This window comes from Gossypium hirsutum, chromosome D11 (assembly GCF_007990345.1).
Source record: "Gossypium hirsutum isolate 1008001.06 chromosome D11, Gossypium_hirsutum_v2.1, whole genome shotgun sequence".
NCBI lineage: Eukaryota > Viridiplantae > Streptophyta > Magnoliopsida > Malvales > Malvaceae > Gossypium > Gossypium hirsutum.
The window spans coordinates 25,319,737-25,380,684 of record NC_053447.1 but is presented as its reverse complement, the minus strand read 5'-3'; the positions used below and the strand labels follow the sequence as shown (position 1 = coordinate 25,380,684).

The 60,948-nt window shown below is 33.2% G+C and overlaps 2 protein-coding genes across 2 annotated transcripts; both read left to right on the top strand.

Moving 5' to 3' along the window:
- Nucleotides 1-12,479: 12,479 nt before the first annotated feature.
- Nucleotides 12,480-13,420, top strand: LOC121223028 (uncharacterized). Its single transcript, XM_041103931.1, has 3 exons — nt 12,480-12,592; nt 12,734-12,937; nt 13,220-13,420. Exons 1-3 carry the CDS (start codon nt 12,563-12,565, stop codon nt 13,298-13,300), a joined length of 315 nt encoding a protein of 104 aa, XP_040959865.1. The 5' UTR covers nt 12,480-12,562; the 3' UTR covers nt 13,301-13,420.
- An 8,776-nt stretch (nt 13,421-22,196) lies between these two features.
- Nucleotides 22,197-23,137, top strand: LOC121223027 (uncharacterized). The gene is made up of 3 exons (XM_041103930.1): nt 22,197-22,309; nt 22,451-22,654; nt 22,937-23,137. The coding sequence occupies exons 1-3, from the start codon at nt 22,280-22,282 to the stop codon at nt 23,015-23,017; spliced, it is 315 nt and encodes a 104-aa protein (XP_040959864.1). The 5' UTR covers nt 22,197-22,279; the 3' UTR covers nt 23,018-23,137.
- The last annotated feature ends 37,811 nt before the right edge of the window (nt 23,138-60,948 follow it).

Genomic DNA, 60,948 nt, shown 5'->3' with positions numbered 1-60,948 from the left:
GGTGCCTGGTTTCAGTCGTATTTTATCTGTGATGTTGAAAGTTTTGTTTACATATTATAACATTTTCTCTATTGACATGATGAGTGTTTTGATTTCAAAATTGAAGCAGTCGAGGACTAATATGCTTACATTTGCTAATAATTTGTGACTCTTTAAGAAGTACAGAAAAGATTATGCCCCCAGTACTGAAGTGCTTGTCATTACTCTGTTGCTGTTATGCAGGCATGAAAACTTGCGAATGCTCCAAAAAATGATAAATTCCAGTACACATATTTTGCACATATGTTAACAGCTTTGATACTGCTCCGAAGAAGCTATTGGCATCTGATTCTCGCCTACATCCCGACAGATATGCACTAAAGCAGGGTGACCTCTCTAAGGCAGGCTTTGAAAAGAACAGGTTTCTCCCCCTCCTCATCAAACTAGATTTTGGAATTTATGTTTATTTATGCACATCATGTTGCTGATTGTATGAGCGTTGTTAATGGAGGTGAAACAGGTTATGGTGTTGTAATTCTTTCAGAATTAGTGTTCCTTTTTTTTGTTATGCCTCTTTTGCTTTACTGCTTTGCTCTACTTTGTGCCTCTGCTGCTTTGCTCTGCTTTGCTTTAGCGATTGCTAGATCCCCACCAATCAGTTAGTGCAGGTGTTTAATATGTCCTTCCCATGAATTTGATTACCATCTTATGCTTCATTGTTATAAAATACTCTTAGGGATGATACCTAGGTTGGACATAAATTGCTTCAAATATGTGAGTTTATGACCATTTATCTGCCTCATCTGTGAATTAGATTTTGTTATGATGGTAGCTAAATACTCTATTCTTTCATCACCTAATAATAAAATAACAGCCGTAGCTTTCACAAGGCGTATGTTTGGCTTTAGGATTTATTTTATTTGTGTTATCATACTTATACAGTAGTTGGGATCAAAGAGATGACCCCAGCACACACTCTATTTCGTAAGAACTAGAAAAAAAACCCATAATAATAAATTACTGTTTTGATTGAATATGTGATAAAATAATTAAATAAACACGTTTGGTTTTAATAATAGTTGAAAGTGGAAAGCATAGTGCATGATTTGTCTATGCCATTACCATCCCATTTTGAAAAAATAATATATCATGGGTTCACAAATTTCTCAGTTTTGAGGAATGTGTTTATGGAAGAACCGGAATAAAGGTCCTAAACAGGCATATAATGCGTAGGGTAGCAGCTTCTTAATTTCCTCTACTCATCTATGATCTTATTAAGAGTTTGAAGCTGTTGATTTAAGCTGGTATTTCTTGAGACAAATGATTTCAACTATGGCTTCTTTTCTTGTTTCAATCTTCATTTCTTGCTTTCTTGTTTCCATCTTCCTTTCTCTCCTTGTCCTATTTTGCTCTCCTTCTGTTTGTTGAAATTCCCCAATCAATTCCATTTCTTACTTCTTCTTTTTTCTTAAGAAATGTGGGATTGTTTGTTACTAAGATTTTTTGGGTTCTTGTTTTTCTCGTTCATTTAGGGAAAGAAAACAAATTTTAACTGAAACTCAGCTCTTTGATTATTTAATCCCCGTTTCATATGATGAGATCCGAAGTGATCATTTCTTCTTGTATTTGGACTGGGCTTGAAAATGCTTGTTTTGTTCTTGAATTTGTTAGTACTGGGTGGATTAGTTCATTCATGTAGTACATATTTGATACAATGGTTAACATAATTGAATCAATGCACTTCACAAGATATTTATTAAAATTTTAAACCCCATTTTAATGGTAAAATATCATGGTGTCATGGAGTTGCAAATGCTGGTCCTCATCCATTGTTCAAATTTCATAAAGTTAGAAACGTCTAATGTAAATTTCTTGACCAATCAGTTCCATTGGCTAGATGGTTTGACCCATATTATCAGATCTGTTTGTTTTTAGCCTATTGTTTGTAATGTCTGTTAATGAGTTTCTTCTTATAAACTTCTTTTGATTCTTAGGCTCAGATGTGAAAGACAAAAACATTTGCTTCCCCATTTTCTTTTTCGTTTTATGTAACACCCCTTAACCCCGAACCGTCGCCGGAACAGAATTACGAGGCATTACCGGACGTATCGAACGATTTACAACAATTCTTAAATAAATAACCAATATATTAAAATAATTCATAAAATTTATTAGTTTGTTTACCAAATGACTTCATTTTTTTTATAAAAATTTCGGCAGCATTTCTGCTTATTTTTACATAAAACCCCCTGCAAATTAAAACCATACAGTTCCCAAATATCACCAATTCAACCAATTCATTTCACATTCACATTTTCTATTCTAAATACTTCTAATCAAACTCAATCTACACAATATCAATTTAAAATTTAACAATGTACTAATTAGATAAAATAGATAGACTTCTTTCATTAAAATCCATAAACTTTTAATACTAACATTTTTAACCATTATATATTAAAACATAATAACCTTTATACATAATCTATGTACATGCCACCTTTACCAAAGGAAAAATACATCACCAAGTTTTGCCGAAGTCGGGATTAATCTGGATGCTGAACCGGGACCTTTGACTTCTATCGACCTGCGCACGGAAACAACCGTACGCTGAGTAATTCATACTCAATGGTATTACCATAATTCAAATTATAACAATAATGTACATGTAATGCATAAATCGTATATACAATTTAAATTCAATATTTCAACAATAGCAATTCATCAACCAATATCGTATATCCACAATTTGAGTTTGAATAAATCACGAACCTTAGGTTCATTTCTCAATCTCATTTCACATTTCAATTCACAATTTAACTTTTTCATATCATTTCAATTGCTCGTTTGACCAACTCGTTCGGTTTATCATTTCATCATTTACCCTATTAACAAAACTCGGATTTTGGCGGATACACGGATCCAACCAAACACACCAGAATGGCACTCAGTGCCTCATCGGATAGTTCGAAGCAATAGTTGACACCCAGTGTCTCATCGGCAAAGCCGAAGAAAGTTGGTACCCAGTACCTCATCGAATCTATCCGAAGAAATATAGTGACACCCAGTGTCTCATCGACTCGAGGTCGAAGTATCCCTGAACTCTTCCAATCCTATGGCATGCCAACTATATCCGACTCAGCCCGACTAGTTAATAGGGTATTTAAATCACATATAACCTCAATTCAATCACAATTTCTCACATTTTCAATTCAATCATTTTTCCACCTTTCAATCAATAATTAATCCACAATTCATACATTTTCACAACTCAATACATTTCCATTCAATTTAATATCAGTCACAATTCGATTCACATTCACTTCCCATTTTCAATCAACAAACAATTCAAATATTAATTCATATCAATTATTTAATTCCCACTCATTTTAATAATAATAATAATAATATTAATACTTACCTCACATTTCATTTACTAGACACATAAATTAAAATTTAGCATTTAATAATAAATAACTTGAATTATAGTAATACAAACCGTTATTCTCCCGTTTTAGTCCTCGATAACTTTCTCCTTTCCTTTTGACGCCGATGCCTCGGGTTCTTTGTTAGCTACGAAAATAATAATTTGTAATATTAATTACAGCACTAATTATAATAAATAATTGAATTTCTATTCAATTTCTTCCTAATTCTCAATTTAATCCTAACTAAATTCACTTACTTTCCTAATTCAATTCACACTCTATTTCTATTCAAATTTCATCCAAACTAAAATTTAACTATCAAAATTTCAGCATATTTTGCTAATTTCGAATTTCCCTCAATTTAGTCCCTAAAACATAAAACTTATAGTTTCTTTTACAATTTAATCCCTTTTTCAATTCTAACTTAAAATTCCTTCAAGTTAATCCCTAATTCATCTCTTTTGTTCAACATAAACTATACTTGAAAACCTATGAACTTACAAAATATCAACTTAATTCCATCAAAACTTTGTTTTAAAGCTTTTAAAACATTAGAATTAAGAGAAAAGGGCTAATTTGACTTACCAATCAAAGCTTTAAACCTTAAACCTTCAATTTTTCCTTTTTCTTTCTTTTTCTTCTTTCTCCCCTGTTTCTTCTCTGTTTCGTCTTTGGCTATTCTGTTTCTTTCTTCTTTTGTTTCTTTTATTCTTTTATTTTAACTTACTTTACTTTATTTCCTTTATTTTATTTCTTTTGTTTTCTTTTATTTAATTACTTTAATATAATAATTAAAACAAATATCTATTTAGTAATTAAATATAAGTATTACAAATATATGTATTTTATTAATACACTTGTATTAAATATCACCATACATTTGTCTTTATTTGATTTATTTCTTAATATAATATTTATAATATAATTAATTTAATAATATCCTTTATAATTAATTTATATATTTATATAAATAAATAATATAAAAATCTAAGATTTTTACAATGTTATGCCGCCTCAACTTCCAAATGTGGCTTAATTGCCCATTTGGTCCCTCTTATTTTCTTTTGATCTATAATTAAACTTTTACCCTTTATTCAATTTAATCCTTTTTCCTAATTATTCTTAATTAGATTAAATTCATCTATCTAAAACTTAATTAAACACACAACTAGTCTCGTAAATATTTCTAATAATTATTTTCGGACTCAATTTACTAAGACGGAGGCCCGATATTATACTTTTTCGATGCCCGTGAATTTTGAGTCATTACATTTTATATGATTTTTTTAACACTTAACTTAGGTTGGAAACTTCTCTTATCACATTACTTGTTAAGGCTAGAGGCCAAAGTTTACTTCTTGCTAATATCAACAATCTTTTACAACAAGAGTTTGATGTGCTGCAACAATCTGTTGACCAATATTTTCATGATTGGCTTTTGCAAACACTGCAGCTTGTACACTTTTACTTGTGTCTAAATATGGATGTCATTTTTATCCCTTTTTCTATTTGTGGATTCAATATTTTGGGTGAGATATGCTGGGGAAACTCTTTTCATGGTCATAATAAATTCTTTACTAATTGCTTTATAGAGAGGCAACTTTCTTTAAAGTAAGTTTGAATGGCAATTTATTTTTTTGCAACCCTTGGTGATTTTCTTCTTTGTTTTTTTTTTTTTTTTGCAAGTTTAAAGTGATGCTGATGACGACGACGATGATGATGGTGATGGTAATGGTGAATCAAACAATTCAAGTGGTTTTGAAATGGAATTAACAAGAGATGCTATAGCTTCTAGTTTAATGAATTCACTTTAAATTTTAAATGCTATTGTAAAATTTTTAGTATTTATTTTTGGTATATAAATATTATCCCTTTTTAAAACTTTAATCTAAATATATGTAATATTTTAATTTGTTAGGTTTATGTTTTCTATGTTATGTTAATATATAATATGAGTTATATATTCAAATACATTTTAAAATAAAATAATACAAATGTGTTAAAAGTATTAATTAAAAATAAAAAATAAAAAATAATTTTTATAATAATACAATTGTGTCAATATCTAATTACAAATATTTAATTTTTATATTTAAATATAGTTTATATATTCTAATTAAATTTTATAAATAATTAATATTAGTTACTTAGAAATATTTAAAATTAATATTATATATTAAAATATTAACAATAAGTTATAATAAATTATTTTTTATATTTTTGTTAAAACATCATAATATTAACTAATTTGAATATTATTTAAATACATATTTGTTACTTTATAATATCATGTCTAAAATGGATATTTTATTCTTCAAAAGTACTTTTTGACAGCAATACTAAACACTCAAATTTTTTAAAAGCACTTCTCAAAAGCACTTTTCAAAAGCAATGAAGAATTGACCCTTAATCCTTTTTCATGTATTACAAGATCCTTCATCTGCTCCTGATGTTGTGCAGATTTAAAAGCAGGCCATAACAAACCTGTTTAATTTTCTCAATACAGTGGGGGAGAGGGTTAGCAGAGGGATGGTGGGAAGAGGAAAAAGGATGGGAAAGCAGTGGTAGGGGAAGAAAGATGAGAGGGGAGGGGAGGGGAGAGAGATGGATGGAAAATGACAGCTCCATTAAGTCTGTAATAGAAAATGACAATTTTGTTATGTCTGTAACGAAAAATGATTAACAGTGACTGATTTGTTATTTATTTTAAAGTTTAATGACTGAATTAAAAGTTAAATTATTATTAGTGTAATTTACTCTTTATAAAATGTTAGCAAATTAGGGATGAAGGTCCTATTTGTTTGTTTATTTTCTAGGAACTACTGGATTTGGAGGAGCAAATTGGGAACGTTTACACTGGGCTAAGCGAGGAAGCTATTCTGGGGTTCTGAGAAGGCGACAATATCAGTCCTTAACGATGAGACCTCCAGCAGAAACTGAACCCTGCTGTATTTGTCAGGTATGTATGTGAATGTGGTCCCTCATTTCTTGTTATTTCCATGAATAAGATATGTTTTGATTATTGAAAATTATTTTCGTTTCTCTGTGCTCGAAAACTGTTTACAGGAGGGTTTTGCTAACGGCGATGACTTTCACTTCAATAGCATCAAGCAAAGGCTGGTGCAGAAGAATTCATGCCCCATATGCAAAAAGACAGCTTTGGCTATTTGAAATCAGGATCACCATTCTCATGCCTCCTTTTAATATCTGATTAAAAAAAAAAACATAAGCTGCTGAATTTTTGGACCTGCCAGTCACCTCAGTATTTTTATAGACATTTGTTATTTTACTTTTCCTTCCATTTCGGAGATTTTCATGTTAGCATACAATGAGTCATTCTACTTAGGAAAGCCGTGATCGATGGTCCAATACATTCAAATTGGGCCATACTGTTAACTGCTCATTTTCCAAATTTCTATAACTTCAAGAGTTCTATGGTTTTCTTCTTTAGCCTAGCTTTGTTACCCTAAAGCTCGTATTCAGTGTTTTTCCTTTCAATCTTTATCACCTTTTAGACTGTTAGTATTTTACCTCTTTTTATTTTTGTTTTATTATGATAAATATTTTACTTCTTTTTATTATTCAATATTTAAATTTTAAAAAAATACATCAAAATACTTTTAAGTATTTTTGTTTCATGGAAATTATTTATTTGTACTTTTTTATTTGTTTCACGAAAAATAAACCGATAAATAAAAATAACAATGACTTGCTGATCAAGGAGATTAAACCATCTCTTTATTTTTTTTAAATTTGACATTTTGTTTTTAAAATACCTTATAACTAAACTGATTTTTATATAAAAATTAAGTTAATCAAGTAAAATATTATTATATTAAATATTTAAAAATATTAGAATATTAATCTCTAATAATATAATTTTAATAAAAAAATTTAATACTATAATTTTATTTTAATAATAATTATAGTTTCGATGTGTGATCACTATCTTTTTTTGTCAATGTGATTACCATTCATTTTCATTTCAAGTTTTTATAATGAAATTCAAATTAAATTTTAATTAAGCATTGAGGTTTTTTTTTACAAGGTATCGATTATTATTAAGTCTATATAAAATGTTATATTATTTTATTATAAAATAAACTTGGAATGTCTAAAGAAAATGCTTTTATAAATTTTATGTTTATTTTATTAAAAATAATTTTTTAAAACGAGATTTTACACACACAAAAAAAAAGAAATCAACTTTTCTAAAAAACAGAATCTGGATCCAAAAATTAATTTTCAAAAGTTATTTTCAATTTTAAAAACACAATATATTTTTATTTTTTTTAAGAAATCTATTTTTTGAAAGTTTAATACAAACAAAATACAAGTATAAATTAAAGTAGTAGAACCAAAACCCATATAGTGTGACTCATTAAGTATTCAAAGATTCAAACCTCTATCTTTATCAAATAATCCGAGTCCCCATTTACTAATAAATATTTATTTAAATTATTATCTTATCAACTATTAATGTAATAAAAAAAAGTTTCACAAACAGTAATATTTGTATTTTTTTAATTTTAAATATATCTTTATCAATTTTCAAGATATAATAAAGAGGCATGTCATTCTCTTCAGCTGGTAAAAAAATTACTCTACCAACAGGATAATTACGATATATATATAAAATGAGAATGTGTTGGAAGAAAAAGTTAGGAAAACACACAAATAAATAATAATAATAATAATAATAATAATAATAAAAGATCACCTGGACCACGCACGCACCCGAACTGCGCATCATTGCTACCAGAAATGTAGTCAAAGAGAAGGGACATAACGAGTTGTAGAAGTACTGAAGAGTACATATTGGAGAATCTGGAGCCGTCGATCTTCCCTCTCCATCAGATCATCAAAGGGTATAGAAAACCAGAACACAACACGTGCATTAGTAAACCTTGGGAACATACGATTTCCTCAAACTTTTCACAGTTCACCAATCAAATCACCTTCCCCAAAATAATTGACCTTACTAATGTCTTCCACCCTCCGATTAATCCACATCCCTATGCTTCATCACACGTCCTAATCCTACCTATTGGACCCACCTCAGAACAAACATATATTTTTAAAATAATAAAGTTATTAAAAATTAGGATACACTATACTAAACTACGAGTAAGTTTCGTTTTGGTCACTTCATTAAAAAAATTATAATTTGTTCATTTAATTATTTAAAATTTTTATTTAAGTCAACTTGACGGTCAATATTAGATATTAGAGAAAAACTATTTGAATTTTAATTCGCAGATTTATAATATCTAAAATTGTTTCATGTAAAAAAATAAACTATAAAAGAAAAAAAAAGTGAGATTTTGATTGGTACAGACAATGCGAAGAGAGAAAATCATATTGCATCAATTTTAAAAGCCCCCAAACTTAAATGAAAATTTTTGAATAGTTCAATAATGAAATTGTAAATATTTTTAGTTAAGTAACAAACACGAAGACTTACTCATAATTTAATAATTGATGGGTTAGTTTTTAAAAATAATTATATTGAAAAAAAAGTTATGATTTCAAAAATAAAAGATAATTTTCAACCAGGGTTATTTTTCATAGTTATTTTTTTTAATTAATATAGTAGGTGCTAAATGATATATTTATTTTTGTTTGATAAGTTTATTATAATTTTTTAAGAAATAAGTTATTGGTCTTGTTTGGCAATTGACTGATAATTGATAGTTGATTGATGATTGCAATGGTTGGTTTAACGAACCGATTCTATTAACTGATTTGATCAACTGTTTCTACTAATTGTTTATTTAAAAGTGTTTGGTAAAACTTAATTGATAACTGAAAGCTGATATATGTAAAATGACAAATAAGACTATGACATATTTTATTATTAAGTATTTATTTATTTATAATATTTTAGTTTTTATTGTGTGAAATTATTGAAATAAAACACTATTACCAAGGAATTAAAACATCTATTATTGAAATTAATTAGTAATATTTTTAAAAATATAAATAAACAAATTTCTTAAGTTCCTCATTTGCAAAATATTAACCTTGTGGAAATTGATAAATATTAATAGTCTATCAATATATTGTAAACTATTTTCATAGTGATAACTATGTCATATTCTTAGTATGTAAATTAGTGTTAATTATGTCAAACTCTAAATAAATTTGTCAAGTAGCATATTTCAATTAATATAAAGTTGCATAATAAATCATTTTATACAAGTAAATTAAAAATAAATTAAGAGTACATAAATATTCAAGAAATGAATACATGTGGTAAAGGGAGTAAGTTTTTAGCAAACATGTGACAAAGGGAGATATTTTTGAGCATGTATGGTCAGATATATTATTCCACATATCTCGTTATCAATCAGCTGTGAAAAAAGTTGCTCATTTCTGTGTTTTTTCTTTTAAAGGTTTTAACTCAACAAGTTCTTACAAACTTTCATTTGTTTGACTATTCGATCTTCTATTAGTACCTAAAGCAGCTAAAAAATACTCAAAACTCTGTTCACTAAACACCCCATTAATAATTTATGATTTCAAAAATAAAATGTAATTTTTAAGGAAGGTTATTTTTCATAGTTATTTTTAAAAAAATTAATAGAGTAGGTGTTGACACCATTTTTTTGATGGAAACGGGGTCGACTTAGATTTTGAAAATAAAACGAAAAATGGGAGTCGCCACCAATCTTTTTTGATGAGGTGTGATCGGGTCACCTCGTAAAACGGTTGTTTTTAATAAACGATTTAGATTTTATTAAAACAACAATTTTGGTCTACGAAATTCAGAAAAATGAGTTCGGGAGTCGGTTACGCACGAGGAAGGATTAGCACCCTCGATACGCCCAAAATTGGTACCTAGTTGATTAATTAGTGTCTTAGTGTCGAAAATTGAAAACTCAAAAAGAATTTAAAATACAATCCCTCCTTATATTGTTATTTTAAAATTACTCAAATAAATCAAAATGGAAAATGCTTCCTTATCTCGAAGTAACAAGATGTCACGTCCAATAAGTTAGGATACAACACATCGTATTTTCGAGAGTAAGCTTGCCTTTAGTTTTTGTTTAAACCTCATTTATTTTAATTTTAAAAAGGATATTCGATTACTTAGAATCAACGAGAAAAATCGAAGCTCAATAAGTTAGGGCACGATTTCTCGAATTTTCTAAATACGGAATATTGCCTTTTCTTTCGAAAAATCCTATATCGAGAAAACCACGTGTCATATCCAATGCGTTAGGACACAACATATTGAAATCCCGATAATGAGTTTTTATTTATGTTTTTATTAAAGAGCATTCTCGAGTATTTAGATTCAACAGAAAATTAGAACCCAATTCTCTCGAAGATCCCAAGTATCGAGTATTGCTTTTATTTCCAAAATTTTCCTTTTTTACGAATTTGGGTAAAAATTGATGCGAGGGAAGAACAATTACGATAATGCGAGCAAAAATAATACGAGCAAAAATAACAAAAATAAATATATAAAAAAATCAATTATATACAATAACAAGTAAATAAACAAATAAAAAACGAAAACATTTTTTTTAAAATAATAATGGACACATAAATAAATAAATAAACATAAAGTAAAACAATAATAATAATAAATAAATGAATAAAATTATAAACATTTTAAAAATGTATGTATGAATTTTAAAAAATTTAAAATACAAAAAAAACTATATAGGTATATATATAATGAAAATATGTATGTCTATACGTATATATCTATACGTATATATATGTGTATGTATAAGAATTATAAAATATGAAAACATAATTACATATATATAAAGAACAATGCGCATGTGTGTATATATATTACATAAAGACAAAAAAAAGACATAAATATGTATATTATAAAAAAAAATAACGTAAGTGTGTACATACATTTTTAAGTATATGAATTAAAATATGTAAATATATAAGTATATATATATATGCATGTAGAAAATACGAAAAGAAAAATATATATTTAAAATAAATAAAGAATATGTACATGTATATAAATTATAAAAAGAATATGTATGTGCATATATAATGACTTAAATCAAATAATACAAATAAAAAGAAAGATATTAGGTAAATAATAAATATATATATATAACTTAAAATAAATAATAGAGGAACTCCCCTATTCTAAAAAAAAATAATTAAATGAACTAAAGGATGAAATTAAAATCAAATCAAAATCCAGGGTCCAAACTGTAAATATATGAAATATGTGGTAAAGGGACTGAAATAAAAGGCGCCAAGGACATGGGGGACCTTTAGGGAGATATTCCCCATCCCAAAACGCAGTGAGAGTCTGCGCATGGTCCAAGGACCAGATTGAAACAGACGCCATATTTGCAGCCCAAGTCTAAAAGAAATAAAGAGTTATATTGCACCTCCACGCAAGATGGAGGGACTAAATGCATAAATTACCCATTTAGAGAAATCATGCGCGCATGAACCAGGTCAAAAAAGCTGTCTGTTCCTTCCCCCAATGCCATTTCCTTTTATTACATATATTAGAATTCAAAACAGTTTATATGTATAAAAAATGGATAATATATTAGTGATTATTTTAAAAGATATATTGAAACGAATAATATGTAACATAATTTCAAATGAAATAAATTGACTAAACGAATGATATGTTTATATGAAAATAATAAATGAAAATAACGCATATACAAAGACCAAAGTAATTAACATAAATAAAATATGCAATAAAATCCTCAAAAGAAAACCAAGCTATATACGAATAATTTTAAAGAAAATATATACAATAAATTTAGAAAATATTTACATAAAATAATATGAAAGCAACAATGTACATAGAATAGAGTTAATCATAAATTATATGCCTAATAACATAGATATGAGAACATTTCAATGTAATAACATACAAGAAAAAATGGCTTAATTAGACAGTAGTGCAAGGGAGGGGGGACTAAACGCGCAAATTATCCATTTAGAGAAATCATGCGCGCATGAACCAAGTCAAAAAAGCTGTCTGTTCCTTCCCCAATGCCATTTCCTTTTATTAACCATTAAAACCCCCTTTTTTTTTTAAAAAACGTTTTAACCTTTTAAAAAAAAAAAAGAAACCCAAAAATGTTTTATGAAATTCCTTATTCTCCCTTACTATCCCTTTTGTCTTCCAGCCGAAGAGGCCACCAATGGTTCACCCAACCGCCGCCGTGACTCCGGTGAGTCTCCCTCTCTCTCAAACGGCGCCGTTTAACTGCTAATGTAAACCAAAGTATTTTTTTTACTTCACTTTTTCAAACTTTCTAAAAAACTGAGGGAGCCTCAATTTTTTTTTACACCCTCCCCTACATTTGGCCTAGGGCTTCTCTAAGCCACCGTCGCGCCGCCGCCGCCGTGGCCAACGGCCGACAGCGAAAAAATGGTTTTTTTTAGCCTTCCCTTCGCAGGGTACTCGAAGGTTGGCCTCTCTCAACCCATGGGACCAAAAAAGGTCTTTAGTCCCCCAACTTTCGGCTCCGACGACGGCGAAGAGAGCACCGACGCCGGGCTTGCAAGGCGACGAGGTACGCTTCTTCTCTCCCTCTCTTTTTATCTCAATATTTAGTATAAAAACGAAGATAAAAGAAATAAAAATAAAATAAGTACCAGAACCGAAAAAGGTTTTTCCTTTTTGAAATTTTCTTTGTTTTTCTTGCTTTTCTATTTAGATGTTCGTAAAGAGAAGCCCCTTACAAGGAAGAGATTTTCGGCCTTTATAGCCGATCTACACAACTTTTAATTTCTATTTCTTTGTCTTTTTGCTATTTGTTTCTTCTGTTGTTGCGTGCCTTTTGTTGGTTTTGCAGGTGCCCGTGGCCGACAGTGGTGGCAGAGGCGTGCGAGTGGAGGCGTGGGCTGGAGGCGTGGCAGACGAGGAGGCCACGTAAGGCATGCGGCAGGTAGCTAGGGTTTGCTGCTGAAATTTTTTTTAAGTTTTGTGGGTTAGGGTTTTCCTAATTTTGGGCCAGATTTTGGGCTTGGGATTTTATTTTGGATTTTATTATTTCAGTTATTTTGTTGGTGTGGGCCCGGGCAAAAATGGGCTTTTACAGCTGCCCCTCTTTGCTCATTTTCGTGTAACGAGAATAGAGCAAAGACATCAAAAGGGCCAATTTTGCCCGGTCTTGTCGAGTCTTGACTTTTTGGTACTCATCTTCTTCAAGTAGCCTTATTCCAGTCTGCTACGTCTTGTTGCTTCGATCCACTCTACTGCAACTTCAGATACGCCTTGTAGCTTCAATCTACTCTGCTACGACTCCATGGGGATGAGATTTGTGTTTTTAGTCTGCTCCACTACTACTTAGGGAGATAAGATCTGTAATCTTCACTCTATTCCACTATTGAATGCAGGGAGGTAAAATCTGCCATTTTCGATCTGCTTCGCTGCCAAATACAGGAAGGCAAGATCTACAATCTTCAATCTATTCCACTGCCAGATACAGGGAGATAGAGTTATCGGCTTCAATGTACTCCACTGTAGTCATGGAGGTAAAATCTGCCATCTTCGATCTGCTTCGCTGCCAAATACAGGAAGGCAAGATCTGCAATCTTCAATCAATTCCACTGCCAGATACAGGGAGATAGAGTTATCGGCTTCAATGTACTCCACTGTAGTCAGGGAGGTAAAATCTGCCATCTTTGATCTTCAATTTATTCCACTGCCAAATACAGGAAGATAGAGTCATCGGCTTCAATGTACTCCACTGTAGTCACATGAAGGTAAAATCTGCCATCTTTGATCTGCTTCGCTGCCAAATACAGGGAGATAGAGTTATCGGCTTCAATGTACTCCATTGTAGTCAAGGAGGTAAAATCTGCCATCTTCGATCTTCAATCTATTCCAATGCCAAATACAGGGAGATAGAGTTATCGGCTTCAATGTACTCCATTGTAGTCAGGGAGGTAAAATCTGCCATCTTCGATCTGCTTCGCTGCCAAATACAGGAAGGCAAGATCTGCAATCTTCAATCTACTTCGCCACCAGTATGGGAAGACAAGACCTGCATCGTCGATCCACTTCCTACCAACATAGGAAGACAGAATCTGCATCGTCGATCCACTTCCTACCAATATAGGAAGACAGGACCTGTTATCTTTGATCTACTTCACGCCAATACATGAAGATAAGATCTGCTTTCTTCGATCTACTTCGCCACCAGTATGGGAAGACAAGATCTGCATCGTCGATCCACTTCCTACCAATATAGGAAGACCGGACCTGTTATCTTTGATCTACTTCACGCCAATACATGAAGACAAGATCTGCTTTCTTCGATCTACTTCCTACCAATATAGGAAGACAGAATCTGCATCTTCGATCTACTTCACGCCAATACATGAAGATAAGATCTGCTTTCTTCGATCTACTTCACCACCAGTATGGGAAGACAAGATCTGCATCGTCGATCCACTTCCTACCAATATAGGAAGACCAGACCTGTTATCTTTGATCTACTTCACGCCAATACATGAAAACAAGATCTGCTTTCTGCGATCTACTTCGCCACCAATATGGGAAGACAAGATCTGTTATCTTTGATCCATTTCCTATCAATATAGGAAGATAGGACCTGCTATCTTCGATCTACTTCACGCCAATACATGAAGACAAGATCTGCTTTCTGCGATCTACTTCGCCACCAATATGGGAAGACAAGATCTGCATCTTCGATCCACTTCCTACCAATATAGGAAGATAGGATCTGCTACCTTCGATCTACTTCACGCCAATACATGAAGACAAGATCTGCTTTCTGCGATCTACTTCGCCACCAATATGGGAAGACAAGATCTGCATCTTCGATCCATTTCCTGCCAATATAGGAAGATAGGATCAGCTATCTTCGATCTACTTCACGCCAATACATGAAGACAAGATCTGCTTTCTTCGATCTACTTCGCCACCAATATGGGAAGACAAGATCTGCATCTTCGATCTATTTCCTACCAATATAGGAAGATAGGATCAGCTATCTTCGATCTACTTCTTGCCCCGGGAGATAGAACTATCAGCTTCAATGTACTCCACTGTAATCAGGGAGGTAAAATCCGCCGTCTTCAACCTACTTTGCTGCCAAATACAGGAAGGCAAGATCTGCAATCTTCAATCTATTCCACTGCCAAATACAGGGAGATAGAGTTATCGGCTTCAATGTACTCCACTGTGGTCGGGGAGGTAAAATCTGCCATCTTTGATCTGCTTCGCTGCCAAATACAGGAAGGCAAGATCTGCAATCTTCAATCTATTCCACTGCCAAATACAGGGAGATAGAATTATCGGCTTCAGTGTACTCCACTGTGGTCAGGGAGGTAAAATCTGCCATCTTTTGATCTGCTTCGCTGCCAAATACAGGAAGGCAAGATCTGCAATCTTCGATCCACTTCCTACCAATATAGGAAGATAGGACCTATTTACGCCTAGTGTTTAGGATGACATGATCAGAATGAATCAAATGCTCCTAACTAGATGTGTATGTATTATATTTGTAGAATGTCATGAGAATGATCCATTTTTAATGCTTAGGTTGTCATTCCTCATTGTTCATCAAGGTTCTATCACTGATGCCTTCTTGTTCAGCCAATTTGACAGAAAACCCAAAGAAATAGACGCTATTTAGACTATCATTTCTCAAATGTTTCCAACCCTTAGGTTTGGTTAGTTCTAAACAATAGTCCTGTTTCAGGTCCTCGTATTATTTAGAAACTTTTAGAGTAATATGCAGAACTCCTTCTGCGTGTGTATTGTCAGTCCATTAATCGTTATTTCAATGAAAAATGCTTGAAAAAGATTATCAAAATGGACAAAATGAAATTTTGTTGAGAGCAAAGCTCTAAACAAACAAATCAATCAAGATAGCAAATTTTGCTGAGATACGAGATGAATAAGATGGAAAATATTATCACAATGGATAAGATGAAAATTTGTTGAGAGCAAAACTCTAAATGAACACATTAATCAGGATAGCAAATTTTGCTAGAATACAAAATGAGAATAAATTAATCAAGATGATGTATTTTGTCAAAAATACAAAAAATGAATAAAATGGGAATAGGTGCCCCAGATATTGTAGCATGAGCTTCTCTGCCCCAAACTTCTTAAGGACCCTTTTGAACTTGATATGTGTTTAGAAGTCCTAGAAGGCTTTGTTGATGCCCCAAGATGTAGCATCTCTCCTTCTTATTAATTCAGAAAGGGTAAGACTACCGCATGCCCCACCTTTGAAAAAAATTTGAACTACCCATTCATGGGTTTTCAATTCAAAACCCTTTGGTCTCAAGGCACCCTTTGCGGGTTTTCACCTTGGCCTCTCCTTTTTCTTTTTCTTTTTTCTTTTCTTTTTTCATTTTTTCATTTTTCTTTTTGTTTTTTTTCAAGTGAAGTATTTATTTCTTGAATCAGAATTCTCGAGATTAGGCAGGTTCTTGCCATCCATCCTGTCAATATCAACGCTTTTTCAGATAAGGCCTTCCACATAAGGTCCTTTCCAGTTCGGCATCCATTTTCTTCTGAAGTCCTTTTGTATGGCAAGAATATTCTTCGATATCAGGTCTCTGGGGCGAACTTTTTGGTGAGCTCGCGTATTTTATTTTTGGTACTTTTGACCAAGACGGATAACCTTGAATCTTTCCTCTTCAATCAAATTTAACTGATCATATCGGGTTTGGATTTGCTTCATCCAGATTCAGCTCTGACAAGACTTGAAGGGTAGAAATATCAACTTTGATGGGTAAAACTACCTCTATTCCATATACTAGTGAGAACTGAGTTGCTCCAGTAGAGGTTTTTCTTTTATTTGGTTTTTTTTTGCTTTTTATTTTCTCGTTTTTTTACCTTTTTTTGTCTTTTTTTTTGTCCTTTTTTTTTGCCTCCACTGAACTGTTCATTTTGGGTGGCATGGTGTTAATCTTGAACAGACTGCAAACTTCTGATGTCGTGCGGTTGTTCAAATTCAATGCATTGTCTAATATGATCCTTTTTGGCGTTTTATATTGACATATGATTCTTCAAGAAATTTGTTGATTGTCAGCTTTGTGATATTGGCATATGAAGCAGCTTCCACCCACCTAATGAAGTAATCGATGACTACAAAGATGACTCGAAGACCGCTAGCTTTTGGCGAGATTAGCCCAATGACCTCCATGCCCCCACATAGAGAAAGGTCATGGAAAAGTCATAACATGAATAGATGGAGGTACATGAATTTTGTCCCCGTAAATTTGGCCCTTGTGGCGTTTCTTGGTATAACTTATGCTATCCCCTTCCATGGTGGACCAGAAGTACCCATATCTCATGATTCACTTGGCCATTGCAAAATCAATGCATGTGTTCCTCAGACACCCGTATAGACCTCTTCCAAGATCTTCTTTTCCTTAAGGGCGTCCATACGTCTTTGTAGCTCAAGCATATCTTGATAATGTGAAAACATCTTTGAATTCTTGGAGTAACTCAATGACATCTCGCTTCGTCTCTGCGGTGATACAGGCTCTGATCTTCACCTTTTTCTCTTCTCCTAAGCTCACAATTTCCAACTGATTTTTTTGTAAGGTAGGATTTGCTTTTCGACTTACTCTACCATCCTTAATAAATCAGGAGATAAATTACAGTCTCGATCATCTTCGAAGTCTTGAAGTTCCCCTAGACACATATCTTGCTCAAAAGGAGATTCTGAGTCAATAGTAGTGTCGCTCATATCATTGATATTTGGAGACCTATTCTAGGGACGAAAGAAGACTCAAAGGACAAATGAATCAAAGGGTAATTATCTGTGTAGTATGAGTTTGAATGAAATGGAAGGAACAAAAGAATATTTGCCAAAACCAGACACAAAGATGCATTTCATTGAAATAAAAAAATGTGGACATACGCCTTTTTCACAAAAGGATTTTCTATTGCTCCTAGGCTTAGAGCAATAAGAGCGTTCCGAATGTTACTCTGAAATGGCCCTAAAAATTACAAAAATCTCCTCCACAGTCCAGTTGTTTTGAATGCCTCTAGGATGCAGAAACAAATTCATGATAGGCTTTTTCATTTTTTTAGTTCTTCTTCAAAGGCACAAACATCTTCACCTTTCGAACCATCGATATATTCAAATAATTCCAATTCTTTATCATTCATCTAGTTCTGTACTAGAGTTCTAAACTCGACGTACTTTTGGATTTTAGGAAATTTACTGTATGCAATGAAACGTAGTGTTGATGCATGAATACGTATTTTTGGATTTTAGGAAATTTATTGCATGCGATGAAATGAAATGTTGATGCATGAATGCAAAAAAAAGATGTTGATTCTTGGTTCAATTCTATTAGAACAATTTTACTAGAAAATAAATCTCTTTAAATAAAACGGATATATATATACGACTTTGCCCTCATATGCGGAGACATTCGATCCTCTTCTTCATTCGAGCGTTAAGATAAATCTCACGAACTCTTTAAAAGGAACATCTCTTCTATCTCTTTTTTTTGCTTGATCCAGGCCGCGACTCGTTACTCACTCATCCTTGTGATGCTCGTTGGCTTCTCTTTAAAAAGTTTAGCGGTTCTCGAATAATCTTTGTCATCTTGAGTCTTCAGGCAACGAGGCAAAGTCGTATAGTCCTCTACTGAACTATCATCCTTCTTTTGTTATATCTTCTTGGACCGTATTAGGACAACCGTATCGTCATCCACTCTATCAAGAAACCCATTTTCTTATGACAGGCTCTCTATTTAGCAATTGAACGTGAATCAACACCTCTTTTTATGATGAAAATGCAATGCAATCATAACAAAAAGAAAACATGTTAGTACAAAGCAAAAGCAAGCAAGAATAAATAGAACACCTATTTGGGTGAATACTAGGGGTTCGAAGTGGTTCTACCTAGGGTGGGCTCCTAAGGTTCACTACATGAGGTTTGGTTCTAAAGTAAGAGTACCTGAACCAGCAGATTCCTCGATCCTCACCCATTATAGGCTCATATGGACCGAGTTCAGTTCAGGGGAATACATTTCCCTATGGCCATGCGGAGATGAAAATCTCACGAAGACATAGGTACGGATGTATCCCGGAAGCGATTCACTATCCCATGCGGAGGTGAAAACCTCACGAAGGCGTAGTTTCTCACTCCCACTTAAAAGGTGTGACCAACGGTCATGCAATGCAATGTGCAGAGGTATAAAATAAAATACAGAACATGATAAAAAAATATAACTCAAAACAAAAAGAGATGCAATGAGAGGATCGTAAATTTAAATCGAATTTTCCACTTTCAACAAAAAGACAAGAAATAATCAACACGTGGCTTGACTCTCTTATAGTCCCCAGTGGAGTCGCCAAGCTGTTGACACCATTTTTTTGATGGAAACGGGGTCGACTTAGATTTTGAAAATAAAACGAAAAATGGGAGTCGCCACCAATCTTTTTTGATGAGGTGTGATCGGGTCACCTCGTAAAACGGTTGTTTTTAATAAACGATTTAGATTTTATTAAAACAACAATTTTGGTCTACGAAATTCAGAAAAATGAGTTCGGGAGTCGGTTACGCACGAGGAAGGATTAGCACCCTCGATACGCCCAAAATTGGTACCTAGTTGATTAATTAGTGTCTTAGTGTCGAAAATTGAAAACTCAAAAAGAATTTAAAATACAATCCCTCCTTATATTGTTATTTTAAAATTACTCAAATAAATCAAAATGGAAAATGCTTCCTTATCTCGAAGTAACAAGATGTCACGTCCAATAAGTTAGGATACAACACATCGTATTTTCGAGAGTAAGCTTGCCTTTAGTTTTTGTTTAAACCTCATTTATTTTAATTTTAAAAAGGATATTCGATTACTTAGAATCAACGAGAAAAATCGAAGCTCAATAAGTTAGGGCACGATTTCTCGAATTTTCTAAATACGGAATATTGCCTTTTCTTTCGAAAAATCCTCATATCGAGAAAACCACGTGTCATATCCAATGCGTTAGGACACAACATATTGAAATCCCGATAATGAGTTTTTATTTATGTTTTTATTAAAGAGCATTCTCGAGTATTTAGATTCAACAGAAAATTAGAACCCAATTCTCTCGAAGATCCCAAGTATCGAGTATTGCTTTTATTTCCAAAATTTTCCTTTTTTACGAATTTGGGTAAAAATTGATGTGAGGGAAGAACAATTACGATAATGCGAGCAAAAATAATACGAGCAAAAATAACAAAAATAAATATATAAAAAAAATCAATTATATACAATAACAAGTAAATAAACAAATAAAAAAACGAAAACATTTTTTTTTAAAATAATAATGGACACATAAATAAATAAATAAACATAAAGTAAAACAATAATAATAATAAATAAATGAATAAAATTATAAACATTTTAAAAATGTATGTATGAATTTTAAAAAATTTAAAATACAAAAAAAACTATATAGGTATATATATAATGAAAATATGTATGTCTATACGTATATATATGTGTATGTATAAGAATTATAAAATATGAAAACATAATTACATATATATAAAGAACAATGCGCATGTGTGTATATATATTACATAAAGACAAAAAAAAGACATAAATATGTATATTATAAAAAAAAATAACGTAAGTGTGTACATACATTTTTAAGTATATGAATTAAAATATGTAAATATATAAGTATATATATATATATGCATGTAGAAAATACGAAAAGAAAAATATATATTTAAAATAAATAAAGAATATGTACATGTATATAAATTATAAAAAGAATATGTATGTGCATATATAATGACTTAAATCAAATAATACAAATAAAAAGAAAGATATTAGGTAAATAATAAATATATATATAACTTAAAATAAATAATAGAGGAACTCCCCTATTCTAAAAAAAAAAAAATTAAATGAACTAAAGGATGAAATTAAAATCAAATCAAAATCCAGGGTCCAAACTGTAAATATATGAAATATGTGGTAAAGGGACTGAAATAAAAGGCGCCAAGGACATGGGGGACCTTTAGGGAGATATTCCCCATCCCAAAACGCAGTGAGAGTCTGCACATGGTCCAAGGACCAGATTGAAACAGACGCCATATTTGCAGCCCAAGTCTAAAAGAAATAAAGAGTTATATTGCACCTCCACGCAAGATGGAGGGACTAAATGCATAAATTACCCATTTAGAGAAATCATGCGCATGAACCAGGTCAAAAAAGCTGTCTGTTCCTTCCCCCAATGCCATTTCCTTTTATTACATATATTAGAATTCAAAACAGTTTATATGTATAAAAAATGGATAATATATTAGTGATTATTTTAAAAGATATATTGAAACGAATAATATGTAACATAATTTCAAATGAAATAAATTGACTAAACGAATGATATGTTTATATGAAAATAATAAATGAAAATAACGCATATACAAAGACCAAAGTAATTAACATAAATAAAATATGCAATAAAATCCTCAAAAGAAAACCAAGCTATATACGAATAATTTTAAAGAAAATATATACAATAAATTTAGAAAATATTTACATAAAATAATATGAAAGCAACAATGTACATAGAATAGAGTTAATCATAAATTATATGCCTAATAACATAGATATGAGAACATTTCAATGTAATAACATACAAGAAAAAATGGCTTAATTAGACAGTAGTGCAAGGGAGGGGGGACTAAACGCGCAAATTATCCATTTAGAGAAATCATGCGCGCATGAACCAAGTCAAAAAAGCTGTCTGTTCCTTCCCCAATGCCATTTCCTTTTATTAACCATTAAAACCCCCTTTTTTTTTTAAAAACGTTTTAACCTTTTAAAAAAAAAAGAAACCCAAAAATGTTTTATGAAATTCCTTATTCTCCCTTACTATCCCTTTTGTCTTCCAGCCGAAGAGGCCACCAATGGTTCACCCAACCGCCGCCGTGACTCCGGTGAGTCTCCCTCTCTCTCAAACGGCGCCGTTTAACTGCTAATGTAAACCAAAGTATTTTTTTTACTTCACTTTTTCAAACTTTCTAAAAAACTGAGGGAGCCTCAATTTTTTTTTACACCCTCCCCTACATTTGGCCTAGGGCTTCTCTAAGCCACCGTCGCGCCGCCGCCGCCGTGGCCAACGGCCGACAGCGAAAAAATGGTTTTTTTTAGCCTTCCCTTCGCAGGGTACTCGAAGGTTGGCCTCTCTCAACCCATGGGACCAAAAAAGGTCTTTAGTCCCCCAACTTTCGGCTCCGACGACGGCGAAGAGAGCACCGACGCCGGGCTTGCAAGGCGACGAGGTACGCTTCTTCTCTCCCTCTCTTTTTATCTCAATATTTAGTATAAAAACGAAGATAAAAGAAATAAAAATAAAATAAGTACCAGAACCGAAAAAGGTTTTTCCTTTTTGAAATTTTCTTTGTTTTTCTTGCTTTTCTATTTAGATGTTCGTAAAGAGAAGCCCCTTACAAGGAAGAGATTTTCGGCCTTTATAGCCGATCTACACAACTTTTAATTTCTATTTCTTTGTCTTTTTGCTATTTGTTTCTTCTGTTGTTGCGTGCCTTTTGTTGGTTTTGCAGGTGCCCGTGGCCGACAGTGGTGGCAGAGGCGTGCGAGTGGAGGCGTGGGCTGGAGGCGTGGCAGACGAGGAGGCCACGTAAGGCATGCGGCAGGTAGCTAGGGTTTGCTGCTGAAATTTTTTTTAAGTTTTGTGGGTTAGGGTTTTCCTAATTTTGGGCCAGATTTTGGGCTTGGGATTTTATTTTGGATTTTATTATTTCAGTTATTTTGTTGGTGTGGGCCCGGGCAAAAATGGGCTTTTACAGTAGGTATTAAATGATATATTTATTTTTGTTTGATAAGTTGATTATAATTTTTTTAAAGGAATAAGGGCACCGACTATTTGGGATGCAGAGACATAGTGAAATTGAGGAAAAGATAGAGTTATTTTATATGGAAAAAGTAAAGTATACATTATAAAAAATTTAAATTACTTATCTTCAAAAAAAAATTAAATTATTAGTGATTTTATTTATTATGGTTTATCATTATTTTTTTGTAGATGTTTATTTTAACGGGAGTGGGTGGTTATTTAAAAAAGTAGATTTTTTAAGATGGATTCTTCTACAAAAATATTAAGCTTTTCTTTTTAAATATTATAAGATCTAAATAATCTTATAATAATAATTGTTATTTTAACAAAAATAAATTTTGACCTTTTTTAACTAAATTTGTATTCAATTAATTTGTGATACTAATTTAATCAATGTTTTTATATATACTAAAAATTGTTAGACTCCAATGGGTTAAAAATATATATTTGACGTAACACTCCTCGTCCAACTACAAGATGTTACCTTCGTTACCAGAGCAATTATTATCAAATAAACCATAAATAAATCAATCAAACACTCAAACATGTCGTAAACACATTCTTATTACTATACACAATTAAATCCAAGCCTTAATAAAGTTTACGAAAGCTCTTTTGTTGACTCGAGCATGATATAGTAACAAATTATAATTTTTTGAAAGTTCAAGACCGACGTCGTGACGCCACCTTCATCAAGCCGTGATGTTGCCAAATAGTTGGTCACTTCGTGACCTCAGGCCACTCGTCATTGCAACGTTAACGTGACACGCTGTCGACCAACATTGTAACAAGGAAAGTTGCTTGTCGAAACGTGTAAACTCTAAATTGTATAGGGTTTTTCTAGTTGTTTTTAACACCTTTTTACTTAAAAATAACATTACTCCCAAGCATTTGTTAATGAATTTAGTGAATTTTGTTTAAATCTCAATCATGGACATTAATTTATGAAATATGCAATTTTGTGCTTCATTATATGAATTTTTTGCATAAATTAAATTATTTTCATGTTATTTATTAATGTGCTATATTTTAATAATACAATGGGACCATGAGATTATATAATATGGAGCTCAGTACAATTTTGCATAGACATGAAGAAATCCACCCTACTTGGACAGCAAAACCATGCAAAATTGGGTCATAAAGATGTTAATTTGACCTAGTTAAAGTGATGTTACATGGTGGACATGTCTAATTATTGGGTCATGAAACCGCCCAACAAGAGGGAGCTAAGCCCAAATTTAGCACAAGCCTATGGCAGCCCAAAAATCAGCTTTAAGACAATTATTTGACGTCCCTACACTTTGAAAATCATTAAAAATCAGCACATGAAGTTTGCTCAAGAAATCGTCCACTCCATGGTTAAATTTAGCATGATTCCATGATTAAATCAAGCAACCAACTCACCGTCATTTCCACTTGTTATGGCCAGCCATTAATGGGAGAGAATCAAGGGATATTTGATGCCATTTTTAGTAAATTCAGCCACCAACCTCAAGTATAAATACCACACTCCTCTCACATTTTCATTCATCCTTTAATAAATGGTAAGTTATATTCATGTTTTACGAACTTACTAAGCATTATGTGCTTATGTAGTTTTCTTTCCTACGTTTTATAGATAATCAAAAGCTCAATCGGTTTGGCAGGTCGTTGGAGATCTATCACACTATCCAGCGATTATATCAATAGTTTTTTATGTTTTTGCGAAGGTTATAATGGCATGTATAGGTGGACTTGTGTTTGATGTTTAGTTGAATGCTTCAATATTGATTTTGGTATGTATAAGTTAGTTGTTTTGGTACCATTTTGATGATGGTTGAATTGTGGCATTTTAGTGCTTGTGATGCATGAATGGTATAGCTCAAATGTTAAACTTATGTTGAAATGGTATAGGTCAAGATATGGTATGTTTTGAGATAGAAATGAACTAGATGTTTATGAATGATATGTGGTCAAGTATATATATATGTTTAGGTAAATTTGTATGTTTACATTTGAGGTGCCTTGTATGGCTATTGGTTGAATGATCTTGGACTATTGAATTGGTCATTTCATGTTGGTTTCGGTCATGTTTTGTTGCCCTGATCATGTGCTCAAAATGCTTTTAGGTGGTTGCATGAGTTGCTGTTGGAAATGGCTTGAATTTGGCCAATTTCATGTCTACGCGGCGTTGTGTCCCCTGTAGATTTCAATGCATGCAAGTCAGGTTGTTACACAGCCTAGCACACAGGCGTATGGCTTGGCCGTACAACCCAACCCAGAGAGTTACACAGGTAAGGACACAGGCTGGGACATAGCCAAGTGTCCCTATTTCGATTGTTACATGACCTGAAACTCGGTCGTGTGAGTCATACGGCCTAGCCACACGGCCTTGTGACCCCTGAGTCTAAACTTTTTAACTTTTTCTTAAACCTTCCAAATGTTTTCAATTTAGTCCCGGATTGTTTTTGAAGTATTTTTAGGGCCTCGAGGGCTTGATTAAAGGACATTATGTATGTGATTGAATGTAATTAGATTATGTTTGCAATGATGTATGAAATGAATGTTTTAGTGTTCTGTTTATACAATAATGCTGCGTAACCCTATTCTGACAATGATTCCAGGTTAGGTGTGTTACATTTAGTGGTATCAGAGCTACGGTTTAGTTGATTCTCGGACTGAATGTGGGATGCATGAGTCTAGAAATACATGTCATTATATAACCTATGATAGTGTGATAACTCCTGACTCGATTTGAACTATGTTCTTATATAGATAAAATGTCATCCAACTGAGCTGATTCCGGTAAAGTAGAAAGTAACGAGCAAGCCTCCGTTCACGGAGCAACGTCTAGTGGAAGTAGGCCCGTATCTGAGGACCAGGAAGCAGATGCTAAAAAATCCTTCTTCTAGATGATGAATGAATGGTTCATTAAGTTCGTGCGAACGAACCCAATTGTTCAACGACCTCTACCTCCACCTGTACCCGAATCGGTCCCTGTATTTCCTCAGGGTTTGGAACAAGTACGAGCGAGCATGCCCCCAGTTGATAAAATCCACAAGTATGGGGCTGAAGAGTTCAAAGGTACAACTGAAGATTATCCAGAGAAGGCCGAGTTATGCTTAGAAAACACGATCAGAATTTTTCATGAATTATTATGTACTCCTGTGGAATGTTTGAAATGTACAGTTTCATTGTTGAAAGATTCAGCCTATCAATAGTGGAACACCTTAGTTGCAGTTGCGCTGAGAGATCAAGTTAACTGGGAATTCTTTCAGACTAAATTTCAAAAGAAATATGTGAGCTAGAGATTTTTAGATAAGAAACGTCAAGAGTTTCTTGAGCTGAAACAAGGCCGGATGACAGTATCTGAATACGAGAAAGAATTCGTTCGACTTTGTAATTATGTCCAAGAATATATTCCGATAGAAGTCGCTATGTGTACACGGTTTGAAGACGGGTTAAATGAAGACATCAAGCTATTAGTCGAGATCCTTGAGTTGAAAGAATTTGTGGTTCTAGTTGACAAAGCGCACAAAGCCGAGGAATTGAGTAAAGCAAAGAGAAAATTCAATTCTGAGGCTCGTGATTCAGGAAATAGATCTATAGGAAAGTCGAAAGAGTATCATGGTCATTCATCAGCCTCAATGGGTTATTCTGGGAAAGACCAAGCAAAATAACATTCGAACTCGAAACCTCAGGCTATGTTTGTAGTGAACGTACATGAATAGTGTCAGAAATAACAAGCCCGAATGTCAGCAATGTAATAGACGACACTTCGATGAATGCAGATTGAAAGATGGGTCAGGCTTTTTACCCATCTAACCCAAAAAAATTAATATTTATAAAAATGACCCTAGTTCAAAACCATTAACCAAAGTAACTTGAAATGAACAGTATATTTGGGTTTTGGGAACCCAATGGCCAGCACTACCTAGTGTTTTGGCCTCATGATTACCTGATGATTGTGTCAGGCTTTAAAAAATGATTTTTTTAAGTTCGAGAACCCAATGGCCGGCACCAGGGTATTATTTTTTAAAATCGTAATATATTGGTATACAAAAATACCAGTATTTTTTAAAAAAAATGGTTCTGGCCAATTAATGGCCGACACTAGACAGATAAAAAAATTTTTGGTGCCGGACAGGGTACAATTTTTTCTTCCCAAGACATTTTTTTTTACTTTGGGACATTGATGACCGACACTAGTGTATTTTTAAAAAATATATTTTTTGGGTGTCGGCCATGTAATGACCAACACCAAGTACAATTTCGGCTCCCAATGTAATTTTTTTGGAACACTGATGGTCGGCACCAGTGTTTTGAAAAAAAATTTAAGTGCTAGTCATGTAATAGACGGCACCAAGTACAATTTTGGCTCTCAATGCTTTTTTTTGGAACACTGATGGTCGACACCAGTGTATTCAAAAAAAAATTTGGATGGCCAACACCAAGTACATTTTTTGCCTCCCAATGCAATTTTTGTGTTTTACTTTGGGACACTGATGGCCGGCACCACCTTTTTTCGGGTCCCAAAAGTTTTCTTTTTTTGGTTTTGGGATAGCGATGGTCAGCACCAACTTTATCACATTAAAAATTTATTTTTTTCTTATTTTGGAACACAGATGGCCAAGACCAAACCCTATATATAGGGGGTGGTTTGGGTTCTGATAGTGTAAATGGATGAGAAATTTTTTTTGAGAGAGCCATCAAAATGAGAGTGCTTTGTAGTATATCATCAAATGAGTTTCTTGTAGTGGATTGTAGCTGAGCGTTTTTCGTAGTGTACAATCGAGTTTCGGGGTTGAATTATTTACGGTCATGTTTTAACGGAGTTGAATTATATACTATCATATCCACCCTAAAGGTTATGCAATAGATGGTTAACCGAGATGTCCATCGTAGATGGACATTATCAATGGTGCAATAGCGTTTATTCCGCAACTTATAAGTGGGGTACTGATGCAACGTAAACCTGATTCAAGTAGAAGACGACTAATTGTGAAGAAACTTCTATTTAAAATAATTGTATTATTTCTTTAGAATGTTTGTATTTTTTTATATCTGTAAATTTAATGTAGTTGTTTAGGATTTAAGGTTTCATTCTTATATTTTCGTGTATTAATTTCTTAGAATATTTGTATTTTTTTATATCTATAAATTTAATATAGTTGTCTAGGATTTAAGGTTTCATTTTTATATTTTCGTATATTAATTTCTTAGAATGTTTGTACCTTTTTGTATCTGTAAATTTAATTTAATCTGTATTAAATGTAGTTTGAATTTAAAATTTTCTTGTATTAATTTTACCCATCTGTTTGTAGTTTGTTGGGTGTTTAAATTTAATTTAGTGCGTATTATTTTTGTTTGAATTTTACATTTTTTTGTATTAATATTGTAGAATGTTTGTATTTTATTGTGTCTGTAAATTTAATTTGTCGTGTACTATTATTATTCGAATTATATGTTTTTTATTAAATATTTCAAAGTCATTTATTCAAACAAATAATTATTTTAGAGAAATTAAATTAATCTTAAAAACAGAATAATTACAAAATACAGTAAATATTTATAGATAAAAATTAAAATTGTCGTGATCTCGGTGACATCCCCAGCGTTGGCGTGTAACGGTCCGGATGCCTCCGTCGGCGATGCCATGCACCTTGCTGAGGCATTTGATAATTGCTCATTTCAGCCTCTGGTGTCCCATCCTGTATACTTAGAAAAGTAGTACAATCATATACACCATAATCGAGAGTTAATAGGTATTGTGTGACCGGAGGTGCCGATGGAAAAATATCCTCAGTGCTAGGTGTACATGCTTCTCAGTCGAGCTCTGGGTGGTATGAGAACGATTCGAACCATGTTGAATGTTGAGCCTCGAGGTTGTCACCAAAAATATCCTCGAACAATGGAAGAAATTGAGGCTCGGGCTCTAGGTGATGTGATGGCGAGCTGGATGCTTCATATTAGGGCTCAAGATAGGGGTTTGAGGCAGAATTGATTTCGGTGTTCCCAAATGGCAAAACTCGGTTATGACGTGGTCGTCCATTCCTCTGTTACCATCGGAAAGATTCCGATTGCGCTTCTTCTAGGACCAGCATATAACGACCTTGGAATATAAAGGGCTTCTCGTGTACCATATACCATGATGCATACTCGCGCGTAGAAGAGAACCCTCCTTCTAAGACATACAAGGGAGGGTGCCTTGAATGTTGATCATTCCACAGAAAGATATACGGTTCGTATTTTTTGCCCAATTCAAAGCATCCCGACTCGTACCCTTTTTTCCATTCCGTAGAGTTCTGTGATGTCGACGGAAGGATTTGGGATAGGTTGAGCACAACCTAACTCCTCAATACCCGACCTCCATTGTGCCACTCCACTATATGGAAATGAATCAACGGTACATTTGTCACGAATAGTTGTTGCTGCTCGATAACCTATGATGGTATGAGCGCCGTGATCTCTTCCTCAACATATGGCATCCATAGAAACTGCATAATATAGACAACACGTTATTAGTTAATTTTTTCTTGTGCGATTATTGTATTTAAAAAAGAAAGATTCGAAAGCGTATTTTATGCCATCCCTGGAATGAATCTCTATCATCATACAGTACATAGGTACGGTGAACGATCGTCCGATTCTCGGTACAGTTGCCCATCTAAAAAAATGAATAAATTATCATATTATTTGTCCATGCAAAAATGAGTATACTATACTATACAATTAAAAAATAGATGGAAAAATTGAACTATATATTTACCTGTTCACTAGTGGCCACACATACGATTGGTGGTTCACTGATGCCAGAAATGGCATTCAGTATAACGCCCAAGACTGCAGTAGAAGACAGCAACTGCCCATTTTTTTTGTAGACGGTTTTGTCGCTCGACAAAGCTCACAATATAAGCATGCCAACACTGAAAAGCCCCAACTAAATCTTCCGACAAGCCCGAGATCCTCTAATAAGGGGAGATACATTATTGGGACTTTATTTCGATTGACGTCCGGCAATAGTATCCCATTTATAAGTTGCAGAATAAACACTCTTGCAGCGAAGATAATGTTCATCTGCGTTGGACTGTTCAGAAGATGCTGGAAGTTTTTTCTTAACCAAGTAAATTTAATTTAATATAGGTTAATCGTCCTTCCTCATCGTTGGAAGGCACTCTTCCAAGTAACCGCTGGCAAGTGCCCCACGGATTAGGAATTTTTGCAAGCTCGATCACTGTTTCGCCGTTTATAGATAGCCTTAGTTGGACTGCTATGTCTTGTAGTGTAATAGTTACCTCCCCACACAGGAAGTGGAACGTATGTGTCTCCGAGCACCATCTTTCAACTAAGGCCAATATTAAATTAGCCCGCAGCTCAAATATCTGAATGTACGCAGCTACCCAAAACTTGCGACATTCAAATATGGTAAAAATTTTCGATCTGGAAAATAATCAAGATCATGCAACTGGGGTCTCACAATTTGGTACAGATCTTGTATTTATAGTAAATATAGAATGCTATATTTCTCATTTAAAAAAGAAATTTAAATGAATATTTAAAATTAAATGAGACACTTTTCTTCTCGTTTACCTTATTCACATAGGCTGCAATGTGGTTGTTGTCATTTAAAATAATATTAGGATTAGGATCCATGGAGTGATCGGCGGTGGTTAGCGGTAGTTGACGGTGAACGACGGTTGTTGGAGGTATTTGGAGGTGATCGGTGGTCGTCAGTTGGCGGTGGTCAGCGGTTTTGGGTTGAAGTAACCCGTTTATAGTGGGGCACCACAGTGGCTGAGTAGGGGCAAAATTGAAAAAAAAAACTTGTGTTAAATTGGCCATGCTATTGCCAGCCAATGGAAAGCCAAATTGGCCTTGGTCAATGTTGATGCAGGCTTGACACAGGCACATGTAACAGCCTGAATTTTTAATGGTAATGGAAATGGTGATTTGAAGTCACCAATTCTGATGAGTAAACTCGTAAATTTTATTATTTAGTATTTACGATTTAAATGTGATTTTAGAAAGACTTGTTAATTGGTTAGAAGGAATTATTAGGTTAATTGGTTTTAAAAATGGGGTATCGAGACCTCATTTTTATAAACTGAGCGGTAAATATTTTTATAAATATTTACGAAGTGTCATTAAGGTAGTATTAAAGTTTCGTTAGAAAATTTTATCGTTTCGATAGTTAATTAATTAAAAAGGACTAAATTAAAAAAGGTGTAAAACTTGCTAAAGTGATTAAATAGCATAAATGGTAAATAAGGGAGGACTAAAAGGGAAATTAGACACCCAAGGAATGGCTAAGGTGGCCTAAGCAAAAAAAATCTTGGAATTAGGTGATTTAAGGGCAAAATTGTAAATTTTCTAAAATTAACTTAAATAAATTGAATTCTGAACTTTTCTAGGCTATTATTCTTCTAATTTTCAGTCCAAAAATGCCATTGAAAGTCGTCTAAGCTGGTTTTTCATATTTTTGCATCATGTAAGTTTAATTCTTGCTTTTCTCTTGAAATTTTTATGTTTTTGAAACTTTTACAATTAAGTCCAACCATCTAATTCATTAGTTTTTTGATTCTATGGGTAATTTTGAAAGTTTCCATTGATTAGTGTTGGATGTTTATGATGAATTAACATGGATTTGAAGTTTTAATTTTGTTATATAATGATTTCATCAAGTAATTTCAATAGAAATTGATTTTAGGACCAATTTGTGAAAAAGATTAAATATTAGGGTTTGGTATTAAATTTTGTTTATTGAGGGCTGTGTAATAGCTTATAATATTTAGATAAAGTGTTAATTGAGAAAAATTATCTCATTTGATGAGTTAATTGGTGAGGGACTAAATTGTAAAAATTGTAAAAATTAGGGTAATTGTGTAATTTTAAAATTTTAGGGGTATAAATTGCGAAGAGGACTGAATATATGCTAATGAATGAAAAATTTTACATTCTAGATCAAGATATCGTAGATCAACGAGAAGAAAGAAGATTAGCCGAATAGTCTCTGAACTATTACCAATTTTATAATACAACCCGGGTAAGTTCATATGATTAAAATTTCATGATTATTTTTTAATTTAGGAATGGTATAATATATTTATTCATATTTTGTTGTTGAAATTAAGATTATTGTAAAAGTATGAAAATTAAATTGAATGTTTAAAACGAGTAGAACACAGGATTGTGTACGATCGTTCTGTGGCAAGAATGAATTGACGGATAAGACCATGGTTGGACCATGGAATGTTTAAATGTAATACCATAACTGGGCTATGGTATTTTAATGAAAAGACCATAACTGGGTTATGGCACCTTGAACGTAAGACCACGGTTGGACCATGGCAGTATAGATACATGTGTAAGACCATAGCTGGGCTATTGCATTCTGATAATAAGACCATAACTGGGTTATGGCACTACAAATGTAAGACCATGGCAGGGCCATGGCAATGCATGTGTCAGACCATAGTTGGACTATGGCACAAAAAGAACGTTGTACTCATATCCGTAAGTAGTTCTTCGATTTAGTAAGAAATGGTAAGAGACTTATGTGATTGAATTGAAAGATTTATAGATTATTATTGATATTGATCTGAAGGAAGTATATTTATTGATTATATTGTATTTGGCAGGGAAAAATGTATGATTTGTTTACAATTTAATTTATTATATTATATTAAGTTCGGTAAGATCAATGTTTAACCTATTGAACTTACTAAGCTTCATTAAGCTTACTCGTGTTGTTTAATGTTCTTGTAGATTAACGTGTAGTCGGAAGATCGGATCAACACATCAAAGTACATTATCCAGTTTATTCCGGTAGTTTTTGCAATGTAAATTTTGGTTTATATGGCATGTATAAAGTTGGTTTGGACATGAAATAGTTTGAATTGTGGTTGTGAATATTAAATGTTTGTATGCATGTAATTAGTAGTATAATTTGGTAAATCAATGAAATGAGTTAAATAGGTAGGTATAAGTAAATGAAATATTTGTGATGTTATGTCATGTTGAGAACATGTTTTAGCTTGTATTGATAGCTTGGTTGAGATATATTGGTGTATGTGAATGTTGAATATTGGTTAATGTCAAAATGTGTGACAAAAGTGACCTTAAAATGGCCTATTTTTGTCCACACGGGAAGAGACAAGGGCATGTGTCCCCTGCTTCTAAGAAAATTTTTGAAATTTTGGGAAAATTTTTGAAATTTTGGGAAAATTTCTTAAGTACCCGGTTTAGTCCTGATTCACTTCTAAGGTGAATATTGGGCCTCGAAGGTCCTTCTAAGGGACAATATGAGTTTTATATAATTGATTCTTAATATGTGTAACAAAAGTTAGGAAATGTCCGTATTTAATTCGTAAAGTTCGGTAATGCTCTGTAACCTTATTTTGGTAACGGATAAAGGTTAGGGGTGTTACAGTACATGCCCTATCCTTTCAACTTTTTTTTTATTTTTTTCGTTTCATTTCCATTTCCATTTCCATTTCATTTACATTTCCATTTCATTTAATTTAATTTTTTTCCATTTAAATTTATTTATTTCTCATTTCAAATTTTTTTTCATTTCAGTTTTTGTTTTCATTTAAATTTATAATTTATTTTCATTTAAACTTTCATTCCATTTCATAATCATCATTTCATTTCATTTCATATTCATTTAACATTTCATATTCATTACAAATTACATTTCATTTTATATTCATATTTCATTTAACATTTCATTTCATTATTTTTTTTTCATTAAATTTATTTTTTTTCCTAATATACAATTTTTTTTTCATATTATTCCCATCTAGTCTCATTTCAATTTATCTTTTTTCAATTCAATTTTTTTTTCAATTCATTTCATATTTTTTTATATCAATTAGAAGTAGTCTCAATATCAGGGTAATTTAAAATTTTTCATATTTTATTTAAATTTTTTCTCAATTAAAATATCATTCCATTACAAAATTTTAAATTTCATTTAAATTAAAAAAATACTCATTTCATTTTTTTGGGTTATTTTTTGGGATTTTTTAGGCCTGAAATGTTGGGTCAAATCCTAGGAACTAGGTCTGCTAGTGCCGGCCACTGACACTACATTTCCAAGGCCTGCCGCAGGCCTGGCCTAACATGTCATTTCACCTTTTTTTTTCATTTCATTTCATTTGTATTTCCATTTCATTTCAATTTTCATTTCCATTTCATTTAAATTATCTCTTTTTTTCATTTAAATTTTATTTTTTTATTTCATTTAAATTATCTATCTTCCCATTTTAATTTAATTTTTTTCTTATTTTATTTAAATTATTTTTTCCATTTACATTGAATTTTTTTCTCATTTCATTTAAATTATCTTTCTTTCCATTTTAATTTAATTTTTTTCTCATTTCATTTAAATTATCTTTCTTTCTATTTTAATTTACGTTTTTTCATATTAATTTTTCTCTCATTGTAATTTATTTCATTTTAATGTGTTTTAAATTAAATATGCATGTATAGTGTATTATATTTAATCAATTGTATAATCTGATTAAAGTATATCATTTGTATAATTTTTCATATTTTTACAATGTTTTTACAAGAACATGTGCTCAATAATATATCATTCGTCATCTTCAAATCTGGTATTACGAGACAATTGACCAGAAACATAGACATGATGTGGGCAATTTGATTGGTTGTGTCCAGATGTTCGACACACAATGCACAGTTTGGGTTCGTCCGTCTCCCTGACGTCCATATAATTTTGAATTCTCATCGATTGTGGTCGACCTTTAGGATGTCTATGGAGACTACGGTCAGGCACCATCTCAAAAGCAGGCGGTGGAACTTCCCAGTTTGAGACATCTGGTATTATAGGAAATTCGTTCCCCATATATGCAATGTGCGTTGCAACATGTAGATCTCGTCTATGAATTGTTCAACATTTAAATTTTCTCTCGCACACGCTACATTAACATGCGCACACGAATATCGAAGAGTCTAAAATATCCCGCACTCACATCGCCTGTTTTGCAAATCAACTGCGCATGACCTAGGTGGAAGACCCGAACAACGACCAATGTACTAATGTACTCTTGAACTCAGAAAGTCTCCATGTTGCACGAATGCAATTCTGCGTTCACTGTTTGTGCCCTTTGACTATTTAGCGCCAATGCCTTTTGGACGGTCTCAACGTATACGTACCCGGCCTCGATCTACTTAGCTTGTCTCAACCCCATCCTAGGCATCAATGTGACCAACCTATAGAATGTTACAGAGAAAACTGCACAAATCGGCAGATAACATGTGCGCATCAATAGAGTTGACCACCTCTACCAGGTTGGTCGTCATCTGCCCATACCAAAACCCTCATTGTAACTTTGAGTCCATTGCTAGTTATCCATGCTACCCAACCATGTCCGAAGATCTATTGGTAAAGATGACATCTGATATTCAAGCCTTGCGAACCTCTGCCTAAATCTTCGCAGTTCTAACTCATGAGCTGCATATGCAATTTGGACTCAGTATTATAAAAACTTACAGGTTGAAAAATTTTGAAAAGGAATTTTTGAAATAAGTACAAACAAAATTTTTTTACCCATGTTCACGAGTTCTTTTTTCCAATCTTTATTCTTATAATCTTTGTGGAAGTTTATCGCGATGTGCCAGATGTAATAAACAGACCTCCACAGAACCCCCGATCGCCTTATCGCAGCAAGAAATCTTTCGATCTATCTGATATAAGGCAAATGTTTTCTTCTTTGACAACGTGCCTCCGTAGATTTCTGAGGAAAAATTCCCAAGACTCGAAGAACTCACGCTCCACGATGGCGAAAGCGATCGAAAGTACATTTTGGTTGTCGTCTTGTGCAATAACAATCAAGAGTATTTGTGTGTATTTGTCGTACAACCAGGTCCCGTCCACCTTCACCATCGGTTTGCAATGAGGGAAGGCCCTAACACACGGCCCGAACATCTAAAACAATCGGTGAAAAACTCATTTCCCCAATTGTATCTCCCCGTCTAGGCCTTTATATGACAGTGTTTGCAAATCAGTCACTGTCCCGGGAACATACTCCTGCATCCCGGCTATCCACCCTTGAAGCTCGATGTATGATGCATCCCAGTCACCATACAACTCTCGCATCGCCATTTGCTTTGCCGACCATGCCTTCCGATACGACACTTTATACTTGAATCGAGCTTGCATGTCCGCAATAAGGACCGACACCTGAATGGTGGGCGACTCTTTCACCAAAGGGATAATGTAGTTGAATATAGTTTTTGCATCTAATTTTCGATGGTCTTACGACATACGAGTAGACGTGCATGTGTGTGGACCTTCTAATATCATTATCATCCACATCTGTGTTCGCTACATTAACACGACTTGAACACGCCAGTTACAGCCACTTGAGGCTTTCCAACATTCTCATACGTACAAAGACTGTGTCGACTTCGTTACTTTATAATCCACACCTAACTTCAAGTTAATTTTTTATAGCATGTAAATAGTCTTTTTTTGTTATCGAATTGTTATCCTACAAACAACTCTTCATCGTGGAATTCATCATCAAGTAGGTGAGCTGACACAATGTTTTTATATTTTGGGAACTCGTGTGCAAGAGATGCATCAGGATCCACGTCGGTCATGAAGGACCTTGGATTATTTCTTATAACTATACCAGGGCTCGTGTTTCCTGCCAAATGGGGGTTTGTATTTTCACCCTCCACTGACCCTTCTTCATCTATGTCTTTAGGGATGTCATCCAAATCGGGATCACTGAAATTATCGTTAGGATCTCGATGGGATTGATCATCATTGTCGGACCCTTCATCAACATCTTCTATGGCAGCCAACACCTCTGGATGGATCTCTAGACGAGTACACGAGTTTAGGATGTTATACGAACATCCACCAATGTTTGAACTTTTAGGAGTTGGCATTGACCGTCCAAAACCCGACTGATCTTCCCAAAAGACGTTAAGATCAAAATCAATTCCAGAGCGCTGGCTTGTTGGAATTACAACTTGAATGGGATCCGGTTCAGCTATCTCTGCGAACAACTCAACCGGGCTGAGATTTTCTATCTCAAGGGGGGCAATAAATTGCTATCATTGTTACTAGATCATCATTATCTTCAAGCTCCGTTTCTGAGAACCTGATCAGATCTGTTGAAACCGACAATTTGAAAAGAGTCTTAACATTTTATTTCCGCAACGGGTTGTTATTTTTGTACTGATTTTTTGTTTTAAATCCGCCAGCGAAACACGCTTGTTGAATCTCATTCCCATTTTTTTCTGGCTTTGAAATACACAGCCTTCTTCAGTTGTATTTATCATTTCTCCATTGAAATGAACATAAACAAACAAAATTTGGGAACTCATATTAAAAAAATTTTGCTTCCTTCTCAACACAAAAAATAATATTTTGAATCTCGATTTTCAACTAATAAAACAAATAAAAACTCAAATGGAAGACAAAACACCTATATATATATCCGGCCATTTGGAAGACAATTTTTTTTTAAATGACACTGGTGCCGACCATCAGTGTCCCAAAGTAAAAAAAATTATTACATGGCCGGCATCCAAATTTTTTTTTGAAAATACACTGGTGCCAACAATCAATGTTCCAAAAAAAAAGCATTAGGAGCCGAAATTGTACTTGGTGCTGACCATTACATGGCCAACACCCAAATTTTTTTTTTAAAAAATACATTGGTGCCAGCCATCAATGTCTCAAAGTAAAAATAAAAAGTGTCTTGGGAAGTGAAAATTGTACTTGGTGCCGACCATCTACTGGCCAGCACTAAAAAGATTTATCTGTCTGGTGCCGGCCATTAATTGGCCAGAACCAAAAAAATTTAAATACTGGTATTTTGTATACGAGTATAATACAATTTTTAAAAAAAACCTTGGTGCCGGCCATTGGGTTCCCAAACTCAAAAGAATCAGTTTTTTTAAAGGCTGACACTATCATTAGACAATCACAAGTCCAAAACACTAGGTAGTGCTGACCATTGGGTTCCCAAAACCCAAATATACTGTTTATTTCAGGTCATTTTGGTGAATATTTTTGAACCAGGGTCATTTTTGTAAGTATTAATTTTTTTTGGGTTAGATGGGTAAAATAGCCAACAGGTTATGTTTCAAATGTGGTTTCTATGAACATTATCTCAGAGATTGTTCGGAAAGGTCTGACAAAGAAAATGCTCAGACTACTTGACCAACTAATACAGTTGGAAGAGGGAGACCGCCTCAAAACACTAAAAATGCGGGTAATAGCCATAGTGGTACGAAAGACTTTGCTGTGAGATCTAAGACACGAGTGATGGGTAGTGCTTCTACGATCTGTGCGCGAGAGGAAGTTTCAACGCTAGATATTATCACTAGTACATTTTCTATCTTTGATACCAATGTTACTGCTTTGATTGACTCGGGGTCAACATATTCATATGTATGCACGAATTTAGTGTCAGATAAGAAACTACCTTTCGAGTTTACTGAGTTTATGGTTAAAGTAACGAACCCCCTAGGTCAGTATGTGTTAGTTGATAAAGTCTATAAAAACTGTCCTTTGATGATTTGGGGTTGCAACTTTCCGATTGATTTGATGTTACTACTCTTTGATGAGTTTGATGTGATTCTGGGCATGGACTAGTTAACTCTGCATGATGTTGTTGTGAATTGTAGATGAAAGCATATAGTATTAAAGTTTCAGAATGGTGAAAAGCCTCGAATTGAGTCAGATAGATTGGATAGTGCATCCAATGTTATTTCGGCTATGTCGGCAGAGAAATATGTTAGAAAAGGCTTTGAAGCATATCTCACTTAGATATTGGATTCCAAAGCTTTCGAATTGAAGCTTTAATTGGTTCCAATGGTATGTGAGTATAGAGATGTGTTTCTAGAAGAATTACCAGGGTTACTGCCAATTAGAGAGGTTGAGTTTGCTCTTGAGTTAATGTAGGGAACATCTCCGATATTGATAGCTCCGTATAGAATGGAACCTACTGAATTGAAAGCATTGAAAGCTCGGCTGAAAGAGTTGAGAGATAGGAGATTTGCTTGGCCCAGTTTTTCTTCTTAGGGTGCTCCTGTGTTTTTTGTTAATAAAAAGCACGGATCCATGCGATTATGTATTGACTATCGACAGCTCAACAAAGTCACGATCTATAACAAGTATCCATTGCCACGTATAAATGATCTATTCGACTAGTTGAAAGGTGTCAAGATATTTTCAAATATCAACTTTTGTTCCAGTTACAAGTTAAAGACTCGGATGTGCCAAAAACTGCATTCGAAACCAGGTATGGACATTATGAGTTTCTTGTGATGTCATTTGGTTTGACTAATGCACCCATTGTATTTATGGACTTGATGAACAGAATATTCAGACTGTATTTAGACAGATTTTTTGTTGGGTTAATTGGTGATATTCTGATCTATTCACGAGATGAGACAAAGCATGCCCAGCATTTGAGAATTGTTTTCCAAACTTTACCCGAAAAATAATTGTTCACTAAGTTCAGCAAATGTGAATTCTTTTTCGAGAAGTTATATTTTTGGGACATGTTGTATAAAGAAGGATAAAGGAGAAGAAAAAGATGGCACTGTCACCACCAAAGGTAAAGAGCCTATTCCATTTTTGCCATCAGCTTCTCTAATTACACAAGACTGTGACATTGATCATATGATCGATGAGCTCACGAAAACCGATAAAGAGGGAGAAAAATAGACCCCAAAAAGAGGAAATGGTGGTATAAAGTCAGTGCCCGAAAATCCACTCGTCGGGCAAACTGAAGTATCTACATGTTAGTCCAAGCCAGCTAAGTTTTCTATTTCTTTCATGCATTTTGCATTTCATTTCTTTTTCTATGGCATTTGTTATACAAATTTCCCTTTTAATTGTTCTCTTTTATATCTGGTTCTGCATTGAGAAAAACGCATCCTTTAGGTTAAGGGGTCTGTTGTGCATTTAGGCTGCATTTTATATTTAGTATATATATGATCATTTCAGTATAGTCATTCTGGTATAGTTAAATCTATTTTGCCACTACAATGTAACTATTAAGTACAGTTTTCCTATAATGAGTACAATCTATACTTATAATGTTCGATGATGAGCTTAGATTTATCAATACACCTAGAACATCTGACAGTGGATCAGGTGTATTTAGTATAGAACTGGTTGCTTGAAAATCAGCTTCTAAAAATGAGATGTACTATGCTCAGTTTTTTCCAGATTATAGTAAGTATCTTCTAATGAACTTTGGGACTTTTGAAGCCAAATTCAGTCATATTACCTCAGCATCATTAAATAAAGGACATAGGCACTTCAATGCTTAGAATTACCAAGTAAGTCAGCACTACTTTGTTTGCTTCATCGTGTTGTTGACTAGAAAGGTGATTTTAAGTAAAAGTGTGTAATAAGAAGTAAATAAATTAGGGGCACTCCATTTTGGTAATGGGCAAAGTAGCTAAGAAGGTAGTTGTTTGCTCCATCCATCTTCTAAGTCAAAATCCTTAGCTTCAAGAGTGATTTCTATTTAAATTGTGACATGATTGATTACTAGGTAATTCGATGTATGCTCCATTGTAATTATCAAGTCAAAAAATTTTGTGACATGCTAAATCCCCTAATATACTAATATGTGAAAAAAAAGAAAAAAAACACAAATATAATTCGTTTATACATTTCAAGTATGCTTAAAGCAAGAGTCACTTGAGTTTAGGTAACAAATGAACTGAGTAAATTTGGAGATATTTGCTATCGCCAGAAAACACATGGTCCTTAGGAAATTTTGTTTTTAGGGAGCAATTTTCTACACTACCTTTGTTAAACTGAACCTTTGAAACTCGAACAAGCTTTTAAGAAGATCTTTTAGAACTAATGTATATATTGACCTTCGAATAGATTGACAATACAGAATTGGTATATGTGTTGGCAATATTTTTGCATTCATGCACTCATGCATATTTTGATTGAGGACAAGCAATAACTCAGGTTTGAGGGTGTGATAACTCTCGAAAAGAGTTATATTTCATGCCTTTAGACCTAGCTTAATGGCTTGTACTTGGTACATTTAGTTGCATTCTAGGACATTTCATTGGTATTTTTATTATTGCATTAAGAGCTTGCACTGTGTTTAAATGTTAGGTACTTTTAATTGCATGTGGAAGGGTTGTGTTTGGTGGTTTGGCAGGTGTAGGATGTGGAGAAAGAAATAAAGGGTGAAGGTTTCTCAGGGCAAAAGGTTGGACAGTTTGCCAACACGAATGCCATGGCAATTTCAAGAAGATGAATGAGTTAACACTCAACGCATACCAGTTTCAGCCCAACTCTACTTGTACTAGAAAAATCCACCTAAAAAAGGGGAGAAGATATTGTGCGTTGTTGGAGTTACCCTAGGAAGAAAAGTTTATAAAAAGAAAAAAGAGGAAACCCTAAAGGGTGTGGAGATCAAGAGGCAACAATAGAGGGCAGTGGCTGAGTAGGGACGAAAGGAGGAAACCAAATGCAGTTCCTCTTAACCACCACTGGACACTATGCTATTGGATTGACTTGGCGACAACCATCTTTATAAGTTTTTCCAATATTCTTAATATGTTCTCCCGTGAATTGATTTGATCAAAACAATGTTGGGTGTTATTTTGAACTTGAATTTTAATTGTCAACCCATGAGCTAAATCTCATAGGGTTAGGATTACATGATGAAACTTTTATTTTCGTATGGTTGAAACATATATTTGATTTAATCTATTGTTTCATTCAATTGTTTTTATTTCACAATTATATGCGTACATTCTCTAGGCATTGATAAGTGTGCAGTATGCCCATAAACTGAATCTAATTTTGAAAAGGTTAGATTAGTTGGACTGGAATTGAATGATACAAGTAGGTATTCGACCGAATACTTACAGCAGACTCTAAACATATAGCAGAGTTTGTATAGAACGAAGATAAGTGCAATGTACCGTGCTAGCGCCTATAGAAACAAGCCAGATAACTTGAGATCTAGCTCTCAAAAGAAACAAATCACTTTAGGTCTCTTTTGAGCAGTAGATTGAGTACGATTTTGTTGATGCATCACTGAAAGTAAGGGCAGATCCTTACTAATCCCAACCTTCCAAATCAACATTGTAAACCTTTAATCTTTTGTCGTAGTATCTTTGCCATAGCATTCTTAGTTATTTATTTCTTCGCTCTCAAATTATTTACGTCATTATTCTCGTAATTGCCATTGCAATTTTACTCTTGCTTTGCCTTAGCATTTTTTAGTGTTAGTCAATATACATTTTGCACACATCCTTACTACATTAATTTACCACTACGTACTTAACTTGGTTTTTGCCATAACATTAATTATAATTCGTTATAATAACTTAACCACTTTTATACCTAATCTGATACCTGTGAAAACGATCTCACTTATCACTTTATTACTTGATTCGACATGTATACTTGCACAATTCACATACCATTTCACACAGGACAGAAAGTAAAACCATGTCCAATATCCTTTCCCCTTCACTCTATATATATACACTCTCAGTTTCCATGATTTCCCTACCAAATTCGAGGGTAGGTAAAAGATAATCCAGTGTAGATCTACGTTATTATTTGACCAATCATTGGAAGGGTCAAATCAATCAAATTAACTCCCATCTAATCCCGTTATAAGAACCAACTTAAACAATGCTCAAGCAAACTGAATGTACAATACATTGGCGGTGACTCGCGTATGGCGTGATCTTAAAGACAATTAAGTCTCCTACTACTTTCTCATATACTTGTTAAGCTCTTTGTTCTCTGCCCAAACTTTGAGGCATACTCTTTCTTCACTTGAATATACCTTGTAATTAAATCCTTAGATATCGCCAATGGGCAGATACTTTATGTCAGCATGCGTCAATACTCTAATTCGCAAGCAAGCCAACAAGATGGTGGATTATGCTAACATTTCTCGCTAGCCTTTTTTGGATCCATTGTTATTAGGGTGTGACACACACATCGAAATTGTGGTCGCAAAAACACTAAAAATGGGATCTTACTACTCTCCTCCCTTAGGAAATTTCATCCTCGAAATTTATACTTACAAATAAGTATAGGTATTGTGACTTCATCTATTTTTCAGTTTCCCAAGTAGCTCCCTCAATACCCTGTCGAGCCACAAAACTTTCACTAATAGTACTCGTTTATTTCGAAGTTCCTTTATCTTTTGAGCTAAAATCGCTATTGGCTCCTTTAAATACAATAGACCAGACTGTAACTCAATCTCGTTGAAAGAAATCACATTTGAAAGGATCTGATCTATACCGTCTCAGCATCGAAACATGAAAAACGTTGTGGATCTTTTTTGAGTTCAGGAGGTAAAGTCAATCTATACGCTACATGACGGATTCTTTCAACAATTTCATACGGCCCGATTAACCTCAGACTAAGCTTCCATTTTCTGTCAAATCGTAACGCTTTTTTCCACGGAGAAACTTTCAAAATTATTTTGTCACCTATAGAAAATTCTATATCTTTTGTTTTCAGATCCGCGTATGATTTTTTATGATCCGATGTAGCTTTCATGCAATCACGAATAACACAGACTTTTTCTTTAGTTTATCGAATCGACTATGCCCAACCTAGTTTTGACCAGTATAATGGAGTTTTACCTTTTCATTCGTATAAAGCTTAAAACGGTGCTATTCTAATATTGGAATGATAGCTATTGTTGTAAGCAAATTAGGCCAATAAAAAATATTTTCCAAGCTACATTCAAACTCGAGAATATAACATCATAACATGTCTTCTAGAATCTGAATCACCCATTCCGACTGTTTGTTTGTCTACGAATGAAACGTTGTACTGAAAATAACTTTAGTACCCAAATCTATGTGAAGTTTACCCCCAAAATCTAGAGGTGAATCTCGAGTCTAGATCATAAATTATAGACAACAGTAGTCCCTGTAATCTCACAGTCTACTACACATATAGCTCAACTAACCTTTCAAGCGAATAATATGTTCTGACTGGAATAAAATGAGTCGATTTCATCAATCTGTCAATAATAACCCAATCGAGTCTTTCTTTCTCACTGTTAAAGGTAGTCCAGATACAAAATCCATTGTGACTCGTTCCCATTTCCATCCAGGAATCATAATAGGCTGTATAACCTAGACGATAAATAATGCTCGACTTTCACCTGTTGACAAACCAGACATTTACTACAACTTATGAAATCTCATGTTTCATTCTCGACCACCAGTACATCTGTTTCAAATCACAAAACATTTTAGTACTACCAAGATGAATGGAGTATGTATTACAATGAGCCTCCGATAATATGCCTCATTTCTATTCTAGATCATTCAAAATACACAATCTATTATGAAAGTACAATATATCATTGACGCCAAAACTAAACTCTTTGGATTGGTCATTCTGAATATGTTCTCTTTTAGCTAGAAATTTTGGGTCATCATTTTGCAACTCCTGCATTTTTCAAAGAAACAACATTCTAGCTTTCAGTTCAACTAAAATAGAGCCATTATAATTCAGGGCAAACAATAATGTCCTACTTAACGCATCAACTACAATGTTAGCTTTTCTCGAGTGATAATCAATTACCCTATCATGACTTTTCAGTAGCTCGAGCCATCGTCGTTGTCTCAAGTTCAGTTCTTTTTGAGTCATCAAGTATTTCAAACTTTTATCTTTGGTATAAACATAAAATTTCTCACTGTATAGGTAATGTCGCCAAATCTTTAAAGTGAAAAAAATTGTGGCCAATTCTAGATCGTGAGTCAGGTAATTTCTCTTGTGTGGCTGTAGCTATCAAGAAGCATAAGTTACAACCTTTCCATCTTGCATTAATATGTAACCTAACCCACTGAGTGACACATCACTATAAACAACATATTCCTTCCCGAATTCAGGTTGAGTCAGTATAGAAGCTTTTGTTAATAAAACTTTTCGCTGATCAAAACTCTATTGTCACTTAACTGACCAAACAAATTCAATGTTTTTCTTTTTTGTAATAGTTTAATCATCGACAATGCAATTATCGAGAAATTCTTGAGAAACCATCTTTAATAACTAGCTAAGCCTAGAAAACTATGTACCTTCGAAACATTATTCGAAGCTTTCCAATTTACAATAGTAAAAATCTAGCTTGGATCAACCTGAATCTCGTCTGTAGAAATCACATGGCCAAGAAATCTAACCACTCTGAGCCAAAACTCACATTTATTGAATTTTGCGAACATTTTTTTCTCGTAAAGAGTTTCTAACACAATTTTGAGGCTGAAAAACTAGATTCATCAAAACCATAAAAGAATCAGGAGCATTAGTCAATCCAAATGGCATTACCAAAAATTCATAATGGTCATAACGAGTTCGAAAAGCGATTTTTGACACGCCAATATCTTTAACTCACAACTAATAATAACCGAATATGGGGTCTATTTTTGAAAATATTGTTGCGTCAACAGGTCAAACAAATCATCAATACGAGGCAAAAGATATTTATTCTTTACCGTAACTTTATTTAATTGTTTGTAATTGATACACAGTCTCATCAACCCGTCTTTCTTTTTTTACAAACAACACTAGTGCACCCCAAGGAGATTCACTCGGTCGAATAAAACCTCTGTCTGACAACTTTTGCAACTTTGCTTTAAGTTCTTTCAACTCAGCTGGTACCATTCGATACTGTGCAATTGATATCAAAGCAGTCCCAAGCATCATGTCAATCACAAACTCAACTTTTCACTCAAGCGGTAATATAAAAAATTCTTAATGAAACACATCAGTAAACTCCCTAACAATCAATACCTAATTGATCTTTGATCCTGATTCTCGAGTATCAAGTATATATGCCAAAAACATTTCACATCCTTTTCGAATCAATTTCTGTGTGAAGATAGTCGAAATAACTCTAGTAACACTACCTGATCTATTGAAATCAACTGTAATCCTTTCACTAATCTGACACATCAGATCAATCTGTTTCAATCTACAATTTACTACGGCATCATGTAACGTCAACCAGTCTATTCCCAGAATGATATCAAATTTGTTAAAGGTTAATAACATCAAACCAGCAGGAAAGTCACAATTCTCAGTGGATATTTTTGACATATTAAGTTAACTATCACACTCTGACCTAATGGATTTGTAACTCGAACATCAAATTTGATTGATTAAATAGGTAAATTATTATCTGTTACTAATGCAGTGTAAATATATGAATAAGTTGACTCAAGGTCAATCAATGCATACACAGTAACATTAAAAAGATAGAATGTACCAGCAATAAGATCGGGTGCGGTAGCTTCCTCCCTAGCTCGTACGGTATATGCTCCATCATGTCCACTAGCTTCAAATCTGACAGTTGTATCTTTGGTCCCACTGCAATTAGCTACAGTATTATTGTTCTGTGTACCTCTCTGAGGCATTGACAACTGTTTTACACTCCGATCATCTGTGACTTTCGCTTTTATTGGGAAATTTCTCATAAAATGATTTGTCGATCCATATCTAAAACATGCATCTAACTTGGTCCTGCATTCACCAGCATGCGATTTCCAACAATGCTCACATACAAGTCTAGGGACATTACGGACACTACCGACACTATCCCCAGGCATAAACTAAAATCTCAAATAATTCTGTCTCAAATTATTTCTACCCTAGAACCCAGATGGTGAAGTAAATCGGCTAAAAGGTTTCCTCGATTTCTTTGAAGAATAAGCTGAAAACGATCTAGATGAACTCCGTTTACCGAAATCCTAAGCTTTTCTTTTATTCTATTTCTTGTTGTTGCAAATTTCTTCCACCTTTTGTGCCCGATCAGATAACACTACAAATTCTCACAGTTCCATCGTGCCAACAATCATTTTAATATCATCATTTAACCCATTTTCGGACCAGACACACATTTCTTCGTCGGCCGATAGAATTTCACGAGCAAATTTGCTAAGCTGCACAAACTCTTCTTCGTATTCGGCTATAGATCTATTTCTCTGCTTTAATTCAATAAATTATTTCTTTTTCTTGTCCAGATATTGTTTGCTGACATATTTCTCTCTGAACTCAAATTTGAAGAAATTTCAATTAACCCTGTCTCTCGGCACCACCGCTATTAACGTTGACCACCAATTATAGGCCTCATCTTTAAGCAAAGACACGACACATCTGAGATAATTATCAAGGGAATAGGCTATTTCATCGAAAACTCTCTTGATATTTTCAAACCAATACTTAGCTCTAGTTGGATCATCATCTGTTTTACCTCTGGATTCATCGGTACCATATTTTCTGATTTTATCAATCAAGGGCCATCAAATCAATTCAGTCGGTTAGGGATATTGGGGTACCACAAGAGGCACAATTGGGGTAGAGGTTGCTGAGTCGCAAGACTAGCTTGCATAAATTATGTGAACCACTGACCCATCATGCCAAAAAAGGCATTTCTGAATTCACTTTCAAAAATTTGCAAAATCGATAGACTATGACTTACTTCCTATTCGAAAGCTAGGACATTACTATCTACCTAATCAATGGCAGCACGATTGGATTCTACCCACATTTTTTGAATCTATAAGAAACACATGGTTAGATTGCATCAAATAGCATCACACTATTGTAGTTTTATGTGGCATGTAATTTCTAGACTCCAAACACCCTACATTCAATCTGAGAAATGACTAAATCTCAACTTTGATACCATTAAATATAACACCCCTCACCCATCTCCATCGTCAAATTAGGGTTACAGGATGCTATAGCATATAAAAAAGTCAAGAATACACTAATTCAATTCAAAATTTTACTTTAAATAAACATTAATAGATAATCATTAAATAATCATAACATTCATACAAAACGAGGCTTAAATCGAGTCTATGGGGCTCTAAAATTAATTTAGAAACAAGTAGGGACTGATTCAAAACAGAACATAAAAATAAGGTAAAAATAGAAAACATGGGTTACACAGCCGTGTGACCAGACTGTCTGATAGGCTGAGGCCGTGTGATACAATATCCCACAATTGTGTCCCTAGACTGTACAGCAAACTGATGCCGTGAATAAAAGGGTCACACGGCCGTGTCGCCAAGCTGTGTGACAGACTCTAGCTATGTGTGCCTAAAGTCACCAAAATCAAACAAAGCACACAGTCGTGCCACATGCCCATGTGAGGCACACGGTCGTGTGTCAAACTATGTGATAGCCCATGTGCACGTAAAAGTACCTTCAAATGCAAGCCATACATATTCATGCTTACTTAGGATACAATTATACCATTAACCAATCAATCAACATGTTCAAAACATGTCATTTCCTAATTCCAACCAATTTGTCACAAGGCACTTCACACAACATTCAAACCAAAGTGTTAAACTAAGCCTTATTGGATTATATGTTTTGATATAACAAATTAAAGTGTTTTTGAATAAAAGTAATGTTGAGCAATTTCATAAAATCAATATGAAATGGTTTTAATTGATTCAAACATTTTCAAATATGTTTTAATCATTTTCAAACAAGTTGGAATTGCTCCAGGACAAAAGGTATCGATATTTTTTTTCTAAGTATCGATATTCTATAAGATATCAATACCCCTCTATTAATCGATACCAAATTGATATTTTGGAATTTGTAACCTCTACTAGGTATCGATCTGGTATCGATAAATCCCTCAGGTATCGATATTCCTGCTCCAACAGCCTTTAAAATCAGTATTAATTACAAAAAATATCGATACCCTTTTAATAGGTATCAATACTCGTTACTGCAGGTGAAGTTAATGACCTGGTATTTCATCCCCAATGACTATATTCACTTCTACAACAATCACAATGGTTGGAAATCAATTAGAGGGTATAAATACCATCTTCCAAAGGTTTAGCAACAATAAAAGCAATGTGCAAAACTTAAAGATAAATCAAAACAACCTAGAGCTTAATTCTTTCATACATTTTCTTGTAAACACTTGTGAGCTTTCATTGTGTTCATTTAGCTCAATTGTTCTTCTTTGTATTTGTGCTTAATTGGCAAACATCCTGATCTTGTAAGGATTGTTTCTTTGTTTGCCGATTTGTTTCTCTTTGAGAAAAGGTTAACTTTTAAGATTTGGGTAGAAGCCTTAAGGGAGTTGTATCTTAAGATTTTAGGGTTTAAATCTTAAGTGAGATTGTAAGGTTAAACCGTATCCTCAAAGGTTGCTCAATTAGTAAATTTGGAAAAATCCTTAGTTGTGGTAAGCTAAGGTAGTAGAGTAGGCAATTGGGGTCGAACCATTATAAATCCTTATGTTATTTATTGCACAAAGGCTAATTCAACTTCCCTATCGGTGTTCTCAAGTTGGTCCTTCCGAGCTAACACAAAGGTTCAATTTCATTTCCTAACAAACTCAAGCTTACCTAAACAATGCCATACAAAATGGCAAATGCCATCAATTCTTCTAACAACTAACAAGCTATATACCAATGTATATCTAGGTATGCACTTGACAACATATACCAATTCACTTAATCAACTAGAACATTTCCAAATCAACAATCAAAGTATAATCCCATAATTATTACCATTAACCAAGTAACCAATGACCAAATATATATCTTTGACACTCAACCATTCTATCTACCATGCAAATAACCTTTCAAAATAATTTCAACCATTATATCATCACATATCAAACCAATTATGATCAACCACTTCATTATATTAACAAGTCCATATGACTGAAATCTAAAAACACACTTTAATTACATCAAACACTTATATACAAATTAACTCCTATTACATGCCACATAACCAAAATAAAATGTTTTCAAAGTCTACCGAAAGCTAGTTGGATAATGTGCTCTTCAAGTTGATCCAATCGCTCAGTTCCGCTAAACGATATCTATAAGGAAATAGGAAAACGACATGAGTAAGCTTCAATTGAGCTTAATAAGTTCATAGGTTGGAAACAATATAACATATCTTATGATCACATTTATAATTTAGCAAATCATTATCTAAAACACAATCCTATAATCACAACTGTATCAAGAGGTGAGTTCATAGTACACAATTCAAATAACCATTCAAGTTAAACAAGATCATTCCATATCAAGTCACTACACATCATCCATAACCATAAACATATATTTTCAAGTCATCATTAAGACATTATCACCAAGTCTCAATACAAGTCAATATTTTATTTTACAAACACGATTCTGCCTGATGAATGGATATAACAAATATGGATACGCGGATATCCACCCAAGACACGCCAGAATGCTCAACCGAGCTAATGCAACCAAGAACATGCCTGGGCACCAAGTACTTAGCCCATAGGCTAACATCCCTCTAGAAACACACCTAGGCACCAAGTGCCCAGCCCGTAGACTTTACATCTGCCCCAAAAACACGCCAAGATCATTGTAAATATAACTCGATAATTTGCAACAAATGTTAAATTCCATTATACTCAGTGTATAATAACATGTCATATCTCATCATCTCATCACAAGTCAATCTCGTACAATGCTCAAAATAACCTATTGGCATGTCAATTGTATCCTATCCTATGTTCATCCAGGCTTGATACATGTAACTGTATAACACTTTCCAAATCAATTCATTTTCTCACCAATTCAATCTTAACATTTAAGTTTACATTCAATGTCACCAAAAATATAGAATTTCAATAATAAAATTATCAAAATACACTAAATAATATCGTAAGAACTTACCAGGGCCAAACAACAGAGATAGCAATATCAGGGACTAGTCAACAATTTTCTCTTTTCCATGATTATCTATCGGTTCTTGATCTATACAGTAATTTTATTTCAATTTTTTAGTCTCAATTACATTATAAATTTTAATTTAATGCATATGACCTCCTACTAATATTTTTCATAATTTCCCTAAAGTTTTGCAATTTGCTCAATTTAGCCCCTAAAATCTAAACAAGCTTATTTTCACAATTAATCCTTAACCCATGGTGTCGAATTCATATCCATCCTTAATCAGCCCTCTAGCACTGAAATTTCACAAAAAAAACCAAGCCAATTTTAACATTTTATCATTTGTCCCTAAACTAAAAACTAATCAAAATCACTTTACAAAATAGTCCAAATTCATCATCAAGAATCAAGCTAAACCATTAACAACTAAAAATCTTTAAAAAAATCAATGGAAAGTTTTCAAAACTTTATTAGTATTTCAAAATAGTCCCTGGGCTAGCTAGATTAAGCTACAACAATCTCAAAAACATAAAATTCATGAAAAACGGGTGAAAATGGACTTACATGCAAGGTCGAAGCTCCTTTAGCTACTAAAATGGTGTTTCAGTTGGAAACGAAAAGAAATGGGGAAGATGATAGTGGTTTCTTAATGTTTTATTATTATTACATTAACATTATTTATATATATATTTAATCATAAAACTTAAGTAATCAAACATATAACCGGTCACTAACTTCAAGAAAGGTTTAATTACCATTTAAATCCATTAAATTATGTTTTCCAACCCATTTGACCTATAAAAGCTAATAGCATTTAACTTTTATAATTTTTATGATTTAGTCCTTTTTCTTTAATTAACTATCCAAACATCAAAATTAAGGGTCAAACTTTAACACAATACTTTAATGACCTCGTAAATATTAAATAAATAATATTTACAAACTCACACGTTGGAATTGTGGTCCTGAAACTACTATTTCTGACACCACTGAAACCGAGTTGATACACAACATATAAGTTCATATTCATTTGTTTACAATTTAGTCCAAATCTTACCTTTTGTACCAAAACATAAACAATATAAATTTCAATTAAACATATATATATTCATAATTTTTAATGCAAAACAATTTAAACAAAACACACCATATGAATTTACCTGATTAAATCAACATATAAGTTGAATTGCAAGAACTAATTGGTAATTTTGTCTTTTCCCCGATTATCCTCGATTTGATTCAAATCACGATCTATATAATAATTCAATTCAATTTATCAATTTCACATATCTTATATCATCCTATTTTATGCATGCATCAATTTAATTTCATTAATCGAATGCCCTTAACATTTTTGCAGTTTATTCAATTTAGTCGCTAAAACCGAAATGGTCATAACTTTTAAATTTGAGTTTTGATTTCGAAATAAATCTCAATTACATCCTTCTATAGCCCTCTATTATAAAAAATTACAAAAATATTATACCAATTTTTAAATTTATACACTTTAGTCCCTATGTTCAAAAACCATCAATTAAACTTTACAAACTAGTCATTTTTCACTTTTAAGCTTAAAATCTAATAATTGAGTACCAAAAACTTCAAGAAATAAATAATGGAAACTTTTGAAAACTTTAACAGTTTTACAAATTAGTATATGGGCTAACTAAATCAAGCTCTCGGGACCTCAAAAACATAAAATTACAAGAAAATGACTAAATTGAGCCGAAAGTTTGAGCTTCCAAAATATTATTTCCTTTATTTTATTCGTGAGGTTGAAGAAGATGAGCATGAAATGTTTATCTTTCATTTTAACTTTTGTCTTTTATACTTAAATAAATAGTTAATTAATCTTAATTGATCTTAATTAATTTAAATAACCTTTAATTAACTAAGGTTTAACATAAATTTTTTTTAATCTCAATTTATTTTTTTAAGGATCATATGAATTCAATTCAACCATCACTAAACTTATATAAGAAGATTTATTCATATGGTTTGCGAATTGATTGTTTTAAAGGAATTGGTTGCTTTTAATAAGAAATGAGAAATGAAACCAATAATAAAATTGCAGTGTCCTTTAATAAATACTAATAGTTATCTTGTTTATTTGTTAATCCCTCGTTCAACCAATATGCGATGACAACTTTTATTTGTTAAGTTTATGACCCAATGGTGTGTAAACGTTAATTTGTTCGGTTTCTAATTCTTTGATTCACCTTTTGAATATTTCTGATGATGAAACCCTTTCAACATCTCATCGCATGGGTTGTTGATAGCAACACAGCCAACAAGTGAAACATAATTGAATTATTACTGAAAAGTCATAGATAAATTTGATGCAAAATATTAGATGCTACAAATAATAAAACCAATATGATACCAACACGTTAATATTTTTAGTGTTGATATAAATAAATGACTACTTTAAATACAATACATGGTACATGAATTGTCAAATGGAGTAAAATTAAAATTTTCTCAAATTATTTAGATTCTTTTTTTTTTGCTATTTTTTTCCCTTTTTTTTAACAACATTCACGGATGGGACAAACTGATAATAGATTGGAAACTTCAGGTATCAAACTGATAAAAATATAAAGTACCAAAATGACAATTGGATACAATTTTGAGGGCAAATAGTATATTAACTCTTATATTTATTGTTTGGATAGAAAATATATTTAAGGGTTTATACATATTTGTGTATATATCTAATTTAAATTGCTAAAAGAATATTAACAAAAATATAAAATAAAATTTGAATAATTGGACGACAAGCTATCAACCATTTCAGGTATCCCGATCGAAATTTGTATAAAATTTGAATAAAATTTAGGTATTGAATTTGTAAATTTCTTTATTATTGATCTAAAATTCAGAATAATTTTATCCTAAAATTTAAATTCAATTTAACATCTTATATTTCGTAATGAATACACTCTATATTACAGAATCACTATAATGTAAATTTATAAAATGTATATTCCAAAAACTTGAATAAAGCGGTCGATACAAGCAGCCACATATGTTTATCTAGGACAGGTGAGAATATGTTTCTCCACACATTATATATGTGTTCTAGTTTGTACAATTTATCCACAAAGCTCATGTGATTTTCCATAACCCATCTTCTTCTTAACAAAAGTCATGATTTTCCATGCAAATCTGTTGTCTAGCATCGCGCACTTCACCTCAAACTTGTCAAATCGAGACTTAACAACGTGGAAGTTTACATCATTCTTGATGTTGTATTGCTTCATTGTAGCAACAAAACCATCTGTAGAGGAAAACTCTTTCCCCGCTTTTAAATCACCTGAATTCAACAAAGAACTCACATGGCCCAGTCGTTTGTGTGATAGCTCTTCAAACTCCAACACATTTTCTGTTGATAAGTCCACATTATGCATGTGGGCTGGAGGTGAGTACGCCCTGAGCCGTGGATCTTCTTTGACATCTTTGCCTGGACCTTCACCGTCTGAACCTCCATCTTCTGGGTTAGTTGGAACCAGCTCCGATTAAAATAATACTGTAATTTTTTATTTATCGACACTGGGCTCCTGGATTGGATCGGCATCGGAGTCAGTTCCCTCTTTATTCCCAACCCCACCAACATCTCTAGGGTTGGATGTCCCCTCGACAATAGAGGTTGTAAGGAGTACATCACCCCTTCTTGTGTAGTTGTCGAAATAGCCAAAATCAGATATTGATTGCCAACCGTTGGAACTTGATGTCATTCCCTTGTAAGTGTTCCCAGCGTTGAACATCAGTTGACCAAAGTTCAAATAAAAACCACCAACTGAATGTCATGAAATAGTCCAATATTTTGTGTTCCTCCTACCATTGTTGACATCTAGGGTCGAAATAGATGAGTGTCTTCCCATTGATGATTTTGGAATATCATAATGAGAACTTTCTAACAAAGTGATAAACCCACCACACAACTGTGTCGTTGGACTCCCAGCTTGTTCTTCCATTCTGGCCTCTCAAACAGGTAATATGGGTCGTTGGATTCCCAGCTTGTTCTTCCAAGGGCCTTCATCTATCCTTGCAAACTCCGCATATAACTCGAGAAATGGTAATCCAATACCAATATGCGTCTGCACCATCACCTCCAACCCCCTCGCACCTTTGATATTGAAAGTGTTATATCTTACGGGGTTGACCGAAGCACAAAATTGATATTTAAGGGACGATGCTCTCATCTGGTTGGATCCGACGATTTTTTGCCTAATTCTTGTCCAAAGTTCTGACAATTGTATTTTTTGGTTAAAAGTTAACCGTACTATGTTCTTTGATAAAAAATGACCCTACTCTCGGTGTCACACACTATACTGTTGTAATAAACAAGAGCATTAATTTGTCCACTCATTTTCAACAAAATAACTTGTTCCACATGTTTGAAACAAAAAATCATGTAAAGAAATAGTATTGTAATTAAATATGAACAACAAAAAACGATCATTACTTTATGCAAATTTAGTGGTAGCTCCAAATTACCCTAATCTGCGAACTTCTCTTCTTCTGATCTTCTTTCAATTTTCTTTGCTCGTAGATGCCTTATGGCAATCAACCCTAAAATAACTTGCTTTTATAAACCTGGGGGTGAGTGCCAATTGATTCAGAAAATTTTCCCAAGCTAGTGGGAGTTGAAATTCTTAGAAAGAAAGTGCTCCATGTAGGTCACTTTTTCAGTGCATATCAAAGAAAAGCATTAAAAGCTCCTTCAGCAAGACGCGTTTTCCTACCACGTCAACTAAAAACACGTCCAGCCGAAGGGGCTTTCAGTGCTTTTCTCTAACATGCACTGAAAAAGCGTCCTATGTAGAGCGTTTTCTCTCTAAGAATTTCAACCCCAACTTTTAGCCACTCAACCATCACATATCCCGGGATTCCTGAGATATATTTTTTAAACCTACATCAGTGTTCAAAAATAATGCACTGGAATATTCAATCAAACCGAGTAGTTCGAATTTCGATTATGATGTGAATTAAATTTTACAATTCGAATAATTAGAATATACGATTGGTGTAAATACGATGCCTCTAAAAATCGAATTAAATAATCACTAATTTTAGATCTCAAAAAATTTTAAAAAAATTATATATAAAAAATTTTAAAAACTATAAAATATATATAAAAAACCCTAAAATCCAAAAAATCCTAAACCATAACTTTAATTTAAAAAATAAAATCCTAACCCTAAATTTAACGTTACACCTAGAAAATAGTTCTAGATGGAAGCGCTTTTTTGCCTTTCACTTGAAAACATTGCCAGTTGAAAGCGTTTTCGTAAAATTAACTTATTCCCGTCAATTTTTGATAAAATGACTTAAACATGTAATTTTTTTTATTTTTGGCATTTTTAGAATATTTAATCCAAAAGGTAGCACTCCAATACGTTACATTTAAACAAATAAATGCATCCCTGTTTAACTTGGCGTATATGGATTAATGTCTCTTTTGAACTTTTAATGTGTGACGTTAGATGATAGTGACGCATATACTCGGGTGGTCACGCATGTAGAATAGACTCATGACTGTTAGATACGAAATCTATTAGGCGAATAAGACTAGGACACGTAAGTAGACAAGAAAAATGAAGGCTGGTTGAAGATATTAAAAAATATTTGGAGAAAATATCATTAGCGTTGGGGTCTTGAGGGTTAAGGTGACGTTTGGTCGGACGAGACATTGATAGTGACAGATTGTGAGTGCTCTCATCCTCTGACAGCTTTGAATTTCAGAAGAAATAATAATAACAAAAATAATCCAACATTAAGATGCAACCAAATTTTTCAGGAAACAAATGGAGCCAAAATCTTTTAGTATTTTGAACCATTACTTTGGTAGTTACAATGAACCATTGCTGTTGTAAAATAAATACTATCAAATATATAGTTTTGATTCGACCCAAAACCCTCTCCACTCATATCTTGTTTCAACTTTTCAAGTGAAGTTTTAATAACATTTGGCAGCTAGCTCCTTCACCAACAAAGTACTTGGTTACATGATTATTAACACCAACACTGCACGTCCCCCAAATATTATTAATTCTCAAGTTTTGACAGATTAATTAGCTCACAACATCTAGCAGATGGTTAGGCTTAGGCAGGTCCAGGACCAGGCTAGCAGATGGCAATAACCAAATGGCAATGGAAGCCTAACCAAAAGGGCAACCAACTTGCCAACTTGTGCAAGCAATCAGTTTCCAAGCATTGGAAATGGAATAAAACAATCGAAACCCACCCTATTTGTCAAACTGGTGAAATTCATGCAACAAAATAATCAAAAAACCAGTCAAGATAAATTATAGTTCACAAAAGAGAGATTTGAAGTTAGGCAAGCAAATAAACCTTGGTTTAATTACTCACTCGCTGGTAATTACTTTGGTGTTGTTCGGTTTGTGTCAGTGACTAAGGAGTAGTGAGTGGTGTGATATAGTCAGTCTTCAGAGACTATAATTTACTGAGAAGTGAGCAAAAGCACCCGTACGAAATACATTGGGATTAGCTGATTAAGCTCTGGGAAAGCCTGCAAATGTTGTGACCACTCAAACTCTAGCAAATTCCAAGGTATCGAATGCAGTAGATACTCCACACAAACCAAAAGCCAGCCACCAGCTAGCTACATCCTTTTGAGGTGGTTTTATCACTGTATCGCCATTTCAATTTACAAACTAGAGAAGCTGAATATGATTTTCAGTTATGCACCTTATTCAAGATTTTGGTTATAAAGAAAATTTAGAAATATAAAATCCACCAAACTATATATGTGTTTCATGGTAAAAATGTCAATGGAAGGAGGTATCAAATAGTGTGGAGATAGTCTGATGCATGGATGGGGAGAAATTTATTAAATTCTATTTACTGAAGCTATCAATTTTTAAGTTTAGAAAATTAGCATACTTATGATGACTTTTTGGATGAGATCCGGATATTTCTAGGTTGAGATATCTTCATAGCGTTCGAAGATTTATCTCTTATCTTCGAAACACACTTTGAATCACTAAATTTTGAGTTTGGGAGCTCAAGTTATAACCATTTTAGTGAAAACTACGCGAATAGAATTTCTAGACGGGATTACTAAGGAAATTACGAGTTTCGGGCTTTTAATTCGAGTTTAATTCGAGTTACGAGTTTTTGTTTCTTAGTCGAACAAGAAAATTTAGTTTAAAACTACTTCTTAGTTAGATTAATTAGAGTTCAGTATACTTTAGAGTTTTATTTGGATGTACTTAACTAACTTATATAAAGACTTATTCATTGTTCATTAGGCAGACCATTATTTTCATTAATACAATTTTCAACTATAGAGTTAGTTTCTTTGTGCAAGATTTCTTTCTTGTGATTTTTAGAAATAGTTTTCTTCTCAATTTTCTTTAAAGAGTCGTGGGACTTCATTCTTCATCCTTTAATTTGCCAAGGATTATTTTTTGGAGGGTTGACTAGAGCCATTAATTGAGTTTGTTGGGATTTATATCTCAAATGGTTCAATTAAACACTTATCCATTTATCCATTTATTTACTCGTTTCGTCTTCCACTTTGGTTTAATCTAATTTTTTTATTTAGATATTATTTATATTTATTCTTTATTTTTAAATTTCTTATTTTTGTTATTTTTTTTCTAAATCTATTTAGTTTCTTCTTTTCAAGTCACATCCAAATATTTGTTTATCGAGTCGAACAACTTGAATATAATCTTGATCCACTTCCTCCGCCTCTTCTTCATCATGGTGATTCGCTCTATTGGACGGAGAGCTGTGAAGATAAAAGAAAGCTGTTAAGCTATTGTAGTTTTGGGTCATAGGGAGAGAAGGTTGATTTAGAAAGAAGAAGACCATCCTCTCCCCAAGAGCTAGGAGAGGCATATATAAGTTTGATCTATCCATGTAATGTAGCCTTCTCTGATAGGCAAGTTTGTCATTTTCTTGGTTCCATATTAGGCTAGCAATATGATCTTAATCGACTTGATTGTAAGGTATGTGGGTGACAAATGATAGTTATCTAGCCAAAATGGTAAGGTTGTCAAGGGAAATTGATTGGCCTACCCTCGACACCAAGTAGAGTGTGCAACAACCCTATAGTCAGGGGTGTCGAAAAGTGCATTTCTAGAACTTCGTTCCCTTAAATTGGACTCGTAAATATTTTTAATAAATATTTACGAAGCTAGTTGTGTAGTTAATTAGGTTTCGGTTAAGTGAATTTGCTTGAAATTAAAAGTTATTGAGTATAAGGACTAAATCGCGTATAAGGTAGAAGTTGAATTGTGATTTAAAAATAATTAAAGGGACTAAAGAAGAAATTATACATTTTTTCTTTAAATGGACGGTAAATGGGTTAAAACAATTAATGATATGATATATATTATAATAGTTAATAAATTTAAAAGTATGTAAATGATAAAAACATAATAAATGAAATAATAAAAGTGATAAAAAAGAAAGTAAGTGGAAAAAGGTGAAGAGAAAAACATGCAAAATAAAATAAAACAGAAAAGAAGGAAGGACGCACGGCATCTAAGGGTTTTTAAGGTTCAAATTTAAATTGGTTAGTAAATTTAGTCTATTTTTTTGTAACTTTTATATTTTTGGAATCCTGGTTAGTACTATCCGACCTATGTTGAAATTTTAGTAATTATTAAGATTTTAAATATTGTTAATGTTGTATAGTTTTAGTATTTGGGATTAAATTGATAGATTTTTAAGCTAGAAATGGGAAATGTTTAAATTGTAGAACAACTTGTAAATTTTGTGTAATAGGGACAAAATTGTGAAAATTCAAAATTTAGGGGTTTAATTGGAAATAGGGAGTTAAATTAGCTTAAAGTGAAATTAGCATAAAAATACAGGATTAAATGTGAGGAATAAAAATTAGTCTCAATCTAGGGACTAAATTAGAATTTAAGTAAATATTGAGTAAAAATTTAAATAGTCAATGTGAAATTGAATTGTGTTGCATTAATGTTTTTTAATTTTTTTAATTTTGTAGCTAACGTCGTACTGAAATCCTCGACTAAAAATGAGGAGGATAAAATCGATGTTGAATAGCTCGGAATCCACAGTTTGTATTTCTATAATTCGAATCTAGTTACTAATTGTTATATTTTGATTTAATGCATATGGTAAGTGGTTGAGGTGAGTATTTTGGCACTTTGATATTGAATTGAAATTATAATTGATTGAAATGGATTAAATCGGTACATATATTATGAATGTATTAAGTATTTGAATTGAAATAAATATATGTGTAAATGTGGTAATGTGCAATTGTGATAATTGGATATTGGTTGTATTTGGAAAGTGAATTGGAACCCTATTAACTGTATCGGGCTGAGTCACGCCATATGATAGGAAGAGTTTAAAGATTTCTTCGACTTCAAGTCGATGAGGCACTGAGTGCCAATTTACTTCGGTTTAACAGATGAGACACTAGGTGTCAATTTATATAGTGTCGAGTGTAGTTATTACTTCGGATTTATCCGATGAGGCACTGGGTGCCAAACTGGTGTGTCGGTTGGATCCTTGTACCCATTCGAGTTCGAGTCATGTTAATATGGGTAATCAAATAATAATTTATGTAATCGATATTAAATGATATTGTATGTGAATTGAAAATAAGATAGTGATTTGAAACATGAAAAAAAAAAGATATGTTGTAATTAAATGAGATGCATGAGTTATGTACTCATGAATTGAATATTGAATGGATAATGCCATTGTATAAACAAATGTGGTTTGATATGTGAAAAGCTTTTTGTAAAGCAAGTGTGTGAATTGGGACATTTGTTAAACAAATGAAATATGACAGCATGTGTAAATTGAATATAGTATGAAATGATATGCTATTATGTATGAATTCAAAAAGGTGGCATATGGTAGTTGTGATCTTAGACATTAATATGTGTTTATAATTCAATTGCGCATTTTGTATTCTCTTATCTTTAAATGTTCAAATTATAGAAATATCACTAATTTTTACTCAATGTACGATTTTGTTTTTCCCATGCACAGGTTAGG

What these genes read in the sequence shown, in the direction of transcription:
- LOC121223027 (XM_041103930.1), top strand. Translation starts at nt 22,280, where the DNA reads ATGGTTCACCCAACCGCCGCCGTGACTCCG. An exon ending in CAACCGCCGCCGTGACTCCG is followed by an intron (nt 22,310 to 22,450) that starts GTGAGTCTCCCT and finishes CATTTGGCCTAG; the next exon opens with GGCTTCTCTAAGCCACCGTC. An exon ending in CGGGCTTGCAAGGCGACGAG is followed by an intron (nt 22,655 to 22,936) that starts GTACGCTTCTTC and finishes TTGGTTTTGCAG; the next exon opens with GTGCCCGTGGCCGACAGTGG.
- LOC121223028 (XM_041103931.1), top strand. Translation starts at nt 12,563, where the DNA reads ATGGTTCACCCAACCGCCGCCGTGACTCCG. An exon ending in CAACCGCCGCCGTGACTCCG is followed by an intron (nt 12,593 to 12,733) that starts GTGAGTCTCCCT and finishes CATTTGGCCTAG; the next exon opens with GGCTTCTCTAAGCCACCGTC. An exon ending in CGGGCTTGCAAGGCGACGAG is followed by an intron (nt 12,938 to 13,219) that starts GTACGCTTCTTC and finishes TTGGTTTTGCAG; the next exon opens with GTGCCCGTGGCCGACAGTGG.